The sequence below is a fragment of the Orbicella franksi genome, chromosome 3 (genome assembly GCF_964199315.1).
Source record: "Orbicella franksi chromosome 3, jaOrbFran1.1, whole genome shotgun sequence".
NCBI classification, from domain to species: Eukaryota; Metazoa; Cnidaria; class Anthozoa; order Scleractinia; family Merulinidae; genus Orbicella; species Orbicella franksi.
The window spans coordinates 24,720,432-24,775,915 of NC_138147.1; the positions used below are offsets into that span (position 1 = coordinate 24,720,432).

General features: G+C 38.4%; 3 protein-coding genes across 4 annotated transcripts in view; all 3 read right to left on the minus strand.

Moving 5' to 3' along the window:
* The window catches only part of LOC145482902 (uncharacterized), a 3,055-nt gene extending 584 nt beyond the window's left edge, over positions 1-2,471 (minus strand). The window contains exons 1-2 of the mRNA XM_081461553.1: positions 2,317-2,471; positions 1-942 (exon numbers count right to left, since the gene is read on the minus strand). The exon at positions 1-942 is cut by the window's left edge and continues 584 nt beyond it. Coding sequence (XP_081317679.1) covers positions 701-942; positions 2,317-2,398 — 324 coding nt within the window. The 5' untranslated portion in view covers positions 2,399-2,471 and the 3' untranslated portion in view covers positions 1-700. The remainder of the gene's footprint in view (positions 943-2,316) is intronic.
* An 18,036-nt stretch (positions 2,472-20,507) lies between these two features.
* LOC145482871 (uncharacterized) lies at positions 20,508-23,089 on the minus strand. Of its 2 annotated transcripts, none has more exons than XM_081461509.1 (2): positions 22,973-23,089; positions 20,508-21,311 (listed from the first exon to the last, which is right to left on the minus strand). In XM_081461509.1, exons 1-2 carry the CDS (start codon positions 23,052-23,054, stop codon positions 20,764-20,766), a joined length of 630 nt encoding a protein of 209 aa, XP_081317635.1. In that variant the 5' UTR covers positions 23,055-23,089; the 3' UTR covers positions 20,508-20,763. The 2 variants fall into 2 exon arrangements, with proteins under 2 accessions (XP_081317635.1, XP_081317634.1); XM_081461508.1 differs by having other exon boundaries at positions 22,970-23,089.
* Positions 23,090-39,031: 15,942 nt separating this feature from the next.
* On the minus strand, positions 39,032-48,871 carry LOC145482440 (uncharacterized). The gene is made up of 6 exons (XM_081461059.1): positions 48,479-48,871; positions 42,573-43,820; positions 41,097-41,201; positions 40,359-40,781; positions 39,471-39,671; positions 39,032-39,051 (listed from the first exon to the last, which is right to left on the minus strand). Exons 1-6 carry the CDS (start codon positions 48,558-48,560, stop codon positions 39,032-39,034), a joined length of 2,079 nt encoding a protein of 692 aa, XP_081317185.1. The 5' UTR covers positions 48,561-48,871.
* Positions 48,872-55,484: the final 6,613 nt, after the last annotated feature.

The window sequence follows — 55,484 nt, forward strand, 5'->3', positions numbered from 1 at the left end:
GGCTTACTGAAAGATTTAGGGTGAAGGTTATTTAACGAAGTTGTGAAGAAAGTATCAGAATGAAGTTGACGTAAGCTTGCTTATGGGTGTACTGCACGATACTTTGCTAAACGATATTATGAATATTTTCTGTTGGAATTTACTAATAGACTCTAGGAAAGTAAGATGAGTTGATGCTTTTCGACAGGACGTTTTGCCATAAACCAAATTTTTGTCGACTTTAGGGAGGAGTTTCTGGACGAGCAAAACAAAATCCAGACTGGTGCCTAATAAAACAGGGGGTTTAATGGAGAAGAGCACGAAGCACGATTCACGAGTGCAAAGCGTGGAGCGTAGGGACCGGAAATAGACACGTAGAAATAGCACTGTTTATGCTCTTCTGCCCCCTTGCAAGGATTGATATAGCTGTATAGTAGAAATGACAAACTCAATTTACTCGTACATACTAGTCTTGACATTTATTTATTTCTTTTTCAATTTCATCTTAAAAAATAGCTAACCAATCAGACAATAATTTAACTTCACGTGCCTAATGCAGTAAGTCATCGACTTGTGATATCTGCGGGTTTCGTTGGAGAGTGCAAGACAGTTCCTTTTCGTATTCATTATCCTGATTTATGCACGTGTCCACTGATTTTCATATGCATATTCGCATGTAGACTTTAGGTAGTTTAACTCAGTCGTCGTCATCATCCTCCTCCTAATCATCATCATCGTCATCATCGTCGTCGTCATCATCATCGTCATCATCGTCGTCATCGTCTTCCTCTTCCTCTTCCTCCTCCTCTTCTTCCTCTTCTTCTTCTTCCTCTTCTTCCTCTTCTTCTTCTTCTTCTTCTTCCTCCTCCTCCTCCTCCTCTTCTTCTTCTTCTTCTTCTCCACTTTCCTCTTCTTCTTCTTCTTCTCCACTTTCCTCTTCCCCACTTTCCTCTCCCTCTAATTCTATAAAAATTATTGAATTTTTAATATATTGTTTAACTTGTAAAAGTTAACAACAAAAAGTTTATTTGCTCTTGGTGTCACTTAAGTCATTATACACGTGATTAAGTTGTGTTTGTTGGTTATCATGATTAATTTACAATATTCACGGTGGGCTGAAACAGAGCCCTAAATCTTAGGATCCTCTAACGAACACGAAAGTTCACTAACTTAAATTATAGGACTAGCTTTGTTTTCGTCACGTGCGCCTTCAGTTAACAGTATGCTTACATTTAATCGAGGTAATTGAAACCTCAGCTTCTCAAAGCACAAACGAAATTTGTTTATATAAAAACATTTTCTGTTCCATTGTTTGGACACCCAAACCTCGAAGGCTGTTTTTGATCTAAATACAGCAAAAACGCCACAGGAAATGCGATAATATTGTTGAAGTGACGTCAGTAAACGGAAACACATTTTCTAGCTGGAAAGGGTGTGGGTTTACAAGTAAGTGGTCTCTTGTAAGCCCACTTAATTCTGAAAAAATGAGGTGTCGCAAAACCTATGCTTATGTGAAAAGCTGGTCTAGAGCTAGTACAGGAAAATTAGAAAAAAAAAAAAAATTGTTAAATTTTTAATGGCCTGTCTGTCCCGAGGCAGCGGGTTTTCGTCATTATGGCTCTGTTTTTACTTAAGCTGTTTGATGATATCATGAAAAGACAAATGAAATGTGAAATTTGCTCGTTATACATTACCCTTTAATCAACAGGGATATTCATACAACCGGCGACAGAACATTCTAGTTTACCATAATTTCATCGAAGTCTTTCTTAAGCCATTAAAGGATTGGAGCTTGCTGTTTTTGAATTTGTCATTAAATTAAATTTATTGAAAGTTCGATTGTTTATTAGCTGATTTGCTTTTAAAACTAAGCAGATCAATACTACCATGTTGCTCTCTGTTGGCATGTGATTTTTAAATAACATTTATAACGTATTGTGGTAGTTTCTCTAAGAGTTTCAATTAAAATGTTCTGAATTACTGAGAACAAGACGTTTTCCATTAGCCAAACTTTTTAAGCACTGCAAAACTATATGCGCGAAAGAAAGGGCTTCAAACGACTTGCTACTAACTCAAATACTACAAAGAAATGTTCGCTGAATTTAAACCTTGCCGGACTTTCAACGTGTCCAATACCTAAAATCAATTTAGTTAATCGTATTAAAACAGTAAATATCTTTAGTTTTGTTGATGTAGTATACGTTTCATTTCTAAACACAACGTATCATAAAAAAAGCCTGGGGGTATGATGTTTGTCAAAAACATTTTTCAGGTTTAAGTATTCATTGCGCGTAGGGACATTTCAAAACGCAATGACAAAATCTTTTTACAACTTACCAACTTCCTGAGGAAAAGGAGCAGCCCAAAGCTGTCCTGATACAACCAGGAGACATAGGATAACCAACAGTTTTGAACTCATCTTAACTTCTAGCTTATCTGGTCCTCGTTCCTTTCTTTAGCTGCACAGTAATAACATAAACTTCTAGAGTCCACAATTTATAGGCGAAGCGGATGGAATTTGAAATCCTTAGCGACAGTGCGAGAATGTTTGTGGTTGCTAATATTGGTAAATAGTATTGATCATCTAGTATTTTTAAGATCAAAGTGGGTGTTTTCCGACAGAATCTTCTGCTGAAGTCCACAACACTTATTCACCATAGCAATAAAACAACAGCGTCATGATTCGTTTATTGTTAACTTCTGACCTAACAACCCGCTACATATGCCCCAAAATACGCTGAGGACGTTTGTCATTGCTTTTTTAACATGTTAATATCTGAATACTTTTAAGAGCGAATGTCAAGCTTACGTAATATTCTGATCTTCTTCGTAAGTATTTGTTGATTACAGTTCAACGCTCAAGCAATATATTATTGTCGTTAGTCTTGCTGGCTAAGCTCACGGAAAAAGATATATTAATTTCGATTGGCTCGGCGCAGAGTTGAAATACTGTTACTTCCTTCTAAAGTATGACAATTTTCCTGCGTTCTTATGGTGCCACTCAAAGCATCAGGCCCACTAAATCCGTTCGAAATTACATCATTTCCGGAAAAAATATTTCAGTGTGTAATATCAATGTGTTTCAGTTGGATTTTGAACCTACTTTTCTCGCGAAGGTTAGAAATAGGAGGTTTTCAAACTCCGGATAACTTGTTAATGCGGAGGTAACTATCGCAAGGTATTTATGTTCATTTCTCGTGTTACTTGAGGATAATATTGGCAGGAGATAAGCACGTGTTGTATGCCTGGAATAGTGTAAGTTATTATTATATTTTTTGATTTTCGAAGTGGGACAGAATTGGGAAAACGTTGTTTTTCACGACAAACGTGATCGAGTAATATTGACCTATAACTTTCAGCAAATTTGTACTCCTCTTTTCTTTTTTTAAGATAGTGATGAACAATGAAAGCACGTTTTCCAGAAACACAGTTTGTTTCATCTTAACGATGTTACTACTCCATAAAATATAACGCGCGCTCTGATTGGCTGAAACAGCGTGCTTTAGCATACGGCAGATGCTCGGATTGGTGACGGTTAGCTGGCTTTCAAATTTTTGCTTTGGAATTTTGACAAATTGGACCCGAATTAAACATCCCCCGTGACTCAGACAAACGCAATGGAAACGAGCTATTTTTCCGCAGTAAATATGGCTGCAAGGAGACCATTGTTAAAAAAAGAAGTGTTAAAACTGTGCTAAAATAACAAGTTTTGCTAGATTCCGACAAAACATCTAGCGAAATAAGCAAATTATCAACTTAGCGAATGCTTCTATAAAAGACATTATAAATTATTTGTTACAAAGGCAGAAAACTATACTTAAGAAGTAAAACAATAACAGAAAACGCCAATTGAGCTGTCGCTGTTTATGACGAGAATCTTTATTTTTGTAGAAATGCTCAAACACTTACATGCAGTGTACGTAGTAACGCTCGTTTGCTTACTAGCGATCTCCAGTCATCTTAGCGAAGTGAACCTCAACAATTTCGTATCAACGTTCACCCGACGAGTGATCAGTTGAAAGCTTTCTCTGATATTTTCTCCTGTATATATACTCGGAGTAGTACCAGTGGGAGCAGTTTGGAGCAGTCCAACTTTGACGCTAGTTCGGGCAATCTTGCTGCAAACCGTAATTAAAATGTAGCTTCTTTCAAATATAACTCAGCATTTCGAATTTTCATCCGCAAGCTTTGAGCTGCTTGTTTCGTAATTTCCAAGGAAAAAAGCACGTTTTCATGAGCCACAATGCGGCCGGATTCCTCCGGACTAAAAATATCTAGATCCTTATTTAAAAAATTATACTAAATAGTGATTTACCTTGAGGCGATCGTTCTTCACTCGAAAGCCATTCGAAACCGAAAGCCTAGCTCAGTAAAGTTCAGTTTGTGATTGGCAGCTGTTGTCTCGTTACCAAATCAAACTATTTGAAATATTCTAACAAGGATTGCTATTGGCTTATTTTAATTTAGCGCGCTTTATCAGAGAACAGATGCACGCTGACGCCCCTTTTATTCGTTTAAAGTTTGGTTTCAAAACTCAGATGAATTTGTCGGGATTCTTCATCATAAAACAAATAACGGGGCCTGGGCTGTGCTCTGTTCTGTTGCAAAGCACTAAGGAAGCGGTACATCACTCAAGAAGTAAGGAGAAACACTCTCGTCTTTCCCCCTACACTTCTCTCGTGCTCTACCGCCTCCTGCGTGCTTTACAACAGAACAGAGCACAGTTGAGGCCTCTTTAATTGTTAATTATTATATGCTCACAAAAAAGCATAACTTTCATCTTCTTGTTATTTTTTTTTTCTTACATTATTTTTCACTCAGAATCCAAAATAAAAAAATGAAAACACACACACACAACCTTGCCAATGGTCTGGTATTAGAAGTGTCAGGAGGTGACGGAAGCAGGAAGAAAAAACTTCAACTATTTTTTTGTTTTTTTACTTTTATTTTTGCTTGTTGAGTGCTGTCGTCATTTCTATAGTGCTTCCTCTCTATAGCTTGAAAGTGCTCGATAGTAAAGACTTTGGAAATGTTTTTGAAATGAAAGTGAGGGAGGGAGGGAGGAAGAATCCAGCGTCCTTAATTGTTATTGGAGTGTTATTGGTGGTATTATCTAACTAGCTAGGTAAATCAATTTTTCCAGCGCAAGGAAGTTAGTTTCTCTATTCTCAGCTTCGTTTTAATGAACACTAGCTTGTGACTCTCAGCTGTTTGGTCTACTGAAGACTTGTTTTGTAACGACAAAGTGTTAGTCTCTGTGTTAGTTTGAAGTAAACTATAGCTCCGTACGGGTAAACCCGATTGCTGCTTCATAAAAACTTGGATTTGAATAGCTTTGTCGAAATTTTGACTCGTGCTGATATCATGTTTTCAAAACCGAAGTAGAATTCATCACTATTTCAACGAAATCATTTAAACTAGGAAAAAAAAGCGATGGGTACTCTACACACAACGCAGCGTTTTCTGTTTGCTTTGACAACCAGACTGTATTAGCTTTATTCCAGTTTTGATCTCCCTTTTGGTCAATATAACAGTTACTAATAATAAATCAAGAGTTAATTCCATATGAATGAAAAACAGCTTATTGGCGGACTGTTTCAAGAGAATCATTTAAACTAGGAAAAAAAAAAAAAAAAAAAAAAGCGATGAGTACTCTAAACATAACGCAGCATTTTTCTGTTTGCTCTGACAACCAGACTGTATTAGCTATATTTCAGTTTTGATTTGGCAGTTGCTAATAATAAATTAAAAGTAATTCCAAATGAATGAAAAACAGGTGCGCAATCTGAACGTGTCTAGTTTTGGGTAATAGGTAATAGAGTGCTTTGGAGATGATGATATCGCATCAGTATTAAGTAGGATTGTGTCGGAAAAGATGATAGGTATGTAGCTAGGCAAGGAGATGGCTTGAAGCTCCAAAGGACAAAAACAGATTGAGAGTAGAGCGGGAATGTCAAAGTTCACTAGGAACGTTTGCCGAAGGTCCAACTAATCAAGACGAGGATGGAAGGACTTAGCGTGAAAACCAGACTAATTAATCACCTCAAAATGCTTGCCACGGGGAATGAGGAAAGGTGCCCAGTCATGTTGTTCAAACGATATCTGGAGCAGCGACCAAGCGAAATGAAGAAAAGCGATCCATTTTACCTCGCTGTCACCGATAAGCCAGTTTCAAGCGTTTGGTACAAGAAAACTCCAATGGTAAAGAACACCTTTATCCTGCAACTTTGTGTACTCCCGGCCATTATAATTTACAATTTCAATCACTCATGTAGCGTCACTTGAACATCACCGGGAATGATGCCGTTCAGAAGAGCACAACTGATACACACGTAAGGTGAGGATACAAGCGTATCTTCATCGAAGAATCAGATTCTGAGTGATCAGAAAAGCGTTTAGAACGCTTTAACTTTGTTTGAAAAAGCACTAACATTATATTTTCAAAGTTTAAAGTTTGTTGGTAGGCCTTGTTGTCAGTGTCCTGTGGCGTTTGCGGTGATTAATTCTTTGTCAACATTAAATGACTCCCTATGACAGATTACTCAAGAGCGCATTCAGAAATTCAGTTATTTTTCTCTCTATTTCATCTACATTTAATCACAGTGGGTCCTCGTAGAATTAAAAAAGGAACATCACTTGTGTTTTCAGAATTTGCGCAAATTGCCCTTGTCGCTGCGCGATTCGGGAAATTTCAGCAAATTCAGCAAACACAAGTGATAATCTTTAATTTTACAAGGCCCCATGCGACTACCTACACAAACTAATGAACACAAACCAGTTATATATGGATAATACGTCTTCGTTGATAATAAATTGTTATACTTGTTTGGTTCTTACTTGGTATCTTAGTTATCGGTGATTGACGAGCTTTTTTACCTTGTATCTCTTTAGTGTACTTAATTCACATGACCTTAAGTCAACATGTTGCTCTGTGTTGTTGTCGTGGTGAGCTAATCCTAATCAAGTTAACTCAGGAAAGCTTTCGTAGGGTTCTGAAATTAGTGCATCGCCTCTTGTAACTTGCTGTGACATGTTAGTTAAATAACCATTCCAGGAATGTTCTGTATTGCTTTTAATAAAACATGCATGACCGGTTGTCCCCAAGGTGCTAAACACCAATATGTGCTATTGATGAATTGAATCCCTATATGCAACTGATAGATTTACTCAGCTGGTGAAAACAGTCACCAAATTTACAAAGTTGGTAAAACAGTCACATCTGCGTTCATATGTTACATAACTTACAATTTAGGAGTGGATTTTCTGAAAATTCACTTCAGCTTGCGTCCAGCTTTTTTTTTTTTTTTTTCGTAGATCCTATAGCCTTTTTCTTAATTAAATACCTCTCGGTCCTTTTGCATTTTGTTTTACTTGATTACTAACTACTTGAGAGTGTTTATCATATTCTCTCAGACACGGCTGACCATTGCAAGGAGTGATTCTGAAATTGTGCAAACGACCCTTTTCATCAAATGGATTACTATTTCTAGCAGAACGTTGTTATAATATAATAACCGTAGCTCAAATTCAGTTTCGGTACTTTACAGACGAAAGAACTTCTGCTGTTCACATTTCCCGAATGGGCCTTATTTAACCCCTCAGCGGGCTTTTCTATCCCATAAAAGGGCTCAATAATTTCCAAAATGGGCTTTCCATCCTCAAAATTTAGCCCATTTAACCTGCGGGGAAATTGTTCTTTCCCCAAATGGCGCTCACAAAGTAAATTTGTAAAATGGAGTTTCTGACCTTTCATTAGGCCAGATAAACACGTACTTCGAAAGCTGTGGAAGACTGAGAAAATACATCTAGAGAAATTCACTTAAGTCTCATGAGTTTCTCAATATTGAAAACTGAAATCAATTTTCAATTTTTGATTTCGCTTAATAAATTTTCGATTTTCGACTTAAAAGGAAGTTCAAAATAGAATCGATTTTTTAAAATATTTGTTTCAAAGGCATATTGATTTCTTGTAACTATAATCTATTTTTCACTCATATGAAACTTTAGAAATGGCAAAATATTGTTAAATAAAGCAATATTTTAAATTTAGTATTTTAAATATCAGTGGTTTTCTACAATATGGTAATTTTGTTTAAAAAAACCGACACGAATCGATAAATAATAATAATAATATTTAAAAAAAAAAAAATGAAAGGCAACATTTCACCTTCGTTCTAAATTGAAAATGAAATGGAGGAATGACTCACGGACCGACTGTGGCAGTAAGAGGAATTTCTTCATTTTTTTTTTTTCCTATTCATTATATAGCATCCAAAAATAGCTGAACATGGCGAACTTGCGGTCTCGTAGTATGTTGTAACTCTTGCCGTTGTTCTTTAGATGGCGGTCTAAGGAGCCTTGCATAACAGCAAGGCTATCTGGCTCTTATTCATCTCCGTTTTGCTTTCTTATTTCTGCATAAAATCAGCAAAGAACGTCTTCAAGCTCGTCATCGGGAATCTCCGTAAGCTTTCACACTTCGCTTCGCTCAGCACGCCACAGGTCAAACACTTTAACCCAGGTTTTTGTACTTCTTTGAGTGTTCTTGTTCTGATTATTCTCCGTCATCTCGAGTAAATCCGTAGCATCTATCTCTGGAAACCTAGCTGAAGGCTTCATTTGAAAGTTTGAGACGTCAAAAAGGTGGAGCCGAAAAAAGAAATTATATCAAAACATAATAAAACTTAGCGAACTACAATGGCTCGCTGACGTTTGATGGCAGTGATAATAGCTGTAACCTGATTGGCCAATACTCGGTTCTTTTATTATCTTGACAATCGATTGGTTGATGGAAAGTATCTAGATTTTTCTCAAATTGGACAGTTTGTTCAAAGCTAAACTAAACGTTCGAGCAAACTATCCAATTTATGTTAAATTTGGACAGTTTGCAAAAATTAAGAAAAAAATAGATCTGTTGGCAATACTGGATTTTGATGCAGCTATATAATTACGAGAAAAATGTGTAAAATTAAATTTTCCAAAATTAAACGAAACAAAATAAGCTGGTATCAGCTCGAAAACAAAAACATAACAAAACAAAACAAAACAACAAAATAACAACAAAACGAAATTAACCGCCATGAGTGAAGGCTCGCAACTAAGAAGACTGGTCCATTCCTTCAAGTCGTTCGCCATCAGTTCAATCACATAACTGTGCCTTACGTTCTAATTCGCTTCGCTCAAACGAACGTAAATCATTTTACCCTTAAATTCCCGTAATACAAACAAATCACACGAGAAATATGGTAGGATGCGCAAGCGGATACAAAACAGTTTATTATAAGATAGATAGTTACTAATACAGAGTGGACTGCAAAAAAAAGAAATTACAAAGTTGTTGATGTTGTTGTTTGTTTTTGTTTGTTTGTTTGTTTTCTTTTTACAATTTTTTACACACTACTGTATGGAGAAATTAATATACGCTCGATAATGCATTACAAACTTAAATACTTAGTTACTTGTAACCTGTTTTCAAGGCTTTCTTCAACATACATATTCTTGGCAGAATCAGATTTCCATCTACCATGTATTTTAAGAAGTCTTTCTGGAATCGAGTTACTACTATTACGTACCGCAGATGTAATACCACCGGATCTTAAACTATGAAGACCATAATCACTAGGGTTGAGGCCCAGCTGACTAAAGGTATCCCTTAAGATATCTCTACAAGTAGTATAAGAAATCTTTCCACTTCTCAGGGTATAGCTAGAACTACTACGGTGAAAAACAAGCGGTCTAAATAAAGGGAGAGAACTACATAAGTCAATACCAGATAAATCTAAATACCGTTGTAAAACACCAACAGGACAGTACTTAGACCTGGATGCACTAATAAAGACGAAATTCCCTTCCCTATAAACATCTGTCTTACTACGAGGTACAAAGATTCTTATATAATCGCTGTGAAATTTAATATGCTTAGGAACAATATTGCATAATTCGTCGTAACGAAAAAATCCTGCAAAAGCTAAAGAGCGTAACGCAGCGATACGAAGATTCTTTAAATTAGCATCTTTCTTGTTATGAGTATCTAAAATACTCCTTATGATGTCTGTGGTAATAGGCTTCTTTTTCATAACTGGCTGTGATTTCTGACGTTTAGCAGATTCGATAATATTCCTGCAAAATTCACTATCCAAAGGATTACGATCCAAACTAGGGACAAAAGAATGTAACCATTTAAGGGCAGCATGGGCTAGAATCACTGAGGAACTAGGGGTGCAAGACTGCTGAACTTCAAATAAATATAGAGAAACAACACTAAGGGGAAAAGGTAACTGCATGTTGAAATGTCTACTTTTAGACCACTCCAAGAACTTTCTAATAACGCGAACGTAGGCTTTAGTAGTTGTATCCGCCCTGGACTTCAACATAACTTTTAAAACCTCATAAACGTTGATTGAAGAAAATTGTTGAAAGCCTTTCCAGGAATTACTTGATAAGATTACCTGGAAAGACAAGAACAAAACATATATAATAAAAGAACAAAAAAGAGCCGTATAAAAATCGATCATTATTGGGGCCAGTGCCACATAAGACGATAGACTATTGAATGGACCAGTGCCCCGTAAATCAAAAACCATTGATTGGGCCAGCGCCACATAAATCAACTATACGCTGTTTAAGACAGCGCCACATGAAATGACAGACTATTAATTAGGTCAGTGCCACATAGATAAACAACATATTGCTTTGGCCAGCGCCACCAAATGTAAATAATCATTAGGCTAATGGACACACCGTCCAATAAATTACTCAGTAAATTTCAATCTAAAGGCAATAATATTTCCTGTGAAAAGACCAGACCCTAAGAGCGAATTAAGGTTTCTTCCGCGGGTTAGAACCTCATTCGCGATATGAATACTGTGAGCCAAAAGATAACTACTATACTTGTGTGTAATTAAAGGCCAAAAATGAGCCGAAGGCCAAAGAGGTACAACGAGCGTACCAACGGCCCGCTGAGATTTCAAATAATGCAATACGCGTGGGACGATACCAACTGGAGGGACTACTAGGCAATTTTCTCCTCGAAGAGACTGAAAGAAAAAAATCAACACCCGAAGTATTGGGGTTCCAAAACCTCGAAAAATATTTGGGGAGCTTGTGATTATAATAATTGGCAAAACAATCAACACTATGCGGGCCCCACCGGCCATCAAGAAAAAGAAAAAATTCTTCAGTAATTTGCCAATCATCAGTATCAATTAAACGACTTATATAATCAGCTTGCTGATTCGAAGTGCGAGGGATCCATTGCACTTCTAAATGAATCCCCGATCGAATACAAATATCAAAAATCCTTCGGGCCATCTTATGCAAACCTAATTTCATGCTACCCACTTCAAAGCAGCTGCTTGGCTATCAGTAAACCACTTAACGTGTGATCCTTCCAACACTGAGGCAAATGATTGCAATGAAAACTCAATAACAGACAACTCCCTCCACGTTGAACTTTGAACTCTCTCGTTCTCCGACCACATTTTGTGGCACACAAAATCATTGTTAAAGTCAATGATTGCTCCACCTCCGGCAGCACTGGCATCCGAATATACAAAATAACTAGGATCTTTACTTACAAAGCAATACCTAGAGTTGATCTTAACCATATTTTCCTTCCAAAAATACAGTTCTTCCTTGCAGTAATCGTCGAGACGGAATATAGAATCCCAGTTATCTTTGCACAAGGTGGACAAGACACAATGTCTGGTCATTATCCTGCCAATGTTACCAACTACAGGCCCGGTGGAAATAATTTGACCTGTGAAGGAGGCCAACTCTCTGGCAGACACTTTGAAATCGGCTTCAATAATATGATCAATTGTATTGATGACCTTAAGAATTCTTCTTTCTACAATTTTTAAAGTACCCAGTGCAGAATTCCAGGTTATACCCAACCAGTCCAATACTTGGGTGGGTTCCCATACCGATTTGTCTTCGTTAACGACAAAACCCGCGTTATACAAGGCCCTTACAGCTCGGGCCTTAGTGCGACAACTTTCTCTATCCTGGACAATCGCCCAACCATCGTCCAAGAAGATGGCTATACAAAGACCCTTTATCTTCAATACTTTTCTAAAGGCTTCAAAACCTTTGTGAAAACGTAAGGGGCAGAGGAAAGACCGAACGGGAGCACAGTGAAAACATAAAATACTTCATTAATGGAATCAGACGCCCGCCATGAAAACCCCAGAAAAGTTTGGTGCTCTTGCGCAATGTCGATATGGTGATAACCGCTTTTTAAATCAAAGGAAAACATGTACGCGTCTTTCGCAAAATAAGCCATAGCAATTTTCCAGTCCTCGTACTTAACGCTTTGCTTAATTAATGACTTATTGACATGGCGCAAATCAAGAATTAACCTCTTTTTACCGCATGGCTGTATAGAAACTGACAAGGGATTTACAACAAAAGGCTGCTCATTAACTATACGCACCCGACCAGAGTTAACAAGCTCAAGAACAGCTTGGTCCACAAAATCAGCATGAAGTCGAGGTGACTTATTATTTCTTAGCTTTACGGCCAACGGAAAACTGATGAACGGCAGCCTGTAGCCGTTTTCAATAATAGACAAAATAAAATCCGGAGCACCTATAGATCTCCAGAAACCTAAATTATTCTTCAAATTACCCTTAACACTTAATGAATGTCCGCTTTCAAGTTCGTAATTCTGTGTAATTTGATCTACCTGCGCCAAGTCATCTTTATTGCTTTGGTTGAGTTGATTGGCCTGCGGTTGGCTTGTTGTAGGAGATTCCAGGGCAAGAATTGTAGCTAGGGGACTGGTAACTTCCCGGCCAGAACATGGATCTACAGTCCTTGGCCCAGTGTCCAAATTTGCCGCATTTGAAACAGCGAAAGAAGTCGCCAGAAGCGTCTCTACGGCCTGAAAGATAAAAGCAATGACGAAACCTGTAGTAAACGGGACGGGGGGGGGGGGGGGGGGTGGGGGGCGTAAACCAGAAAGATGAATAAACTGTATGGAACCGCGAGCGTGAATGGTACTCAAGAGACAGCGAAGAGTATAAATACTAATAACTGGCCAATCAGGACATCCATGCAAAACAGAATGCACAATAGTGGGTGCGGCGGGTGTGAGACGAAAGCAACTGCGACTAATTACTTGGAATAACAGCGGAAAATACATTTACGTTCTAATTCGCTTCGCTCAAACGAACGTAAATCATTTTACCCTTAAATTCCCGTAATACAAACAAATCACACGAGAAATATGGTAGGATGCGCGAGCGGATCCAAAACACATATGAATATACAAAGTAAAGAGGGGGCTCTTTTTCTTACCACGAAAAAGCTAATTATCAGCGCCCAAAGCAATTCTTGGTTTCTTTCCACGATCACTGGAGAGTTGTTCCTTTTGACGCCTCTTGCGGCTCGCCGCTTCTCTTGCCTTCTTAAGACGCTTTTCATCTTCGGAGCCGGATGCAAGCTCGTCCGACTCGTACTCGACTACAACCTGCCAGCCGTCCCTACTTTTATCAGCGATTTTTATCAGCTTCTGTCGCTTTCGAATACGTTGCCTGCCTTCTTGGGAAAGTTTCTTGATCTTTGAACTTTAGCTGTACAACTTCTTCATCTATCTTACTCTTTTGTTCGATTTGCTTTCCTTTATCTTCTAATTTTTTCTCAAGAAAATCCTTAAACATGGAAAAGACTTGATCAACGGCTGCTGAGTTGCCTCCACTATCACCTGAAGACGTTTGGCCTACTTCAGCCGGAACGGACGAACCTTCGCTCTCTTTTTGGTCGTTGGGCATCACACGAATAGGAGAACACAAACCAGAAAGATGAATAAACTGTATGGAACCGCGAGCGTGAATGGTACTCAAGAGACAGCGAAGAGTATAAATACTAATAACTGGCCAATCAGGACATCCATGCAAAACAGAATGCACAATAGTGGATGCGGCAGGTGTGAGACGAAAACAACTGCGACTAATTACTTGGAATAACAGCAGAAAATACATTTATTCCCAGTTTTCGTTTTTCATAGAAAACCAAGATGGTAGTGTTCGAACTCTTTAACCAGACTTAAAAATATGGTTATACGAGTGTGATTTCTTTATAACGTCAATTCAAAGATATGCGCATACACGATCGTGATTTCTCGCGAATAGTTTCTCCTTGAGATAGAAATAGAAACTCCTCGGCATTGAGTTTGTTGTCTGAATTAGTTCGGACTGCTCGAGCTCTGATTATTTATTAATAATAACTTGCTTGCCACTCGGGCTTCTGTTAATCGTCCATGTTGAAGAGACTTTAAGTTACTGTGATTCGCTGTGTGACATATGTTAAATGTTAAGTGTCATTCTAGACTTTTCGTACTTTGAGCCGTCGTCTCGTCAGGGGGATGTTCCATGTTCGGGGTTTTGATTGAGTTTTAATGAGTAGATATCTTAAAAGCTTTGTTAACTATCCGTAAACCGATAAGCGAATATACGAAAGCTCTACATACTGCTTGAGAGCAACCCTTTTAGGAGGTTTTAATGTACGAGGTTACAAATCAAGTTTTTCTCAATTTTGAGAAAATTAAATTGTCTATTGGCTTGAAAAGAAAAAAGATATAAGAGGAGGACAAAACTTGTTTACATCGTGTTGGCATACAATTTGGAACAATTTGCTTTGAATATAATTTCCGGAAAGAAATCTTTTGTCTAGGTCCACCTACGTAACTTGGGGTTACGACATAGAGGCAAAAACTAAATTTATGCGACTTAAAAGAAATTCAATTTGGAGGTAAACATTAGTTTGTACTCCAACTTAGAACTGCTCATTTGCGAGTCTGCTGTTACAAAAAAACAATTAGGTAACTGAGAGCAAATGTCTACAAGAAACAAAGATAGCTCGGTAAGGCTTGAAAAATAGAATTTGCCCTACTATTACATATAAGTAGGCCTTAGTAAAAGTAAAAACGCTATGTAGGTTTTCTCTTCAAATATCTTGATATTTCCGAGAAGAAGGACATTATCGGTTTCACGTCCAGACATCAATCTAACGAGTTCTAACTAAGCTGAAAATTGACCATTTTCATTCGATTCGCATTTCGCAGCTATTGAGGACAGAAAAGTTGTAATACAACCAGCTTATTGCAGAACATGATTGTATCACCCATAAATGTAATAAAAACCATAAATGTAATACCAACCATAAATGTGATAAAAATTAACCATAAATGTAATACTAACCATAAATGTAATAACTTTTAACCACAAATGTAATAAAACCACTAACCATAAATGTAATAAAATTTGCCCATAAATGTAACAAACTGAACAACCATAAATGTAATAAGGCTTAACCATAAATGTAATAAACTGGCTGTGACTTCCAAATCAAGGGGCTACAAACTTGCCATTCTCATTCTTCGTGAAATTGACTTGAAATTTTCAATAAGACCCCTAAAGGCCTTACTCCTTAAAGAAACAAAAATACTATTTCTTTGTGTGCAGTCCTAAACGAGGCCCATACGGCGTGAAATATCGCGGTTTTTCCCGAGACACCCTAACGAGACCAAACTTACTAAAGAAATTTAGACCCCAAAGTATAGGTCCAGTAAGGTTTTGCTATAAAGAGTGACATAGTGTGTGTGACACCTCTATAATACGGACAACGGACTCTTAATCTGGGCCCAGAGATCAAAGTACACCTTATTCCGGACAAATCCGTCTGTCGTGTGATTTCCGGATGAAGTCCGTTTCGTTCCAGAATTCCAGAATGTATATATAGGAATTAATGAGGCACTCAAGAGTGGGCGTAAATTAAGAGAACCTCAATCTCTTTCAAATGGATGGAATATCATCAACCACCAGCACTTCAAACGCTCTGGTATATAGACTTTCCAATCATACTTGGGTACTTCCTTAATGTTCGCAGACCATAATTATAACTTCTTCGGTTTTGGTCTCTGGGTTAATTAAAATACTAACTTGATGCAAGAGGCCCGTGTCCTGAAGTAAGAAGTGCACAAAGAGAATGACAAGTTTGTAGCCCCTTGATTTGGAAGTCATAGCCAGTTTATTACATTTATGGTTAAGCCATATTACATTTATGGTTGTTCAGTTTGTTACATTTATGGGCAAATTTTATTACATTTATGGTTAGTGGTTTTATTGCATTTGTGGTTAAAAGTTATTACATTTATGGTTAGTATTACATTTATGGTTAATTTTTATTACATTTATGGTTGGTATTACATTTATGGTTTTTATTACATTTATGGGTGATACACATGATAACCCAGCTAAGATAAACATATATATGTTGGTTTATGCTTAAGTCGTGCTGATATTTCTGTGATATTTCGAGTTGAAGTGGTTTGATAAGAAAAACAATGGTAGCACTTTTGGTCACGCATTCGATTGCTGGCGTGATTTTAATTTTTTTGTGTATGATTTGATAGCCTGCGTAGCAGTCTTTTCCGTTTCCCTTCTGTTTCTAACTTTTTGCTCTCGCCCCATGCGTTCGCGCGACTTCCGCTTGGTTCTCGCTTTCTCCTGCTTAGAAGAAACGGAAAAGACTGCTACGCAGGCTAATGATTTGAATAATGTTTTGACGAGTGCCTAATCATTTGCCCAAACTGAACTTTACATACATTGAAAGACCTATCCTAGTATAGTTAGAATCGAAAATCTTTTGGAATTCTGAGACATGGAACGGTCAAAATGACAATGGTCAAAATGACAATTGTTTTCACCGACTGACGAACTCATCGTTGGGGAACACTTTGGTTTTGTTTACCGCTAAATAGTTAGATAAATCCAATATTCTTAAGACTGGGCTTTTTTGTACAAGGAATGGTTCTGCAATAAGCTGGTTGTATTACAACTTTTCTACGCTCAATAGTTGCGAAATGCGAATCGAATGAACATGGTCGATTTTCAGCCCAGTTGGAGTTGAGTCTGAAAGTTAAATCGTAAATGTCCCTTTTCTCGGAAAGACAAAACTATTTCAAGGAAAAAAAAAAAAAAACTACAGCCTGTTTGTACTCTTGCTAGGGGCTAGCTATATGCAAAAGACGAGCGAATTTGAGTATTCTAGGCTTGCCGAAGAAATTTGATTTTGTTTGATTTCTGTGGGCATTTACTCTTAAAAAAATTTACTAGTAGTAATTCTACATCAAAGAGTGCGTTAGAGTTTTGGCAGGCTTGGTATGTTAAAAAACAAAAGTTCTAGGGACCGCATTTTGTGCCTGAGCTGTTAGCTAGGCGTGGAATTGATCCCCTTTCAGCAGGGGCAGAAACAAATGAATTGATCGCAAAGCAGTATTGGTATGTTAAAAAAAAAAAAAAAAAAAAAAAAAAAATTCTCGGGAAAGCATTTTGTATCTGAGCTGTTAAGTAGGCGTGAAATTGGTCTCCCTTCAGCAGGGGCAGAAACAAATGAACTGATCGCAAAGCACGTGCATACGAGAGGGTTTGTTCTCGTTTATACATGTATTGTGTAATATTATACATAAATCTGTGTTTTATACCCAGTCCGTAGTCCGTAGTCTACAGTCCGCAGTCCGCAGTCAGTAGAATGCAGTCCGCAGTCCACAATGCATGTTTTATACTGACCGTGTAAATCGACACCAACCATGTTTGTTCCGTCGGTATGTTGGACGACGTGCTTTTAGTACCAAAACTAGGACAATTATTTTGTTTACGAACACGACTTTGAATCGCCTTGGCTTTGGGGTAATAGTTACAGGGGATTTTCACTTCCAAAACAATGAAACGGAGGACATATTCGTGTACCAAAGCAACCCTGTGGGAGTTGAACTCATTTCCTAAGTAAACACTTTCGTTGGGTTTACGTTACGTAGTTTGCGTACAGAATTCTAGGCAACGAAGTGAAACTCATTTCCTCCTTTGATCTATTCCGCAGAAAGCAGCATTGGTTTCGGTCGAAGAGAAGTGGGTGCACAACACGCAGCCAAACTACAACTTTCTGTTCGTACGAAAAGTCGTACACATTTCGTGAAGACATGTCTGCAAGGTTTTTAAATGCACTAACTCTGACTTCAAACTTTAAATAAATAACGTATCCGCTACAGTCTTCAATAATCTGCCTCAAAAAGTGGTACATATTTCGTGAAGACATGTCTACAAGGTTTTTAAATGCCATTAACACTGACTTCGAACTTTAAATAAACAATTTCGGTACCCGGTACAGTCCGCAATAAGCTTCCTCGACACTTGAAAGTCCGCAATATTGCGCAACTCTCGAAAGAAAGCACATTGACGAACACGGACATGACATCATTCGTCCCTGAATATTTTTTTTTTTGGGGGGGGGGGGGGGCGAATTGGTGTCCCCCGATAGATAGATAGATTCACAGATCTCGAATTATTATGCATCACGCGATTAGAACTGCGTTCTGTCGAACGCAACAAAAATTCCCCGTCTGAACTTTTATATTATTAATTTTTGTAATTTCTTGTTTTCGTTTACTTCATTTTAATAGACAGGCTTTTTTACCTCCGACGAGGCAGCCCACTAAAACCTCTGAATGCTTTTACTCCCAGGAAAACGTCGTTGCGTTTACTCGCGAACATATATAGCGACTAAATGTTGCAAACCAGAAAATAGTAGATATAAGTTAGTACTAACGTGGTACAAATGAGCTTATTATCAATATCAGTTGAGCGCCGTGAGCTTTTTGATGTGGAATCAGTCATTCTTAATGCGCTATGAATAAGATATATGTAGCTGAGCCAGTGCATTGCAGTCACGCTATTTCGTTTATATATAGAGGAAACTCAGAAAATTTGAAGAGGTAGCATTTAAATTTTGTGAGCTCAATTACAACCCGGCATCCACGGGTCATTTCGCTTTGTCATTGATTAATTTACTTTAATTTTAAGCTTGATCTACTTTTCGCCTGATAATGTAGATCTCTTGTTTAGGTTCGGTAGTTCAGAGGAGTAGCTTTGGTAATTGGTGGCTGCTAAGGACTATTCTCTGAATTTTCAAACTAAAGTTATGATTGCTGTTGTTGTTGTTGTTGTTGTTGTTGATAAGTAACCTCAAACAAACAAAGCACTAAATAGGTCATACCTGGAAGATAAGGGTCTTAGTTTTAATTAACAAAATATTGCTTATCGCTAACAGTTCTGTACTTTGTACCGGAAGCTTTTCAACTGCATCATTTTACTTGACTGTGCAACATACCGAAATAAACACTCGTGTACACTTACATCGTCATCTAGAGAGCAATAAGAATAATAAACTCATGTTTTTCATAAATTATTTTCACAAGATACTAGCTTTGCAGCATTTCATCTTCATTAGCATTATTTATACACCATTAACATGAATGCCATTTATTGGCGACCAATGAAAGTGGTATTGCATAAAAATGATATGATCATAGGGCAATATACTGAATGGCGATTCGATTTTCCAAATGGTTGAGTTCATTAAGGCTGGCTTGTGGTTTTAAACACAATCAAAAACGTTTTAAGGAGATGCAGAACCTTGAGGCAGTTGTCTTTCAACGTCAGCAAAAATATTTCTATTCCTATTTTGGTCTTTCCAATGACTTCGAAACTCAAAAGACGCGTACAGAACGTAAGCCTAGGGCGGTTTTTATACAGAAAAATCCATTAAAAAAATTGTTAGAGGACTATTCCACTTAACTATAATAATTTTTCAGCAGAAAAACAAAAAACAAAAGAACATAAACCAAATCAAAACAAAGAAATGATGTGAAGTGGCTGACCCCTTCGCTTAAATATAATATCTTTTGTTTCAGTAACAAAAGCATTATATTGATGTCAGTTTGAAACGTATTTTTAGAACACTTGAAATTTTTTGCACAACATTCTTTGCGATTTTCCCTTCCCAAAAAAAGCACACATGTTTGCTAATGATAAAGAGCTAAATTTTGAATAAAGCATTTTTTTTTTGTTTCAGGAATTTTTGAGGTAACATTGAGAGTCTGGACTAGGTGCAGGATTGTCAGTCATCAGCTGAATTTTGGGCGATTTTCTGCAGTCATTTATTGGAACTATCGATGAATTTTCAGAATTCAGATATCAGCAATCAGATAAATGATGCATTTTCTATCAGCTAATAATGAAATTCAGACCAATTCACAGTTATCGGTTAAACTCCACCCAGACCCTCTAAAACTTCGGACTGCAACCAGCCGGTCTGAGATATAGAATCGAGATGCCACCTACAATAAATTAAAAGTAGACCCCTCGGGATTTATGATCTAATAAGGATAAGAAGACTAAAAAAAAAGGTTCCAACATACTCCAATAGTACTTTTCAGGGGGATATGATTCCTTTTTTCCACCGAACCTTTCATAAGTCAGAATAAACAGAAACGATTTATGAGAGTAGAATTCTCAACCAGTTGCATGTAACACCAATCCGAACATTTCAGGAGAGCAGGAATTTGATGCTAAAACTCTATAGTAAGATGCGGTTGAAATTAGGGGTTTGTTCTCAGTTTCTTCTATGTATGAAGCGAAAAACATTAATTCATTCTAAAGGAAAACGTTACAACTCTCTGAATTGTTAGTTTTTAATTACTATATCTCTCTGAAAACATTTCATGGATATAATTCAATGCATGCAAATGATGTGAAGCAAAAACGATGTTTCTTTGTACGGTAGCTGAAAAATACACAACTTATTTATTATTGAACAGTGGTTAGTGTCCAACAATTAGATGTGTTAAATTGATTCTCATTACATTCAAAAGTTGGATCCTTTGATATTATGGTCGTCTGGTAGTGCGTGGTAGAGTTGTGGATGTTGGCGGTATATGGCTCAGGCTCATTTGTCATCATCATCGTCGTCATCGTCGTCATCGTCATCGTCATCATCATCGTCGTCATCGTCGTCATCGTCATCGTCATCGTCGTCGTCGTCATCGTCGTCATCGTCATCGTCATCGTCATCGTCATCGTCATCGTCATCGTCGTCGTCGTCGTCATCGTCGTCGTCATCGTCATCGTCATCGTCATCGTCATCGTCATCGTCATCGTCATCGTCATCGTCATCGTCATCGTCGTCATCGTCCTCGTCTTCTTCTTCTTCTTCTTCCTCCTCCTCCTCCATCTCTTCCTCCATCTCCTCTTCTTCTTCTTCCTCTTCTTCTTCTTCTTCTTCTTCCTCTTCTTCTTCTTCTTCTTCTTCCTCTTCTTCTTCTTCTTCTTCCTCTTCCTCTTCTCCACTTTCTTCTTCTCCACTTTCTTCTTCTCCACTTTCCTCTTCCCCACTTTCCTCTTCTCCGCTTTCCTCTTCGCCACTCTCCTCTTCGCCACTATCTTCTCCTCCCTCCTCTTCGCCACTATCTTCTTCTCCATTATCTTCGGCTTCGTCTGTAACATAAAGAATATCATCGAATCTTTTTACACTGAGCACTAGAACTATGATCAATTTCCTTGATATTATCTTAATGATTGCATTAAACGTGCGGTGCTTTCATTGCTTCTGGTGGTAAAGGGAAGTCATTACTTTTCAAAATGTACACCTGAGTGTGGCACAGTGCCTTAACAACAACAACATCAACAAACAAAGTTATGGTTTGAACCCAGGAGTATTATTAGTTCGTGTATGGCGTGATTGTCTGGGTGAGGGCAGTTCTGAAAAGAATTGTTGTTGGTGACTAACTGAAAGAAAAATTCTTAAAATCAAGAACTGCAGAGGCTCTCGTGGTCATAATGGTTAACATTATGCTCATATGGGAAAGCACTGACTTCATTATTCATTCGTCTAACCACCTTATTCTATGTCAATGTCTTTGATGACACTTTTCAATAGGGCGCTTATTAGAAAAGAAACACTAAGTGGCGAGTTGTCGAGGATTAGCAAACCGCGTGCATTTTTGTTCTTACACAATATCTGTTTATAACAAAAGCCAGAAACTACACTTTTATGCTTCATAGCAGGGACAAATGGTAAAGATTGTGGTCAAAATGTTCATGAAGTGAAGCAAGCTTCCTAGAGTATAGTAATGATCATATGAAATGAAAGTACGTCAACAAAGGGATAACACCTCGTCCTTGCGCGTTTTTCTTGCAGTTACCTGAAGACGACGACCGTATTGGTTTATTGTATTACTGCTGTTGGCTTATTATTTTTACTCTTATACAGATAACATAACACGTTCACTGGTGATAAAGAAATTGTATACTAATTGGCTTCCAACGTTCTTGAATTAGACGATATAATTTTTGGACCTATTCAAAGGCAAGTAATTTATTAAAATTTTCATCTCTTTCTCTCTCTTTGATCACAATAATTCATGTAATACCTCAAATGCTGTATTTTAAAAGGAGCCTAAACATGAAAGGTCTTTTTATTGGTTAAGCCAGAAATGTCTGTAGCGGGACAAAGTTCCGCCGGCCTTAATCCTCTTTTGCTTCATAACAGCGTAAAAACCGAGGGCAAATAATTTGGCTGATTAGTTCGGCCATGTGTCCATTCGAGTGAAGCAATGTCTGAATTCCTCTTTTTCATTTCGAAACTTGCTTTTCTCCCGTTGTTTTGCTAAATAAGTTAATCTTGAGATCGATTTGGTATTACAGGAAGGTGGGTGGATCTGATCGGTGTAAAGCAATGCTGCGCAAAATTAACGCTCTGCAATATAGATAATTTTTGCTTTGAAGTAAAGTCTGTTGAAACAGGAAGTTTCACAAAAAAGGATGCTATTTTTGTCTTAAAATACAATTTTTACACAAAACAGTGACGTGAGTAGTTTAACCTATGGCAGCATTTTACGGTTCTGATGATGAAACAACAGTGAAAACTTCAGTGAGATTAACTCATGTTAAGAAATTTCAACGTTCTATCTAATGAAGCAAAATCCAGGGGGAGACGTTCTTGTTCTTCCATTATTTCTTACCATGTTCTTAAAGAACTTGTGCCATTAACTGATCACAAGGGCGATATTTCTAAAAGGTTTGTTTTGTTCATTCATCTTTTGATTAGAAATGTAAACGAAAGTAAAGATGTGTACAGTTAAATATAATCTTACCACCTTCCATAGGCAAAGGAGCAGCTGAAAGATGTCCAAATAAAGCGACAAGGCAAAGAAAGATTTTCACAGTTTTCGAATTCATCTTGGCGAGCTAGCTCTCTCCTTCGTGACGATATTCCGGGCACTATAATACCATGCACCCCAGCACGGAGCAATTTATAACCCGCCGATATCGGAATTATGCAATATGATATTGTTTGCGGGTTCAGATATCGGTTGCTAAGAAGATAGAATTCATAACAGTATATAAACATCCGTCATATCAGCGTGCGAGCTTAGCAAGAATTGCTTCGTCACTACCTCGTATGAGTAGCTCAGGAAGCAGGCCTCTTGGTTAAAAAAACCGCAAGCAAAAGAGCATACACGAACGCCGGTCTTCTACAAAAAATGACGATGTAATTAGACTGCTTTCGACATTAAGGAATTCAGCTGGGAAAACAACTAAATAGCAGTTAATAAAGATGTTGTATTAGTTAAGTCTTGTCCTCAACCCGAGGAGGAACTTCAACAGCAAACAAACATACCCACTTGAAACGAAAATTTGTAACTAGCATATTTTAGGAGGAATTAATGAATATAATGTGATATTGTTACGTTAGCAATTGAATGACAGTTATTAACATCTGCTCTTTAACGGCAAGAGCGGAACTTAACCTATTGGAAGTGAATACCTAAGTTTCAACTTTGAGCCGGCTCATCGTCCATTTTCATATAACGAAATGCATTTCATATAACGAAATGCATTTCATATAACGAAATGTATAACGAAACTAGAAGATAAACGGGAGTATTCTTAAAGTGCTCCTAACCATCCGATTAACTTAATCAATCTAGAAACATCTTAATTTCAAACAACCAAGAGGTGATTACATAAGACTTGTCAAATTGAATAATGGCGTAAGCTTTTGTTTCTGCTGAAGGGCAGAGTGAATCAAAACTGTTCATTCCGCTGCCTGTTCCTGTTGTTATTGTCGGCGGTTCGCCGCAACGCTCCGGGGGTCGCAAGGAACTTTCGTGTAGCTGAATATTCCATAAAATGTGGGGCGATTGTAAAAAAAAAAAAAAAATTCGACGAAGCGATCAGTATTATACATGATTATGTATACATGCTAATAAGAATCGAATGGTGCAAATATTGTTAGAAACAACAACTACTGCATTGGAACAGAGTAACATAACACCTGTGAAATAAATTTTATCTAAAACAAACATCAGCTACTTGTAGCACAAAGTGATGAATAGAGACTCAGTCTGTTTAAAAAAGTCAAGTTATATTAGAGGCCACATCTTTTGGTATTTTTGATAACAACAGTGAACAAGTATAGTCCTTACTATATAGTTGGGACCGTCACGTGTAATGCCAATGTTATGTAATTTATCCACTCGGTACTACGGGATATACTTGACCAGTGCAATCAAGGATGAAATGGAACTTACAAACACTTTTGTTGAGAAAATAATAAAAAAGAACCATTACTAGTATTTCTAGCGAGTTATCAGGAGAAAGAGGATGCTAATGGGGTTAACTGTCGCCAGTAAAACGACCTTAAATTAACGATCAACCATCTAGTCAACGGTTAAGAGAAACAAATTTACCGCCAGCCGTAAAATAATCCAAAATGTGACCGCCGACCGTCGAAGGGACCCTCTAGAAGCACGTGCGTAAGTTTTCAAGTTACAGAAATGCTGTGGGAACACGAGCCTCTCCTGAGTCTTTCCACAGCTTTCACGAGTGGTTCTATTTAAGGACGTTCGCGCGGAAATTTTCCAGTCGATACATTTTTTAAAGATAATGTTGTCAGGTAATGTTGTGAGTAAGATAATGGTTGCTTGTATTAGGAATGCAAAAAAAAAAAAAAAAAAAAAAAAAAATGGAGCTCGCTGACTTCGTTTGAGAGATAAAGCGTGTGGAAAACTACCCTGATTTTGAAAAATTGGCGCACGTAATTCAGCATGGTCCTGACAGAAGTTTATCAGTTTAAAACATCGAAGGTGAGTCAACAGAGGCAAACGATCTTAGTCATATTTTGGAGAGGTGGGTCTGTTGCGTAAATAAATCCAAATGTTGACAACGTTGCCAAACTCAACCCTTCAAGAGGCATTTGAAACCGCCACACAGATAAACGAAGAGCCAAAAAGAACGGAATTCGATGGTGCATTTTTCCTAATCTATAGATTTTCTTCATTTTTTCGCATAACGTATAAAATCGGCAGAGAAAATGATCCATCAAAAGAGAAACAGAGGTCACTGAACAGCCAAGATCGTTAAATTCAGGCAAAGGTATAGCAATGGCCATCTGCCCTATTATTATTCATTTTATTACTTAGCCGCGCTCGATGCATGACGTGGCGTGTGAGTTTGTGTGCGCAGTAAGGATGCGCAGAAACAATTAGCACGAACGTCCTCAAGGAGGTTGGTAACAATTTCCAGAGCTTTTCTAACAGCTACACTTTGAAAGATGAATACTACCACTGTTTAACAAGTGATGCTACAATAATAGGTTAAGTCTGCATACGAGCCAAGCGGCTCAGGCCTGAGCTTTTCCCGGTTTCAGTAGCATGAAGCGACTAGGAGTATTTCGACTCCCCCCTTGATGGGATGCTAGTCCATCGCAGGGTTACCCCCAGCATTAAATTCGCCGGCACTCATTTATACACCTGGGTGGAGAATGGTACCGTGAGAGTAAAGTGTCTTGCCCAAGAACACAACACGATGCCCCGGCCAGGGCTTGAACCCAGACCTCGCTCCGGAGTAGGGTGCACTAACCATGAGGCTACCACGCCTTCCAAGCTACAATAATGGTAATCTAAAAAACATGCAATAAATGCCCAGTAATTGGTAAACAAGTTTCGGTTATTCTTTTTATATAACAGGTTACCATAGCAACAACATGACTTGCTAATAACACCCTTGCTTTTAGCTTTAAGCTCTTTAAGCTCGAACTGGGTGACTCCATTTTTTATTATCGAATTGTGATAAGTATGATATGACGCAGCTTTTCGCAAAAAAAAATGTGGAGTGGGTTCAATGCTACCTTAAAGTTTCGAAAGTTAAGGTGGCTCTAAACAAACTCCACAGAATTTTTTCAAACTTTGCAAAAATTTGCCTTCTTTCATGCTTATGACAATTCGATAATAACAATTGGGGCTAAACTCGCACGTTTTTAGTAATAAAAGCTTAAACCTTAAGCTAAGGGTGTTTTTAGCAGGTCATATTATTGCTATGGTAGCCTACTGTGCCACAAAATTGACAACAACATGCTAAGCAAGATTGGGCAGTTTTTTTGATACCATGAGTTTCGCATCAACCGATATAGAGTGGTTATAATGACCCATCAAAATCTACGTTTGGAAAGTGCTAGAAATTGCTTCGAAGGCCACCTCAAGAACGAGATTTCATGTTGCCGTGCGTTTCTTCAGAAATATATTACAGATGACGTCAAATAGTGTAAGAACAAAAGCGCGGCACACGAGCCGTTAGGGAGTGTGTCACTGACGTCCTTACCACGTTTTGACGTCTTCTGTGATCTATTATTAAACAGACACACGACAAAATGAATCTACTTATTTTATATAATAGAGATTCAAACAAACAAACAAACAAAAAAACGTTAATAAGGTCGTCTTTGAGTCTGATCATAAGTAACAGCCGATCAAAATGCGGGAATATATTAATAATTCGAAATATTATACAATACCCGATTGAAACACGGAGAAAAATGTTCTCCATTTCTTCTACTAAACACTTCAAGAAAAAGAAATGAAATTCACCATATTTCGATTTTCAAAAATTCAATTATCTTTAATTACTCTTGCCATCGTTATGTCAACAGGACGTGCTAAACTATGTGCTTCTCTCGAGCAACGGATATCTGGGTTTTTTTTTAGCTCGCGTTGTTTTACAGGTTGTTTTCTGATATTGACTATCGGTTTGACAATGCATGGGTGGTATAATTATATTGGCTTGATGTTGAAGCTTCGCAATTAGAATTGTTGATGACGCGGATCATAAACGCCTTGATTATTTTCAACCACAACAAGTCATTTGTGACGGAGTTATTTGTCAACCTTCCCTGATGCATGTCGGCATGGTAAAGGCCGAGATATGACAACAACTAGGGCTACTTATAAATTGATAGAAATAGCAAACAAATTTATCTTTTTAAGCCAGTCAGCACAGATGCTTGAGCTTAAAAGGAATGTTGCTCTCCCTCATTAAAATGATTAAATATCGATGCCGATAAAATATTTTCGCCGTTATATTAAGAGTCAGATACATCTTTCACAACTGATATATACTTAGAGCTTCAGGAAAATCAGAGCACAGAATTAGAGAGAAAAATATAAGCAACCTACAGCACGGTTCAAAAACTCCATGGTTATTATGGTTAGTCTTCTCTTGAACGTAATTGATCACAGATTTTTCACGCATTATCGTTTCGGGTTTTCGTGTCCACAGATCGACTACTGTCTCTGCGCTGACCCCAGTAAATGAACCTTTTTCTAGTGGAAAACTGGCCGGAATGTTTATTTCAAATATTTTCTCTAACTAAATAGTGGGTCCCAGGGGTCCGTGTGGACTCCTATTCTTGGAGTCCTGTTCGTGGATTCCCACACCGGCATATATTCAGTGCTTATGGATACTACCTTTTCAAAGCCACCATTTCGCATGTTCCTCACTAATTAGGAAACTGAAACTGGAATAGAATACACCGTAACCCGCATTTAACGCATTTAGTGTTTTGTTACAAAAAAACCCTCCAATGAAGGAAGCGTGCCCCACTTTGGTGCGACGCTGGAAAATATTTTGACACGTGTCAAACCGGCAGATCGAATGTCTTATTTAGCGGTGTTTCGAATACCTGTATTCCTTAAAAGACTGAAACACAAAGAAGAAAACGGAGCAGAGGGATTTGAGTAAATTCGATAAAAATAACCAAAAGTAAAAATTTTAGCTGCAACTTTCTGTAAGTTTTTCAACAGCTCGAGGAATGTTTGCTCATTACCATACTTACGAGCTTAATTTAGCAAACCACGAGGGCAACGGCAATGAGAAGGTCAACATTCAAAAGGTTCATTGAGCAGAACAGTAGATGTGCACGTGCGTATCAGTCTTTGCGCATTTCGTAGCCAACCTCTGGAAAACAACGCCTTGAAGTAACCACGTTATGCGCTTTTGCAGAACTCGAGCCATGACGGCTAATTTTTTAATCTTCTTTTGAAATTTATTTAATTTGAGCAAGATTTAGGCCGATAAGCCTAACGATCAGGTCTAATGAATTGCCAAAATGAGACTAAAATATGCGTTATTTTTTGATACGCATTGTCAATGGCGTCGCCGCCATCATTGTTCCCAAATGTTTCGTCGTGGATTGTTTCACCTTATTATTAACTAGATAGGAGTAAGCCTTACACGTTCGAGATAACTTGAAACCTAAGTAAGTAAATATTAGCAGGATAGACTGGTGAATAACTGGTTTCTTAGGAAAGTGGGATACGCAATTTGCTTTGAAGACTACTAGCCGTCGACTTCAGTATTTAAAGTAGCTTAGCAGCGTGAAATTACAACAGCAAAGCAAAAGCTTTTAAAATGTTGGACTAAATATGACTTATTTACATTGCAAAATTTGTATTCACTGTATCTGCATCAGAAAAAAGTGCATGACGAAATTTTTAGTTTTCTGGATGCGGTGGAGAGCTTAACAGGACGCTTCTTTTTGAACAAGTGTGTGGTACTGATTTTTTTCGGGGTCTAATTTTTTGCGGTTTTTTTCCACGATCCGCAGAAAATAAAAAAAAATCCCGCAAATATTTTTTTTTTTCCGTAAAAATTTACTCCTCTGGTGATGTTATGCATACAAACATCACAAGTAGAATCTTGTTGCTGCCATTTATTTGAAACGTCCATTTCGTTCAGAAGAAAGAAAAAACACCGGTGACATGAGAGACAAAACGTTCCGAAATAAAAAAAAAAGGTTCACAGGAAAGGATCGTTGGAAGGTACTCCACTGAGAAGAGCATTCTACAATTCCGCACAAGGGCGGGATGTAATCGTGATAGAGTGACACTGGTTTCTGGGTTACTGTGTTTTACATCTCTGCGCGTTTATTCACTTGTCAATTGTATGCAGTTTAATTAAAAATGCGAAAATGCTCTAATTTCAATTAAACTCTCTTGGCTCCGGTCTCTTTCTTTAAAAACCAAATATCCCCATTTGGAACCCTTTAAAGTGGGACAGAGGGTACTGCTCGGAACACACGTGGTTCCCATATTGTCGAAACTCTCCCCATTAGATTGGTGGGAGTGGATGATCCTTGGTTAAGACAAAAACTGGAAATTTCAGTTCTAATTAAGACAGGATCAGCGACAAAACTGTTGTCATGGCAACAGTACAACAGGTGTCATTTTGCTTCTTTCGTGATATACATTTCTTGTGCCAGGTTTGAAGAATACCGCCCAATATTTCCAGAGATATTTCTGATTCAGTTTTTTACCGTTTTAGTTCGCAAAACCTTGTGAATTCATCACTTTCCTAATTTGCATAATATAAAACGTCAATATCTTCAAAATGGAAAAAGATATTCCAAAAAAGAAAACACCATTCTTCTGTATTTTAAAAAGCCTTTCAAATAAGCAGCAACTGGCACTTTAAACGCGACTTCCCGGCAATAGTACAAATTAGTACCTAGCAAGAAAACCGCCCTTTACAACCGCAAAATTTAGTTCCCGTAGAATACAGCAAACTGCCGATTCGCCAAAATAAAGTCCCGCAAAAATTTAGTGCCCCTCTGTAGGACGTCTTCTTTGCATGTTCATTGCAGCCAAAAAATCAGCTGACATTATTTTTTCATTCATTTTTGAAGCAGCCTCCTGAATGCTTTCTAGACACCTAAGTAGCTAGTATCTGACGTCATTACTGACTGATTGCTATCTAAGTACGTTACAAAGAAAAATGCGTCTGTAATATATGATGCCGTCGCGAAAAGCGAGTCGAGTTGTGGCGTAGGTATGTGGACGACTCCAACTTTGGTTGAAGAGAACAAACGAAGAACTTTTCTACCAGCATCGGAACTCTTTTGACAATCATGGGACATCCCAAAGTATATCCAAAGTATTTCCTCTTGGATTCGCGAATAACCATATTGAGCGATGATACCTTAGAGATTGATATTCACAGAAAAGCAACTCACACAACCCAAAGTGTCTTGATTGTGCGTCTCACAATCCAGTACAATAGAAGGAAGCTGCGCTGTGGTGAAAACCCCTCGCAAACTGGACTAAGAACGGATGGCGGGTGAGCGTTTTAAACGATTTGAAAGTAAATGGTATTCTATTGAAGAAGTGCCTTAACAACCTTGACAGTCAAAAAAGATGCCACAGGGCTTTGTGGTACTTCTTTATGTTTTATATTCGGCAAGCCTTTTGGCTAGTAAAGAAATTTGGGTCAGATATTTAAGAAGACCAAAGACAGACCAACGATTGACCGAGTGCAAGGGATCGTCTACAAAATTAGCTGCCATGACTGAACATTCACCAACGTCGGGGAAACGAAAACACTCGTGGAAATCGCGCGGCACTGAGCGTAATCCAGGCCGCTCGAGCAACAGCAAATCAACAATTAAACAGCATGCTGAGACAACGGATCACAACATGACCCCAAGAGACGCTCAGATCCTCGAACGCAGTGCTACGAACTACCACTAAAGGCTCTCCTTGGAGTCTTGGCAACTCAATTGTGGACAGTTCCAACGTCAACAAGAGGAAACCGTTCCTCGCGCTCACTCACCGGTGATTAAAAATCAATAAAATGACAGCCGAAGGGCTTGTAGTGCAAGCAATAACGAACGTTAAGATTGCAACTCTGATGAAGATAAACAAAAGCCACCGAAAACTCGGAAAAGACAAAAAACAAAGGACTACAAAAACCTTAGAAAACTACCCACATTTTGGAAAAGGTAAAGATGTCTTCACTTTGTCACTGTTACACACAAATTTTACTTTCTAACATTTGCTACCATAAAAGTTCCACACAGTATAGCATCGGGTATGATCTTAATTTAATCCAGTGTAAAATTAACGCGCTCATTCTTCTGGAAAATACATCGTTAAGGTGATTAATAGAGTGTAAAATTAAAGCGTTCATTCTTCTGTAAGAAGTACTTTGAAACATGCATGTTAAGGTGATTAATCCAGTGTAAAATCAAAGCGCTCATTCTTCTGAAAGAAGTCCTATGCATTTGGAACATGCATGTTAAGGTGATTAATCCAGTGAAAAATTAAAGCATTCATTCTTGTGTAAGAAGTACTTTGAAGCATGCATGTTAAGGCGATTAAACCAGTGTAAAATTAAAGCGCTCATTCTTCTGAAATAAGTAATTTGGAACATGCATGTTAAGGCGATTAATCCAGTGTAAAATGAAAGCGCTTATTCTTCTGTAAGATCTACTTTGGAACATGCATGTAAAGGTGATTAATCCAGTGTACAATTAAAGCACTCATTTTTCTGTAAGAAGTACTTTGGAGCATGCGTGTTAAGTTGATTAATCCAGTGTAAAATAAAAGCGCTTATTACGAGGTACCTTAGAACATGCATGTTAAGGTGATTAATCCAGTGGAAAATTAAGACGCTCATTCTTTTGAATGTAGTTAACATGCATGCTTCAAAGTACTTCTTACACAAGAATGAATGCTTTAAAGTGCTTTGGAACATGCATGTTAAGGTGATTAACCCAGTGCAAAATTAAAGCGCTTATTCTTCTGTAAGAAGTACTTTAGAACATGCATGGTAAGGTGATTAAACCAATTAAAATTAAAGCGTTCTTTCTTCTGAAAGAAGTACTTTAAAACATGCATGTTAAGGTGATTAATCCAGTGAAAAATTAAAGCGCTCACTCTTCTGTAAGAAGTACTTTGGAACATGCATGTTAAGGTAATTTATCCAGTGTAAAATTAAAGTACTCATTCTTCGAAAAAAGTACTTTGGAACATGCATGTTAAGGCGATTAATCCAGTGTAAAATTAAAGCGCTTATTCTTCTGTAAGAAGTACTTTAGAACATGCATGGTAAGGTGATTAAACCAATTAAAATTAAAGCGTTCTTTCTTCTGAAAGAAGTACTTTAAAACATGCATGTTAAGGTGATTAATCCAGTGAAAAATTAAAGCGCTCACTCTTCTGTAAGAAGTACTTTGGAACATGCATGTTAAGGTAATTTATCCAGTGTGAAATTAAAGTACTCATTCTTCGAAAAAAGTACTTTGGAACATGCATGTTAAGGCGATTAATCCAGTGTAAAATTAAAGCGCTTATTCTTCTGTAAGAAGTACTTTAGAACATGCATGGTAAGGTGATTAATCCAGTGAAAAATTAAAGCGCTCACTCTTCTGTAAGAAGTACTTTGGAACATGCATGTTAAGGTGATTAATCCAGTGAAAAATTAAAGCGCTTATTCCTCTGTAAGAAGTACTTTGGAACATGCATGTTAAGGCGATTAATCCAGTGTAAAATTAAAGCGCTTATTCCTCTGTAAGAAGTACTTTGGAACATGCATGTTAAGGCGATTAATCCAGTGTAAAATTAAAGCGCTTATTCCTCTGTAAGAAGTACTTTGGAGCGTGAATGCTTTAATTTTAAGGTGATTAAGGTGAAAAATTAAAGCATTCATTCTTGTGTAAGAAGTACTTTGAAGCATGCATGTTAAGGCGATTAAACCAGTGTAAAATTAAATGCGTTCTTTCTTCTGAAAGAAGTACTTTAAAACATGCATGTTAAGGTGATTAATCCAGTGAAAAATTAAAGCGCTCACTCTTCTGTAAGAAGTACTTTGGAACATGCATGTTAAGGCGATTAATCCAGTGTAAAATTAAAGCGCTTATTCCTCTGTAAGAAGTACTTTGGAACATGCATGTTAAGGTAATTAATCCAGTGTAAAATTAAAGTACTCATTCTTCGAAAGAAGTACTTTGGAACATGCATGTTAAGGTGATTAAACCAGTGTAAAATTAAAGCGCTCATTCCCCTGAAAAAAGTACTTTGCATTTGGAACATGCGTGTTAAGGTGATTAATCCAGTGTAAAATTAAAGCGCTCATTCTTCTGTTAGAAGTACTTTTTCGTATCATTAGCGCACGAACGAGCGCGTGCACATACACAACATCGAGGGATTTCCTTTAAGCTGAGCTGGACAGCGAAATGTATAAATGTTACTGGAAAGAAAAGGAAACCCATGAGTTGATTTTCTCATGGTTATCATGGCTAGCGGTATTGCTCGTGGGCGCGTACGCACGACGGCGACGACGACGGAGTCGCGCAACATGGCGGTCATACTCCAAATAATAGGTTGACAGACATGGAGCCTTTGTTTACCGTGTACCTTTTTGATATTGGACATCCATAACATGATCAATTGACACCTGTCAAAAGAAGGTATCCGCTGACCAGTATCACGTGACCATATTGCGGGCTCAAGTTTACAACTCATCGAGGTCGCGTGATTTTTTGAAGTTGACCGCTGACCAAGTGCTGGTTTTTCGATTGCATCGTGGGCTCATCTCAGATTACCTTGTTGAAAACAGGGCAGGATTGTTCGAAAGCCGGTTAACGCTAACCCAGGATTAAAAGTTAACCGAATTATAACTTTTTCTTCTATACAAAATGTTTTTTGCGGCTTTGTTTCGTGTATATAGTGATTATTAAAACTCAAAACAGAAGGCCAAACAATATACAGAAAATCTCGCCGCAAAGTTACAAAACTCAAATCAAAATTCTACCTTTTCCTGGGTCATTTGGCTCTGAACAACCCGGCCCAAGAGCTACGCTTTTAGGCTGGCCTAAATCTATATATTAATTTTAGTTTAAAACTTACGTTTTATAAATTGAAAAATTTAAAAAAAATTGTCCGGAAGGAATAGAGAGATATAGCTTAAAGCGTGCGCAAAACCGCCACTCAAGGATGCAAATTAATCATGACCCTGAAGACAACGACTCAAGGAATGTTTTGAGTTGACGTCGTTATATTGTAATTTTCCATAGATTATATATTATGAAGTTTTCACATGAGCTCGATACTTTCGACGTATCATTTTCTTTATAAAACTTCCCAGCTACCGCAAAATGTAACGTGAGCCGATGAAATAACCCACGTGATTAGGCCCCAAATGGGCTTTAACGATAAAGGTGACCTTACTTACTTACTTAATCCTCTTCGTTCCTAAGTGGAACATAGGTCCTCAACTAGCGCGCGCCACCTAACCCTATTTTGTGCAGTGCCTTTTGCCTCATTCCACGTAACATGCTTCGCCGCCAACTCTGCCATTCTCGTGCGCCTCCACCTGTGCGCACTTACCAGTCTCAAACATTGTCCTAACATTCCATTGCCCGATCTTCACACACGCTTTTGGCGACAGCAATTTCGTCGGCGGTTTATGCGTCATTCGCTGCTTCGCACGTTGTTCCAGCCGGGTGTTAACATCTTTTACCCCTGCTTCCCGATAGGGTGCAGTGGTAGTTCTAGCTTCGGTTTCTGTAATAAATAGCATTTTCTGGGAGCGGGTTATCAGCCCGCCGCCCAACCCCCAACCTGGAGGACCAGGGGCTGTTCTTCGTCTGGCCTCTACCCTTCGACCAATCCGGCATGGTTAGACCTGCCAGGGAACAAAGTCCCCGCCGGCACAGCTCTCCGGGTCATGGAGACACACAAGCTTCACCATCACGGCAAGGTGTCAGCCCAAGGTGAAGAAAGGTGACCTAGCTACTCTAATTGTAGTTTTTCCAAACAGTGCTTGGTAGGGAGCATTTAGTGGAAATTATGAAAAAATCGTTCGACAACTTTTATTTCTGAAGAATTGTCTGTCAAGATATAGTTGCCATGGGAGCATCAAGTTCCTTGTATAATGACATGCCATACCAAATCGATCACAGCTTAATTTTAGGAAAATCCATTAGATTGAGATTTCATTGCTTCAACACTGTTCAAGTAGCAAACGTTGAAAGTTATTGAGGAACTCACCAACTACCCGCTCCCTCACCCCCCGCGCTCAATCTCGCCCGCCCTTCTCCCTCAACTTTTGCCTTCGTTGAAATGGGTTTCTTAATCATAGATGTTCATGCAAAAGTCAATAAACGCGCATCTTGGGTCTGGCTGACCAACGAGTTCCTTCTATATGCACGTTCAGTTGTGTAGTAAATCAAATTAACTTTAATTGTTGTAAGATTCCTTTTGTCATCGTTTCCAGAGACAAATAAATCGAGGTAGCTGATTGTTATTTTTATGAATTAAATTCAGAATATGACCGGACATTAATTTGGGGTTCTTTCTATTTAATGGTGGGAAGCTGGTAATAAATAAATCTATGTCCCAAATACTATGCTTCGTAGCCTCTTTCAATTCAGAAAACTGACATTGGGGATTAGCAATAGAAAACTATTGAAGGCTATGAAAATTTACTTTTTCAAAATATATCTTGAGAAAATCGTCTCTTTATTCAGTAAATAATGGGTGGTAATACACCGTCGTCATTCTTCTTTAAAGAACCATCCTAATAATTCTAATAATAGCAATCAGTGCAACTTTGTGTAAAATGTAATAACATGTTTCTCTGGTTATGCCGTGATGAATTAACACAAGTTAAGATGATAACCTTACTACAAATAATACAGGAAAACGAATTTTATAGCCAAGTTTAAGCAATATGCACTAGGTAATGAATGCATTTCGTACTACGCTGTTTAATCTAAATTTCAATCAAATTAGTGTTACTACTCTCCTTTGTTATTAATATTTAAAGATTTCATTTATGGAGCTTATGTACGTCACGCTGTTGCAAACATGAAAGAAAAATAATAAAAAATAACAACATTTGAATAACATTTTCCGATCAAATCGTCGTCACACAATTAAGTTGGATTCTAAGCGTTATAAACTCAGGTCTTTCAATCAAATCAAGTAAAATGGATTTCGGTCGTCCGAGGGCAATTGAGTGGAGCTCAATGCAGTTTATGTTAAGTGTTTATAAGATATCGTCTAAAATAGCGTAACATACCCCACTGATAGAGAAGTAAAGCCTAAACTATTTTTGAGTGATTTCAAAAGATCATCATCACTCATCTTTGTTTTGCATTATTTGAAAGTATTGCTTCTTTTTAATATTCCCTTGGCAAAACAGAAAACTTCAATGTTAAGTACTAAGTAAATTCTAGAAACACGATTAAAGGCATCCACATACAAATTCTACTTGGCAGAGGTACCCTCAAATGCCAAGACAGTACTGGTCCTGGTGTACTGAAACCTACCTTACTTTGTTTTAAAGTGTACGACTAAGTGAAAAATATTTGAAATCTATACAAACTCTAAACAACAACGGGAAATGCGATCTAAGAGCTTTTTTAAGATCGTTCTGTGCTCCCATCCGTCTCGTTGCTATGCCTATTTTACTGCAGTCTTTTATCGACCTCGGAACTGTTAACGAAATATATGTTATTTGCCGGCTGGGAGGGCCGTATAGTGAAAAACTGTGACCGAGGTCTTGAAAATGCTGCCCGAGGCCGCAGGCCAAGGGCAGCATTTTCAAGCCCGAGGCCACAGTTTTTCACTATACGGACCAACCCTAAACCTGCGGTAAATTGGTTTTAAAGATTATAAATGGGTTTGTTTACGCAACTTTTTCATTGAATCGGCTTCCACGCTGTCTACTAACGATTTGTAAAAAACTCTACGCAACGAGCGAGTAACTCAGATAGTAGGCAAAGAAAGATGTATTAAAGAACAGATTTTTGGCAACAACTTTATGTTAGTTGTATTTATTTCACCAGTTAAGTTCTCCTAAATTGTTTTTGTGAAATTTCGTGCGAAGTTTGAAGTTTTACTACAAAAACAATTTCTGTCAGTCGTTGCTTTTAAAATCACTTGAAATCAGACTTTTCTACCGTAAATTGAATAGCAGAAAGCAAGGAAATTCGTTAAGTATATTCCACAGAAATTCTCTTAAATACAGCAACGATCAGAGAGGTAAACTCGGCTGAAATTGACTCAAATTTTACGGCGAGAGAAACACAGGATAACGCGCCATTACAGCGCCAAGCTACAAACAACGAAGCAAACTCTGACAACTTCAAAACACTTAATTGAATTTACTTACAGGGACTTTCCTTGCCATTATAAAGTGAACAGAGATAAACTTGCGTTGACTTAATCGTCGATGGATGCGTAAAAACGGCAAAAGATTGACGGTTACCGCTAACTTTTAGGAGCGAAATTTAGGCAGCGGCAAAAAACTCCGGCCCGTAGGCCGTATCGTAAAAAGCTGGACCGGTCACGTGCGTATGATTGGCCAATCAAATTCGAGGATTTAGGATTCCGGCCCGATCAGATGCTTGCGAAAAAATAAATAAATATATTTGCCTGCTTCGCCTTTCTAAAGCACTGTTCCTTAATTAAGTTGTAACAGGAGAAATAATTTTCTCAAATCCATAGCACATTTATACGGCACACTGAACCTCGAGCAAAGATAATCCTAAGATAAACGGAAGAAGCACAGTGAAATATAAGTTGCTAGTTATTCTTTCAAAAAAATGAAGTCTGCCTATTATTCTCTTATTATCCAACTGCAGGGAATATCGTAAAAAATAACGCGCGAAACGCGTACAAATATATAATGGTGAAAAGACAGCGTGGAGTCTAACTCGAGCGGTTAACAAAATCGGACGACCGTGAAACGGGAGTCCGATTTGTTAATCACAAGTATGATTACAGACAGAATTGGTTGACACGATGTCCTGTTACCAGTTAATCATAACCATTACAATTTCCATAACAATAGTCATTTTTAAATATGAAAATTAAAAATAGGGAGAACAGCTTGAAAAATAGCTGATAAATTTCTTTGAAAACAATCACCAGAGATAAACCTCCTCGATTTTATTAAGTTGCTTGCTTAGATCGGTTACTATAGTGATTGTAATAATGATTGTAATCAGCGATGGGATTGATGGATTTAGTTGAGGGGATTTAAAATGATTGGCTCATGTAACTGTCCGATTACTGATGTCCAATTGCAGCGAACTGTCCGAATATACTGTCCGATTACAACTTTGCAGATTAACTAGTAGAAAATACTAAAGCTTATGCTACAATCACATTTGAGAAAATTGTAACTGTTATGATTAACAGCGATATTGTATAGTTAGCTATTTCTACAGTGGAAAACCTCTTTGACAGGTTGGCGCGCGCATGCAAAGCTGTCACACTCTCCCTTTTACACTGATATATTTATTGACTACAGCAGTTGGATAACAAATCTCTTATTAGATGTTTTGATACGTAATATTACTATATATTTTTACTCGTTGCTTGGCAAAACTCGTAAAAAGATACAGCGATACTGCAAACCAAAACATCTAATAAGATATCTATCATTTAGTGTCGATGCCTCGTCTTTAAAATATCTTTTATGGACTCTTCCCTGGCCCTGGCCCAGGAAATGTTCGGCGGCTGTAACAACAAATCTAAACCTACTACAGCCGCCGAACATTTCCTGTCCTCTCCTAGCCACACTGCTGACGACATGCAATTAATCCCTATCGAAAAAATCGTTTCTAACCGGACTCTATCCGTAAGGCCAGGGGAGCTTTTTTAATTCAAAAAGGCAGAACAATTGATCCTAATGGTCTGAACATCCGCGAAGAAATATATTAATTGTTTCCATTTGTTTTCTTTTATCATGTTCTTTTATCATGTTATTTTATTTTACCGTATGCTTATCTTCAATTTACATTATCAATTACTTTTGCGTATTTCCGGTATTACGTAAATATCGGCTACATAAAAACACGCACCAATGTAAAATCTTCCATTGTACTTGAAGAAGGCTGGTTTTGTTAGCCGAAATATAGTACACCTTCAAAAAATCATTCTATGTTGTGTCGATTTTTGCTTTTGTATTCATTTTATATGTAAAGCCGATTAGATCACTATTGATCCAACGTATGCCAGCAGGATCATCGTTCCGGTTGCTTGCTTAAACATTTTTAATTAAATTGTTTAGTCTTTTGTCAATGCATTGCCTTACTTTGCTCTGGGAAGTGCTGCAAGACGTGGAAATACAATTGGTCTTTATGTCAGTCGTCATCTTCCTCGTCCTCGTCCTCGTCATCATCATCATCATCTTCATCATCATCATCTTCATCATCATCATCATCATTATCATCATCTTCCTCATCATCATCATCCTCATCATCACCATCATCATCATCGACATCATCATCGTCATCATCATCGTCATCATCCTCATCATCATTGACATCATCATCGTCATCGTCATTATCGTCATCGTCATTATCGTCATCGTCATTATCGTCATCGTCATTATCGTCATCGTCATCATCGTCATCATCGTCATCGTCATCATCGTCATTATCGTCATCCTCATTGTCGTCATCGTCATTATCGTCGTCCTCGTCATCTTTATCGTCTTTGTCGTTGTCATCATCATCATCATCATCACCATCATCAACATCGTCAACATCATCGTCGTCACCATCATTATCATCATCGTCTTCTTCATCGTCATCTCCATCTTCATCACCGCTGTCATCATCGTCATCGTCCTCTTCATCGGCATCGTCATCTCCGCTGTCATCATCATCATCATCATCGTCATCTTCATCATCATCTCCATCTTCATCATCGCTGTCATCATCGTCATCTCCACTGTCATCATCATCGTCATCTTCATCATCATCGCCACTGTCATCATCATCGTCATCGCCACTGTCATCATCATCGTCATCTTCGTCGTCAACTCCATCTCCATCACCGCTGTCATCATCGTCATCGCCCTCTTCATCGTCATCTCCACTGTCATCATCATCGTCATCTTCATCATCATCGCCACTGTCATCATCATCGTCATCTTCATCATCATCTCCTCTGTCATCATCATCGTCATCATCATCGTCATCGCCACTGTCATCATCATCGTCATTTTCATCGTCATCGTCCTCTTCATCGTCATCTCCACTGTCATCATCATCGTCATCTTCATCATCATCGCCACTGTCATCATCATCGTCATCTTCATCGTCATCTCCACTGTCATCATCATCGTCATCTTCATCGTCATCGTCCTCTTCATCAACATCGTCATTTCCACTGTCATCATCATCGTCATCATCATAGTCATCGCCACTGTCATCATCATCGTCATCAACTCCTTCTCCATCACCGCTGTCATCATCGTCATCGTCCACTTCATTGTTATCTCCACTGTCATCATCATCGCCACTGTCATCATCATCGTCATCTTCATCATCATCGCCACTGTCATCATCATCGTCATCATCATCGTCATATCCACTATCATCATCATCGTCATCTTCATCATCATCTCCACTGTCATCATCATCGTCATCTTCATCGTCATCTCCACTGTCATCATCATCGTCATCTTCATCATCATCTCCATCTTCATCATCGCTGTCATCTTCGTCATCGTCCTCTTCATCGTCATCTCCACTATCATCATCATCGTCATCTTCATCGTCATCTCCACTGTCATCATCATCGTCATCATCATCGTCATCGCCACTGTCATGATCATCGTCATCTTCGTAGTCAACTCCATCTCCATCACCGCTGTCATCATCGTCATCGTCCTCTTCATCGCCATCTCCACTGTCAGCATCATCGTCATCTTCATCACCATCGCCACTTTCATCATCATCGTCATCTTCATCGTCATCTCCACTGTCATCATCATCGTCATCTTCATCATCATCTCCATCTTCATCATCGCTGTCATCATCGTCATCGTCATCTTTACTGTCATCATCATCGTCATCTTCATCGTCATCGCCACTGTCATCATCATCGTCATCATCATCGTCATCGCCACTGTCATCTTCATCGCCACTGTCATCATCATCGTCATCTTCGTCGTCAACTCCATCTCCATCACCGCTGTCATCATCGTCATCGTCCTCTTCATCGCCATCTCCACTGTCATCATCATCGTCATCTTCATCGTCATCTCCACTGTCATCATCATTGTCATCTTCATCGTCATCGTCCTCTTCATTAACACCGTCATTTCCACTGTCATCATCATCGTCATCATCATCGTCATCGCCACTGTCATCATCATCGTCATCTTCCTCGTCAACTCCATCTCCATTACCGCTGTCATCATCGTCATCCTCCGCTTCATCGTCATCTCCACTGTCATCATCATCGTCATCTTCATCATCATCGCCACTGTCATCATCATCGTCATCTTCATCGTCATCTCCACTGTCATCATCATCGTCATCTTCATCATCATCTCCATCTTCATCATCGCTGTCATCATCGTCATCGTCCTCTTCATCGTCATCTCCACTGTCATCATCATCGCCACTGTCATCATCATCGTCATCTTCGTCGTCAACTCCATCTCCATCACCGCTGTCATCATCGTCATCGTCCTCTTCATCGCCATCTCCACTGTCATCATCATCGTCATCTTCATCGTCATCTCCACTGTCATCATCATTGTCATCTTCATCGTCATCGTCCTCTTCATTAACACCGTCATTTCCACTGTCATCATCATCGTCATCATCATCGTCATCGCCACTGTCATCATCATCGTCATCTTCATCGTCATCGCCACTGTCATCATCATCGTCATCATCATCGTCATCGCCACTGTCATCTTCATCGCCACTGTCATCATCATCGTCATCTTCGTCGTCAACTCCATCTCCATCACCGCTGTCATCATCGTCATCGTCCTCTTCATCGCCATCTCCACTGTCATCATCATCGTCATCTTCATCGTCATCTCCACTGTCATCATCATTGTCATCTTCATCGTCATCGTCCTCTTCATTAACACCGTCATTTCCACTGTCATCATCATCGTCATCATCATCGTCATCGCCACTGTCATCATCATCGTCATCTTCATCGTCATCGCCACTGTCATCATCATCGTCATCATCATCGTCATCGCCACTGTCATCTTCATCGCCACTGTCATCATCATCGTCATCTTCGTCGTCAACTCCATCTCCATCACCGCTGTCATCATCGTCATCGTCCTCTTCATCGCCATCTCCACTGTCATCATCATCGTCATCTTCATCGTCATCTCCACTGTCATCATCATTGTCATCTTCATCGTCATCGTCCTCTTCATTAACACCGTCATTTCCACTGTCATCATCATCGTCATCATCATCGTCATCGCCACTGTCATCATCATCGTCATCTTCATCGTCATCTCCACTGTCATCATCATCGTCATCTTCATCATCATCGCCACTGTCATCATCATCGTCATCTTCATCGTCATCTCCACTGTCATCATCATCGTCATCTTCATCATCATCTCCATCGTCATCATCGCTGTCATCATCGTCATCGTCCTCTTCATCGTCATCTCCACTGTCATCATCATCGCCACTGTCATCATCATCGTCATCATCATCGTCATCTCCACTATCATCATCATCGTCATCTTCATCGTTATCTCCACTGTCATCATCATCGTCATCATCATCGTCATCGCCACTGTCATCATCATCGTCATCTTCATCGTCATCTCCATTTTCATCATCCCTGTCACCATCGTCATCGCCCTCTTCATCTTCATCGTCATCGCCACTGTCATCATCATCATCGCCACTGTCATCGTCATCGCCACTGTCATCATCGTCGTCATCTTCGTCGTCAAATCCATCTCCATCACCGCTGTCATCATCGTCATCGTCCTCTTCATCGTCATCTCCACTGTCATCATCATCGTGATCTTCATCATCATCGCCACTGTCATCATCATCGTGATCTTCATCATCATCGCCACTGTCATCATCATCGTCATCTTCATCGTCATCTTCACTGTCATCATTCCTGTCATCATCGTCATCGTCCTCTTCATCAACATCGTCATTTCCACTGTCATCATCATTGTCATCATCATCGTCATCGCCATTGTCATCATCATCGTTATCTTCATCGTCATCTTCATCGTCATCGCCACTGTCATCATCATCGTCATCTTCATCGTCATCGCCACTGTCATCATCATCGTCATCTTCATCGTCATCTCCATCTCCATCTTCATCACCGCTGTCATCATCGCCATCGTCCTCTTCATCGTCATCGTCATCTCCACTGTCATCGTCATCATCATCGTCATCTTCATCATCTCCATCTTCATCATCGCTGTCATCATCGTCATCGGCCTCTTCATCGTCATCTCCACTGTCATCATCATCGTCATCATCATCGTCATCTCTACGGTCATCGTCATCGTCATCGCCGCTGTCATCATCATCACCATCTTCATCGTCTTCGTCGCTCTCATCATCGTCGTCTACTTCAGTGTCATCTCCATCGTCATCATCGTCTTCGCCACTGTCATTATCATCGTCATCTCCACTGTCATCGTCATCGTCATCTTCATCGTCATCGTCATCTCCACTGTCTTCATCATCGTCATCTGCATCATCGTTGTTATCGTCATCGTCATCGCCACTGTCATCATCATCATCATCATCCTCATCCTCATCTCCACTGTCATCACCATCGTCATCTTCAGCGTCATCGCCGCTGTCTTCATCATCGCCATCTCCATCGTCCTTGCCGGTTTCATCGTCATTGCCATCATCATCGTCCTCGCCACTGTCATCGTCATTGTCATCGTCATCGCCCTCGCTTCTGTCATCATCACCGTCAGCGACACTCAGAGCGGCAATTCTGTCATCATCTACACTGTCATCCTCGTCTTTGCTATCGTCGCTGTCGTTATCATCATCATCGGCTTTGCTTTCATCGTCATCATTTTCACTATCGCTTTCAGAGTCACGAAGGTCTTAGAAGAAAATGTGTGATAATATTGTTATTAAAAAATAAAGCAAATTGATCGATGAAAAATGATGAAAGGGTAAGCGACGCATAGTTGATGACAAAGAGGAAACACAAGCAACTCATGAATATTCACCTGTTTTAAGAAATTTAAAAATATATATATAAATTTAGAAAAATAGAAGTGGTTTCACACTATCGTAGGAGTGCTCGAGACAAATACATGCAGAGTGAAATACATATTAAGTTAGAGACTACAGTCACTGGAGTTTTACCTTCAAAGCGATCATCACACTTTACCCTTAGCGGCGGTTGAAAACAAAATTAAACTGATTTATGGAGGGCATGTGGAGCGATCCTGTTTCTGATTGGCTCCATAAAACTTATTCTCGCGCCTACATTCTGTTATAAGTTCAGATCTTTCGTTTAGAAGCGTAGATTTGTCCGTGGATAGAATACAAAGTTTTTCTGTCAGGCACAAATTGCAGCATGACGACAACAACAAGATAATAACACTGATTTCGCGATCAAGTGGGCTATTGTCACGTGAGCAATTCCGTACAAGGGACTCCGTCTCGCTGCAAGCCTACTAAAATACACATCGTCAATAGGATCGCGCAAGATGCCATAGACCGTAACAACGGACCGTTGCAAAACATCGTAAAAATCCGTTACATTACAATCAATGAAAGTGAAGAATGATCATCGCAGTAAATTTTCCAATTTAAGCAATTGGAAAGAAGAGGCCTGAAAAAATCAGGGCTTCAACGGGATTCGAACCCGTGACCTCCGCGATACCGGTGCGATGCTCTACCAACTGAGCTATGAAGTCACACATTGGGAGCGAGGTCAATTTATCGAGTTCATATCTTCCCGTGAGTAGTGAAATGATGTGAAGTTTATATGAAATAATTCATATATGAACTGCGGTTGTAGATGAAAGTGAATAATGATCATCGCAGTAAATTTTCCAATTTAAGCAATTGGAAAGAAGAAGCCTGAAAAAATCAGGGCTTCAACGGGATTCGAACCCGTGACCTCCGCGATACCGGTGCGATGCTCTACCAACTGAGCTATGAAGCCACACATTGGGAGCGAGGTCAATTTATTGAGTTCATATCTTCCCGTGAGTAGTGAAATGATGTGAAGTTTATATGAAATAATTCATATATGAACTGCTGTTGTAGATGAAAGTGAATAATGATCATCGCAGTAAATTTTCCAATTTAAGCAATTGGAAAGAAGAAGCCTGAAAAAATCAGGGCTTATATGAATATATATATTCATATATGAATTATTTCATATAAACTTCACATCATTTCACTACTCACGGGAAGATATGAACTCGATAAATTGACCTCGCTCCCAATGTGTGGCTTCATAGCTCAGTTGGTAGAGCATCGCACCGGTATCGCGGAGGTCACGGGTTCGAATCCCGTTGAAGCCCTGATTTTTTCAGGCTTCTTCTTTCCAAATACAACCGCAGTTCATATATGAATTATTTCATATAAACTTCACATTACAATCAATCGTTGCATGTGCAAATGAACTAATGGAATGAACTTTCATTCGGTTGCCAGTTCCGGTTTGGTGATGATAAAACACTTCTCAGTCGTGCATAGATTTCATCGCTTAGTCAAGTTTCAGTAGGGTTTCGCCCTGTGAAGGATCTTCCATTTGATGGTGTTGGTTTGCTGTTTGCTTTTAGCAGGCAGATGTGTTGTTCTTGCGCATTTCGTTATGGAACGACACCTGGTGGTTTCCAAGGTAATGTAGGTTAAGGCAAGGTAAGGTCTACATACGAGCCAAGTGGTCCAACAGGCCGGAGCTTATCCCAGTTTTCGTAGCATGAAGCGATTAGGAGTATTACTACTCTACTCTGGGATTCTAGTCCATCGCATGACTCCCGTTAAGGTCACCGGTACTCATTTATACACATTGGTGGACTGAGGCATTGCGAGAGTAAAGTGTCTTTCCCAAGAACAAAACGCAATGTCCCCAGCCAGGGCTCGAACTGGGACAGCTTGATCCGGAGAAGAGCGCACTGACCATGAAACCACCGCGTGGTTTCTAAACTTTGCTTTAAGTTCAGTGGCTGTACATGTAAGCCCTACATAATTTATGGTTTTGCCTTCAGACGTCACCTTGGCCTGATAAATGATTCCTTTAGATAGCAAAACCACACCATCAGATAGAATATCCTTGATATACATGACCAAGAAAGCCATCTTTCAGAAATATATTGTAAGTAAGTGTCTTAGCGGCGTAAACTTATGATTAAAATTGCTTGTTGAAACCATGCCAGCCATTTAGCAATGTTAATCATCTTCGACCTCCCTGTTCAATTTCTGGTGTAAAACATTTTTTTCCAGTATAGGCAATATGCTAAGGAACATGAAATAGTAAAGCATTTGTGTTTGTTTGTTCTTCTCACCGTTTCGCAACAATTTCAGCACCTTGAAAACCGTAATGCTAAAATTTGGCCCGCCCAGCAAACAAAATAAAGGGCCGGTTCTAATTTTTTTATCTCGAATGCGGAGGCTTAACTTATTCACCCAAAATCAACTTAGGAAAGCAAATATCGTTTACAAAGAGCCACGATTATGCGCTAGCTTAGAGAGAGAGAGAGAGAGAAAAAAAATATATAAATTTGTATTTAAATCTGATATTTTAGTAAAGCGTCTGAATATAAAACATAAAGCACCTTTTTCTGGCAGGAGAGATCCTGAAATCAAATAATGGAGGAGGGTTTAAGATCCCTTACTTTATAGCTTGACCTTTTTATATACGCTCGTCTTCTCTGAATTTTGTTACTACAGCAAATATATTGTAATATCCCTAAGGGCGCACAGTGGTCATGAATTTTCACAGAAGGTAACAAAATAAATAAATAACAAACAAAAAAAAAATCAAAAGGTGTGTTGCATTGATATTTAACCCTGGTTTTCAATGAGAAATTAACTCAAGCGCAAGTATACCCACAACACAAGCTTACAGTTGTGTTCTGTTGTGCCGCTAAGCACATGGTTGTCATGGTTTTCGATATAGAAAATCTACGGAAGAACTAGAGAACTCAAAACACTGGCGACAACAAATGTGATAAACAGTTTCGGCTTTCACTCAATATCACGAATATCTTTTCTTTTAACATAAATATGAAAAATTTGCATGGAGGAACAGAACTAGAAGTTGGTCGCGATACATATATGCTTGACCTTTTTTTCCACCGCAAAAACTTTAGGCCGACTCCGGTTACGCTTGATTTTATTAGATGGATTTCGGTACTTTCCAAAAAGCAGGATAAAGATTTCTTACGAGTTGACCAATTGAAACTTATCAGTTGTCTCAAATTTAATTAAACTTTAATTTAATTAATGAGTGTATGCATTACACAATAAATGAATTTGGTCCCCATTAAGCCTGTATCAAGGATTAGTTTTCATTGAGCAAAAATGTAGAGAAACGCGTACTTCATAGCATTCAACATAAGTAAATAAATTCTGAAAAATTTCAAAGGCATTATTTCTGAACTGTCTGAAACTCACGTTTGTGCCATTTACGAAACTCAGTTTGAAAGTCTATATCGTTGAATTACTTCGCCAAGCGCGTGAACTTTGTACCACTTTCAAACTCTTCGTATCAGTCTTTTACATTGTACACTGATTTTACATTGATTCCGGCTACGAATCCCTGCATTTCAGCGTCAAAGAATTTTTGAATACTTAAATACACCCTCTGTCTTTCGCTGATAGCCCTTTCCTTTCTTAAACTATTAAAATGAGTCTGTCCTTTCATTCTTTCAGCCATTGCGATTGGTATGCCGTCATTTCATGATCAAGATTTTGCTGATGAAACAACTTGATTACGAAAGTTCACTGCATTGTCCTCTCCTCTTCCTCTCTCTCTGACAAATAAAAGCAATAGTCCACTCTTTCTATGAGTTTACCGGCGCAATAAACCACTTAGGATCTCGGGAGAACACGAGAAAAGCTTGTTGATCACTCGCCTAGCGGCTCGTGATCTACAAGCTTTTCTCGTGTTCTCCCAACATCCCGTGTGGGTTTACTGAGATGATAAACCCATCGAAAGAGTGTTCTACTACTTACGTAAAATATAACATCACGGAGAGAGTCTAAAATGCAGCACAACGGATGCTCTTAAATGAAAACGGATTGAAATCTACTAAGAGATTTTAAATTCTTAGCGGTGTCTTGTTTAAAATTTATTCGATACAGTGAGCGAGACCAACAAACGTAAACCAAAGCCTCATCTGGCACTGAAAACAGATATTGATGATATATGTTTTCAGAGAATCATTTATAACCGGATAATTTTCAAGAATGATTATGTTTTACAGTACTTAGAAACACAAAACTCGTTTAACTTAAAAGTAAGAAAGAATCAGTAGACCAGTCTACTCATGCACTAACAGGGGCAGTTTACAAAAACTGATGTTTTCAGATATATCTGTTTTCAATGAAGCCATCAGGGCTGAGTTTAATAGTGTCCCAGCCAATGTAACATAACTAAAGCGAGAGTTTTTTCGCACTCGAAGCATTTCGCGGCCAATTGTCTCATGTTAAACAACTAACAGTACCTCCGTTATCATAAAACTGAAAGTGAAGTAAGAGTAACATTAAATAAATAAACACCGTGTTATCTTACCATCTGGAACAGGCAAAGGGAAGGCCAAGAGAGGTGTCAAGAGACCCACAAGGCAAAGAAAAACCAACGTTTTCGAAAACATCTTTTGCAGCTCGACAACTCCCTTGCGACGCTATTTGGAAAATGTTCCGTTCTACCCCAAAATAAAGATAACATAAATTTTGCAATAGTGAGGAATTTTGAAGATAATGGAAGCATGCGCAGACTGATATTGTTTGTAGTTATTGATATCGGTTTATAACTTAGCAAGGCAATTCAAGAGTTTTAAGAACAGTTGCTCCGGAAGCTTTGATTTTATCAAGCAAAACCCTTCGTTTAATTTTAGAAACACTAGGGTCTTGCAATGTGGTTGAAAAAAACAAACAATATTAAACCTCGCAGCCGGCATCTCAGTTTTTTTCTCCTTTCAAACATTCACACCCAAAATATACAGCAATCCTTATGATGATAAGCTGATTTTTTTTTAAAGCTGTTGAAAAAATGTTATCATTTCTAACCTGGTTTCTGTAATGTGCTGATAGGAGCTAGTTGTTATGGCGACATGATGTTTTCTTTTGTTGTGCACGTTTGAGGGCAGGCTGGATGTAAAGTATTATAAATGGTAATCCGTTTAAACTTTATCCCCAGCCTTGTCCTTTTGTCCAATAACGTGATAGTTCGGTCCCTCAAGTGGGATTGTCCTAGGCTGAGAACAACTTGATGACTTTTTCCTTTTGCTTAACAAAGAAGTTAAAGAAGAAGTTGATCAGATACAGAGTCCTGTTATCTGTGTATGTTGCCCAGAAGTCTCTTTGATATGATGCCACAGGTGTAACTGGAGTGAATAATTAATCAATAAGATTGGAGCATCTCTGGGGCAGCGCACTATTAAATAACAATTTAAGTTAGTCAGGATCGTCTTCATTTAATTGATTTCTTTCACACCCTCCAATCTCTGTATTAAAGAGAAAATAAGGCTCTATTTCCAAGTTGGGGAACTGGGAAGTATTATGGACGCTGTGTGATAAATAAATCATCACTTGAATATACCATACAAAAATGAGAGCGTGACTTTACCTATAACGTGCCTAACATAGAAGAGTGAGCCGTGGAAAAAAATATATCCAAAATGTCATTAATATTTCGAAGGTCTATGTTTGTGGACAAAGATAACGGTCATGCAAGACTTACACGACATAACGCAGTAGAGAAACCGACGCAATCTACTTTGCGAAGTAGAAATAACTTACTTGTAGTAACATATTGTACTCTGCTAAGGGATTTCACATTTGAGTGCTTTGAAAGCAATACCATGCCTGTGTTCTGTTTATGGCAACCGCGGTATCTGGTGTCAAAGATAGTGACTAAGGACTTGATGGTTTTTTTTGTTTTTTTTTTGTTTTGTTTTTTTTTAATTTAACGTTCAGAGACATTTTCACCCAAAAATATAAATTAAGGTACTAGTTCGATCGAAATAGAACCCACAATCGGTTTTCTTTCAAACTCTACTGTTTGCTGCTTTTATCACGAGAATTGAAATTTTGAAATAAAAACGGGGGTCCCGAAAGTTGTTTAGGAGCAGGACGACTTTCGATTAACCCCATAATTCCTTAAATTGTCAGCTTTAAGAAATGTTTACATTTGAAAAACACTCACTTTACGCTTTGGGAGAGCAAAATAGAATAGTGAGAAAATTGAATAGTGAGAAAGGTAAGCGAGAAATACAACAATGGATGTATTTAATCAATATCAAGGAGCAAGGTGTACGTTTCATGATAAAAGCTCCAACATGTTCCAAGCGCTCGGTGTTCTTGAGGCCACAGATTATCTTTTACTTTTACGAGAGTTAGCTCTGCTCTCTTTTTCAGCGATAATTTTTTAATCTGCAATAGAAATCGGTCTATATTCACTGCTCAGAAAGGTGATCGTTGCATTCCAACTAAATGAAGAATAAAAATCGTTAGGTCCCAGTACTCGTTTCCGAGAAGAAAAAAAAGAAAAAAATGATTTGTCTCGGAAGACAAGACATGTGAAAAAAAAAAAAAAAAAAAAAAAAAATTTTAATTATGAGAAATTACCTTAATAGCAACGAGATGAATGGCATTTTTTTTTTTTCATGGCTGCTTATGAACCTTGATCATCATTGTCAAGGGAACGTATTGCTTCATTGCTCTTCTTGCATTTACTGCCTTGACCGGGGCACGATTATTAAGGGTAAAACTAAAAAATGTCGTCTAAGCGTAAACAATATGACATTACTATGACAAACATGACTAGCGCGGTACGCCGAGCGCCTAAGCAATATACCCTTAAGGTATATGAGATGTAAACGCGTTTTAAAACACAAATACCCTGTTAACACAAATTCAACGAAGACCAACTCCTAGGGAATTTTGTTCTATTTAGCGGTGGTTTAACAAGCTCTTACACATATACTGTTGAGTTAGAATATTTAGCCTGCAATACATACTTGACAAGTATATGTAGCATCATTACATATATTGCACAATATACACTTGCCATTTTTTTTTTATAAAACTGACAAGTTAATAAACACCTAACTTGATTTGATTTGAAATGCATTTTTGGGATAACGTGGCCCTCTTCCCACTAAACACAGCAACTGCATGTTTGCTAAGGCGTGATCGGCTTTTTGCACAATTTGAATATCCTGGCACCACGCAGTAACTGCTTTTTGGACAGTAAAAGGTTGTGTATTCGTCGAAATGGCCTCTTTGCTCTCAATTTTTAATTTTATGTTTAACAATGATTTATTTAATCTCTATTTTCCATTTCTTTGTCATGATTACCGAAATAATAAACAGTTCATGGCAAAGTTTTAGAGATCAAGGTTGGCAAAACAACTGCTTCAGTACATGATGAACTAATTTCAGTTTTGGGGAAATAGGCGTTTCAATTCAATTTACAATGAGGCCATCTTTGAGTTCGTCGCCAAACTCAAAGATGTAATAAGAATACCTTTGCGATACAGTTCTGAAGAACCTTTAAAAAGGTCTTGACAATAGACTGCAAGTCTAAAGCGGCTTTTACGTGACAAACTAAAGTTAGCAAACTCGTGTTGCTGTGGGTGAACGGCACAAAAACAATTGTCAAACACGTTGACAAACTGTTGGCGACAAAAAGAACTTGCCTCTATTCTCGCCAACTTTTCCACCAACTTTTTCATGTTGGTAAACTCGTATCTGACGTGTGAACGACTGGCAAACATGAGTTGATAACTGTGAATCAACCAAAACTCGCGCTCTATTCACGTGATTTATTTGCGTGACACTTCACGAAATGGGGGACGCAAATCAAGATGAACGTGAGGCCACTTTTTAATTTATTGAAGTACTCCACAATTGTCCGGCCGTGTTGGACGTTTTATCTGTAGCCCACAAAGGTACTGAAAACAAACAGAGAAAATGGTGGAGCTAGCGGACAAACTGGGTTCGTGCAAATCTTTCTATTTCTATTTCTTTTTTTTTTTTTTCTTCTCTTCTCTTCTTCTGTTTAACTTTTCGACGTGAGTGCCGCTGCACTAAGTCGCCAAGCATGTTACAAATTACCGTGTGTTGTCCCGGATTTGGCGCGAGTTTGGCGTGAGCAGGAACTAGTTTGCCAACGTTTTGAAGTTTGCCAACACGAGTTTGCCTACCTAAGTTTGCCATGCTAAGGCCGCTCAAGACGTTTGCAGAAAGTCTATATATAATTCGACAGATGCCGGATAGCTACAATCCCCCCCACCGCGAGACTTTGTTGTAGGTTCTCTCGATCTAGAATTCGTGTCTACGCCTGCAATTCTCCCTTAGCCTTATAAAGTATCAAGTGAAACACTTTTTTTCCCAGCTGTTCAAATTAATCGGCGATAAAGGACGTAAGGAACGTTGAATAAAGACGTCTAGAATAGTCTAGTAAAGTGCCGCTGGTGTAATTTCTATAAGTATATCTGGTATAATCTCTGCAATATCTAACATTGCATGCATAAAAGTTGTTTATCAGCTCAACAAAACTGTAAACACTGTTAAACTCTTAAACTGTTAAACTCTTAACTGTTCAACTGTTAACACTGTAGGCATCGTCCAGATAAACATTTAGAAAACAAAAAAAGAAAAATTCCCTATCAATTTTCTAGGATTTCACATGCTTGAACAATATAGTACATTACAGTATTTGAAAAGCGAGCTAATGATATACAGCTCTTCTTCAGCTAACGACCAGAGGTTTTACAAAATCTCTAGTACGTTATTAAATCATGACGAGTCGTTCAGTTCCTTTATACTATGGAAGAATGCAAGCACTTCGCCTTCACACATTCTGGGTGCCTACTTGGATACATTGATTGCTTTTAAGAACGATATCTAATCAGGGATCAGCTAAGTGCAAATTCATGGCCATCATGATAATATCAATGAAATAAAGAAGACACTGTGAAAACGATTATCAACAGGTAGAAAAAGTATATCGACTGCTTTACAAATTCAATCAATGGACATCAAAGACACAGAAAAAAACAAATTATTTAAATTCGAATCAAAACGCAGTGAGACTGGATCAGCCCGAATGTATGGTTTATGTTGCCGAAACAATGTGGATATCCTATTTACCTTTACATTTCAAAAGGAGTCTAAAAAATGAAAACGGAATTAGCATTTTTTTTTTAAAGATAGATTCTCACGTATACATTGTAAAGCACAGTTTGCTAACAAGACTAAAATATTACGCTTCCTTTTTTTGCTAAAAGAAAAAAAGTGAAAGGCATACAATTTGAAAAAGGAATACACAGTCGCTTCGTAGAACGAAATATCAGTTCTCTTCAGTTTTTCTCCTGTCTTCACTGGTTGTTTATGAGTTTGTAGGTCAGGACTCTTTGAACGAGGAATACCACTGCATCACTGCTTTCTATAGATGGAACCTTTTATGAAAGAGTAAATATATATCGAAAAACAAGAATTCCACTTACATCTTCCACCGGCGATGTCCTGTTGTAGAACTTAATATATCTAATGGCGCCTTCAGGGATTAAACGTCTCGTAATGATTTAAACATACTCAGTCATTTTCCTTGGTGTTTCGTGGAGTGCCACACAGTTTGTATAATCTCTCTTTCTCTTTTCCTGGAATATATACATTTCTCATTTCTTTTCGAATTTCTTTGTCGAATACGAAATGTTGAAGGCAGGCACTGACGGATTAACAAAGAACGACCAACTTAATCGAACAAGTTAACTTGAAGATGCCAAAGCGAACTTAAGATGTTTAATTCTAACCAACAAGAGAAAAATACGATCGTGAATCTGTTGACATGAATTAGATGATGAAATAAAACTTCGTGGAATTGGATACTGAAGCAATCTCTATTGATATGAATAAATTTATGAGAGAGTGGGATTTTTTTTTTTATCTCATTCAGACAATATCCCTTTGTCAGTTCAGTTCTCTTAATAGGATCACAATTGTCTATCACTGCTGAAATTCAAAAATATTTAAAACTAAAGGTTTCAATGAAATTGCAGCTCATCAGCTGCCCTAATCAACTTATGTTATAAGTATTAAATACCTGAACAGTCGATGTTCCTGCATGGTGACATGTAGCTCAGTAAGTTCGGCAGCAAATCTCCGAACCACCTCAAGAAATTAACGGGGTCTATTAAGAACAGGGTCAAAAGCAACCAATTCTGAAAGACACGTGTTTCAAGGGACCAAGGCACTATCTGATGTTTATTCCCCCCCCCCCCCCTTCCCCCCTATGCTGGGGATGTTGGAGTATCTAAAATTAAAACGGCATTTCTTACGCTTGAGACATGCTTATGATTCAGAATTGTTTAACTTTGCAGTATGCAATGTATGTGTCTCACATCTATAACGACTCTCAAAGACCCGTCTGTTTATAGAGTTTCATTGGATGAAAATCAATTTACTGCATACCAAGCATGGTAGAAAATCACAACACTCGCAAAGTTACCAAGTGAAAGCTTGCTTTCGTTTGTTCCAACCAAAAAATGGTGTTAACGCCGATAAACCAATGCAAAGTAGTTTGATATCACTCAAATAATAAACAAGGTCTTAGGATAGCCTGCGTGACAGGCGCTCAAATGCAGGCTATGCTTACAATAAAATTGATCAGCTCATTTGGGTTCAGTTTGTATAATGATATTATTTCAATTTGACAATATCTGATGATCGTGTCAAAGCGTGGGACTTAAAATCTAGCAAAATGCAGATTTTTTCTTGGTCGAAATGATTCCTTGGCATTCTGCGCAAACCTCTCATGAGCCTTAAGATCGTCATGAATGATTTCTTTGCTCTTAACCTAGTTGGACTGTAATATGGCTGTAATATTTCATTTAGGTTAGACAGGACTAGGTCGGTCGATGGGATAATGGTCTCAAACGATCGCTATTCAATTATCCAAATAGTTCACGTTTTATCTCGATATCTACCCGATCCATTGTGGCATTGATGGGAAATCAGTTACGATCACCCTCACTTTGACAGGTTCACTCTCTGTGATGGTTTAATGGAAGTCACACGTAAAAATTCCAGTTGGGACCGCCGAAGAAGTAATGGGTGAGGGATAAATATGAAAGAAATTTATTGCAAGACAATGAAAATTTTACGCTGCTTCTCGGTTAAGTTTAACTAGCTATGCTTGCCAGGGTATTCCAACCCATTGGAACATTCTGGGAACCCTGTGGGATCTATATCCATCCTATTTTGTTTTGGCCGGGACTCGACTGCACTGGAGGATAGTGTCTCATACTTTACTTTACCCACTCAACCAACCTTATCCTAGCCACTGTTAGATGCGGCGTTTTGCCCTCAGCTTTTCTGGGTAAAGCTTTCTTCATTTGTTTGTAATTGTCATTGAATTGAAATTATTATTAAAGCGGCCATTTGGTCAGCCACATAGCCAAAGCTAGTCCAAAAACAAATTAGAGAGCTTGTTGATTACTTGCAAACACCCTTCTCAGCAAACTAAGCAAGCTAAATAGTAAGTAAGTAAAGACTTCATTTAAATAGAAAAT

What these genes read in the sequence shown, in the direction of transcription:
- LOC145482871 (XM_081461508.1), bottom strand. Translation starts at nt 23,054, where the DNA reads ATGAATTCGAAAACTGTGAAAATCTTTCTTTGCCTTGTCGCTTTATTT. An exon ending in TCCTTTGCCTATGGAAGGTG is followed by an intron (nt 21,312 to 22,969) that starts GTAAGATTATAT and finishes TTTATGTTACAG; the next exon opens with ACGAAGCCGAAGATAATGGA.
- LOC145482440 (XM_081461059.1), bottom strand. Translation starts at nt 48,560, where the DNA reads ATGTTTTCGAAAACGTTGGTTTTTCTTTGCCTTGTGGGTCTCTTGACA. An exon ending in CCCTTTGCCTGTTCCAGATG is followed by an intron (nt 43,821 to 48,478) that starts GTAAGATAACAC and finishes TTTTCTTCTAAG; the next exon opens with ACCTTCGTGACTCTGAAAGC. An exon ending in TGTTGACGATGTTGATGATG is followed by an intron (nt 39,052 to 39,470) that starts GTGATGATGATG and finishes CACGTCTTGCAG; the next exon opens with CACTTCCCAGAGCAAAGTAA.